Source organism: Molossus molossus, unplaced genomic scaffold (genome assembly GCF_014108415.1).
Source record: "Molossus molossus isolate mMolMol1 unplaced genomic scaffold, mMolMol1.p scaffold_m16_p_14, whole genome shotgun sequence".
NCBI lineage: Eukaryota > Metazoa > Chordata > Mammalia > Chiroptera > Molossidae > Molossus > Molossus molossus.
In genome coordinates, this window is record NW_023425349.1 from 78,712,046 (window position 1) to 78,784,134 (window position 72,089).

Genomic DNA, 72,089 nt, shown 5'->3' on the forward strand with positions numbered 1-72,089 from the left:
ATAACTTCACCTTAGGTTATATCAATATTATTATAGCAGACATTTGAAAAACTAATTACCCAACAATTACCTTACATTCGAAATATTAAAATATAAAAATATAAACTTCAAATGTCAAAATACAATCCCAGAAGTTAAGCAGAAAGGCTTTTTGTAAAAGACAAAACAATACAACAACGTAAGATTCTAGTGTGGGGGCAGAAAAAAACAATTTTCCTCTACCTTCTAAATTTTTCTGGATAGAATAACCAAATTAAATGAGACAGAGAAACATATGGGGTTCCCTAAGAATATGACATCCCAGGATGTACCAGGCAGTGAAGGCCTACATGCCACCTTGAGGTAAGAAAGGGGGAAGGGTTGTGGCTTTGGACTTCAAAGGGCAGGAAAGCAATTCACATGAGGATGGAAAAGCAAATGTTTGGTAAATAAATGTTTGCTGGGCCAACTTTAACGATGGGACACAGACTTGAATCAAAAGGGCCTTGCTAGGTGCCTCCTGGCTTATCACACCTGGTTTATATTAAACTGTAGTTAATTACGATGATATCTTGGTACAGGTCCTCTATCTAAATGTTTTTAGATAGTTGGGGGAAGGTCAAAGGTACTTTTTGAGTCTTTTGTTTCTTAAAAATAACCAGCTTAAAATAATCAATATCCCAAAAGGCCTATTTTAGGATGGCAAACTCTGCTCCCTCTCACCAGCATCATATAGAACCTTACTTGTATTTTCTTTCGAAAGAAAAATGTTTAGATTTAATATGACTGTGGCTGACCAAGAAAACCATCTTTCCATATCATAGCCTCGCGTTTCTAAACAAATAACTGTAAGAAACAGCATTTCAGACATTTTATTCAAAATTCTCCTTATAGGAGAAAAATATACATAGCAATGTTTACACATGCTTTAATAACTTACTCCACTGTACAACTTGCATTCTATATAACAATACAATAAACCAGCAGGAAAAAAAAAAAAAAAGAAAATCAGTCAGCACTTAAATAACCTGTCATGTAATAAACACTGAGTACAGGGTATAATGAGGTGGTATGTGTATTTTTTCATGACTGAGCATCAGTCGTATAGTTCAATGTGTGTCAAAATCAGATGCCTACATCTTTCTTATTAGTGATGTAAAAGGCTATAAGGACTTTTCAGAACAGAACATACTTTTGGTTAAATTTGGGTAAAGGGCAGAGGGGCTCTATCACTTTTATCCCTTTCTTATATTTTTTCCCTTTTGTGTTACTTTCACAGTTTTAAATAATATATTTTTTATGCTGACATATACTACTACTGTGTCAACACTGTTCTTGCACAGAATTATGTTAGTTATTTTATAGCTAGCAAAATGGTCCAAACACATTAAAAAAACAAAAGAAATAGCCCACTCAGTTCTGCCAGAGTAGTATCTAGTAAAATAGCACGTCAGTAAAGTTTCTCCTGCTACTCCTCATACAATGCGGGCAGAGACAAATGGCAGCAACTTTAAAAATATGTGTAGAAATGTAAGACAAAATACTATTCTCTATTCCTAAAAAAGACGTTATATTCTCTATTGCATTTAATAATCTCAGAATTACAATGATTGCCAAATCAAGGTAAGACTATAAGAGAGGAGAACAAGATGGCAGTGACTGACTACTGAAATCCAAACTTCTCCCAAGTAATTATCTCCAAGGAAAAAAAAAATGGTACAGAAGGTACACATTTCCACTTGGCTCAAAAATAATAAAAATTAATTGAAAAAGTTGGCAACAACTATTAAAACATAAAATCCAATTTCCTGTATTTTCTTGGATAGAGCTTAACAAACAAAACCACCCTGACTGTGGTTCATCACAATCAGACTCTGCACACTGATTGATATTTCTACACAGATGGAATCTGAATGACTACTTCTACAAAGTATGATCTAACAATTAACATTAATTAAATACCTGCTTGAACAATATTTTCTTTCTCAAGTTTACCCTAGGTTCCAGTTAACTTCCTGTCCATGGAACTGAGATGATTTATATGCTCTAGTTTTCAGCTGATTACAGCAATATTACAGTATTCCCATATACCAAGAAACACCAAACGATGCAAAGTCAGCTAGTACTATATCTCTAGAAGGTAATTCAGATTCCACTTTGATACATATAAACCATGAATCCTAAGTTTCAAAAAACAGTAGTTGTGGTCAAGTTTATATTCTACTATTATATCTTTTCTACAAATAGCAATATTTATTATAATTGTAAACATAAGTCTGTATCCCAAGAGAATACAACTAGGAAAAGATCCATTCACTGTTAACAATGCAAATGACAACCTCTTGCAGAATTCTTGTGACAACTGTAGTGTGAATTTAATTGCCACTGCTGAGGAGGATTCCAGGGGCTGATGTGTCCCATACCACTGAGCTACTTTAGCAGCAACTATGATTGTGACAAAATATGTTCACTAAGTTATACATTTAAAAAGTCATTAGAACATCTCGTTCTTGTACACTAGTATAGAAAGATCTTCCAAAGATAAAGGAGTGTAGGCCTGGTTTAATTTTCTCAGCTAGAGCCATTATTATGTTAAGATCGCCCTCTGCTGTTAAATCAAGGTCTATCTTCAAGTTCCGAAGAGATTTAAAGGGCCTTTTCCCCTTCTGCCTACAAAAAAAGAAAAAAAAAGAAAAGGTAATATAGAAAATGTCCAAAGGGAACAAAACAAAATGATGCACAAAGGATTTTCTTCCATATAGTTTTACTTACGTATCATCTTCTATATATTTTATTAGTGTCAAGGCTTTTCTGTGAAGGATCAGTAGAAACTGTGCAAGGAAAGTACTCCTGAGAGATAAACCAGGCTTCAAATGAAAAACCTACAGAAAAATAAAGTGTTTTAATGAATACTTTGCTCTCCTCCTTACACAGCATGTGTCTATCACAGTATTAACAGTGTCTGGCAGGGAACACACATTAGCGCAGTTCCCCAATCATTCCCCACTGATGTCTCCCGGATGCAGTCTGACAGTTCCATATTATATTTAGAATGAGTACTTATCCTTCTACTTCAGCATATATGTATATTTATTTGATTATTAAAAATCATAATTTTAAGTTACTTCTAGTTGTATTATTTAACTTTTTCTGCCCACATCTTCAAATAAAGTTGAAGTTCCCAGAAGTTGAACCATGCTTAGATCATGATTTTGAGATATTCATATTCCTCTAGGACCCTTGTCGGGGAAGGGGAGAAGGAGACATGGAGGAGGGTGCAGGTATAGTGGGAGAAGGATCTTATTTCAGCTTGAAAAGTATGGAATTACATGACTAGGTATTATCCTTGAACTTTGACCTATGTCACTGACCACATAGACCTGAATCAAAAATTTCTAGTTAACCTAAGGATCTCATTATTTCAAAGCTACATCTATGACAATGTTTCCTGACCTGATCCCCAGAATAATACTATGACAAAGCTTTATTTTATTAAAAAATAAGTCCCATAATCTATAATTTTCTTCAAATGTTTAATTAAGCAGACATTTTCAAAAGAAGGAAACAATAAAGATGCTATCATTGAAATGGGTATAGGGTTTAAAGGCATTTTTGACTCAATTAAGGCAAATAAAAAATATTCGCACACCCTTTCCTCTCACTCCCCAAGAAGAAAACACTTTGAGTTATAGGTCAGTGATCAGAATTAAAACATTTATTATTTGAACTGGGGAATGATACATCTTTAATTGTTAGTATTTAGACTACTCCTCATTAACAATTCAAAAGAAAAATCATTTAGATACTTTACAGGTGTTGTAGGATATATTAACACATATATATCAAATCATTAACTCCAGCAATCTCAAGCTTAACATTTACCTGATCAAGGAAGGCTTTTACTAGCGTGTCTCTGTGTAAGACATCTTGAAAAATATTCCTATGAAGAAAATAATCCAAATGTTGAAATGGCTGCACAATGCTACTTTCTATAATCCTATACTATAGCCAATAAATTCTTAGAAATGAGATATTATATATGAACATTTTAAAATAAAAATCAGGTGTATTTATTTGAAGATATAAAATATATATTTAAGTCCAGGAGACATTTGTATATCACAGGAGTTTATCAGGACACTATGTAATTATTTTTCTCTTATTAAAGATATAAGCATTTCCAAGAATATCAATAAATCTGTTTTAGTATGCTCATCTTATAAAATAAAATGTTGGTAATTAGTAAATATAATTACCAATTCCTACAATCTCAAAAATAAAACAGCAACAAAGATAGACACACAGCACTCCCACCAAAACCCAAATAAAAGGATAATATTATGTACTACTGCTCGTTTCTAGTAAACATTTTAGGATGAAGAAAGGTAAAAGAAGGAATGCTAAGAACCATTTGTGTGGGACTAAGGAACACAGCTAGATGACTATCTGCAACATCACAACCACTGGTTTTGCACCACAGCCCATTGTCTGGCAAGTAACATGAACCAGCTCGTGTTCTAGGAAAGCATTACCTACCTTGACAACGATCATTGTAAGTTAAGACATTATGCACACCTGAGAGAATGTGTACCTAATACACCAGCTAGGATAGAGTAGGTACTCAAAAAAAAAAAAAAAGATTGAACTCCCTTTGATCTTTTCTCTTCTTTTCCTCTCCTTGCCTTCTACTTCCCTAAAGAATTTACTGAGATGCTAGGTTATACTCAAATAAAAGGAGTAATGTAACATTTAATAAAGTAAGCAATTTTTAACTGAAAAAACAAAAACAAAACAAAACCTGAAAATAGTACGATAATCATATAACTGAGAAGAGTGGCTGTAAAGAGGTGTCTTTCCCAGTTTCAGGAAAAGAGCATATCAAACAATAGAAAGAAACCCAAAAGGGGAAGAAAATTTCAGCATTTCATGATCACTAGGTGTCCAATTAGTGTCCAACGTGGACACCGATAGCACTCCTTCTCTGGCTTTGGAGAGAGAATAAAGCTATTTAAGTCCACTGTTGTGAATATGCCTGTTTCACTGAATGAGTACCTTGGTCATAGTGAATCAGATGAAGTACAATGTTAAAAAATATTTCCAGTGACTGATTTTCTTTCTTTTTTTTGAGAGAGAGGAAGGGAGAGGAATGGAAACATCAATGTGAGAGAGAAACATCGATCAACTGCCTTCTGCATGACCCCCATCAGGGATGAACTAGGACCTCTCAGTCCATGGAACAATGCTCAATCCACTGAGCCACACCAGCCAGGCTGAGTTTTTTTGTTTTTTGTTTTTAAATCCTCACATGAGGACATTTTTCTATTTTTTGTTCAGATAGAGTGGGAAGGAGAGAGAGGAAGAGAGAGAGAGAGAAAAACATCGACGCGAAAGGGACACATCGAATGGCTGCCACACGCATGACCAACCAGGGCCGGGGACAAACTGCAACCGAGATACGTGCCCTTAGCGGGAACCGAACCCGGGTCTCTCTGGACCGCAGGCTGACGCTCTAACCGCTGAGCCAAACCGGCCAGGGCTGAGTTTTCATTTTTTATTGGCAGTAACTAAAATTATTTTTTAAAGTTAAAATATATCTTAAAAAATAAGTAATATTGTTTAAAATAAACTAAAAGGTAAAATTTGTCTAAAATACATAAAATTTAACATAATACACAATCTAGTGGCTGAAAATATATTTGGACAGTTTTATGTTAAGAAAATTTACTTAGAGGATTTCTGGTCAAGATGGCGGTGTAGGTAAACGTGGTATCGCATCCTCCCACAACCACATCAAAGTTACAACTAAACTACAGAACAACCATCATTCAAAACCACCTGAAATCAAGCTGAATGGCAGTCCTACAAATACGGAATTAAAGAAGCCACACAGAGACTGGTAGGAGGGGCGGAGGTTCGACGAGCTTGTCCCATCCAGGTGTGGCAGATAAAAATTAGGAGGACACCTCAGCTAGGAAGGTCCTCCCTAAGGAGTGAGGGGTTCCCGTCCCACACCTGGCCCCCAGTTCAGGGTTCCAGTGCCAGGAAGAGAAGCCCTCATCCCTTCTGGCTGGAAAACCAGCAGGAACTGAGGCTGAGGCGGCTGAAGTCCCAGGCATCTCCTCTTAAAGGGCCCACGTACGAACTTACTCAGACTCCCACCCTCCAGGCTCCAGTGTGGGGGAGGCAGCTTAAAAGGCACCAGAGACATGTGGGGAAGACCTGAGTTGTTTGGCATTGGAGCGAGGGCTGAAGAGGCAGCTTTCTCCTGGACAGACGTGCTGTCTGAGGCCTTTGTTCCTTTGGTGAGCCCTTCCCTGGGATGGCAGACAGGGGCCATGCCTGGGACTCCAGCAACCTGGCTCTGCCCTGGTGATTCCCTGAGGCCCCGCCCCACCCAACTTTCAGGCCCACCCAAGCTGTTGCCAGTTGCTTTACCATAGGATTGGACTGTCTTGATCCTGCTTCAGGTTTTTCTAAATTCTTTTTTTTTTTCAATTAATTAATCAATTTATTTTTGTTACAGATGTTTCTCCTTTTTCCCCCCACTGATTCCCCCCCTCCCTCCCTGCCCTGTCCCCAGCTTTGCTGTCCATGTCCATTGTTCATGCATACATGCATATAAGTTCTGTGGTTTATCTCTCCACCATCACCCCCTCTTCTGGGGATTGTCAGTCTGTACCCCACTGGTTTTTCTAAATTCTTTCAAACAAGCAGCATCTGGTCTCAGCTGGCCCCATACCTCTTTGTTAAGTAATACATAGAAACAAACACAAGGAAGCAGCCAAAATGAGGAGACAAAGAAACAGGTCCCAAATGAAAGAACAGAACAAAACTCCAGGAAAAAAACTAAGCGAAATGAAGATAAGCAACCTAACAGATGCTGGGTTCAAAATACTGCTTATGCCCTGGCCAGTTTGGCTCAGCAGATGAGTATTGGCCTGTGGACCAGAGAGTCCTGGGTTCAATTCCTGCTAGGGGCACATACCACAAAAACAAAACAAACAAACAAAAACAAAAAAACACAAAACAAAAAAACAATGCTTATAAGGATGCTCAATGGACTTAGTGAGAACCTAAGTGAACTTAGTGAGGGCCTCAAGAGCATAAAAAAGGCGTCGGCCTGTGGTCCGAAGAGACCCGGGTTCGGTTCCCGCTAAGGGCACATACTTCGGTTGCAGTTTGTCCCCGGCCCTGGTTGGTCGTGCGGGTGGCAGCCACTCGATGTGTCCCTTCACGTCAATGTTTCTCTCTCTCTCTCCCTTCCTCTCTCTCCCTCCCACTCTATCTGTACAGAAAATGGAAAAATATCCTCGGGTGAGGATAAAAAAAGAGCATAAAAAAGGACCAGTCAGAAATAAAAGAGGTATTAACAGAAATAAAGAATAATTAACACAGATTTAATAGTAGAGTAGGTAAAGCCAAGAAGCAAATCATTGATTTGAAATATAAGGAAGCAAAAAACACCCAATCAGAACAGCAAAATGAAAAAAGAATCCAAAAAAATGAGGATAGTGTAAGGAGCCTCTGGGACAACTTCAAGCATGCCAACATTCACATCTTAGGAGTGCCAGAAGGAGGAGAGAGAGAACAAGAAATCGAAAACATATTTGAAACAATAATGGCAGAAAACTTTCCTAACTTGGTGAAGGAAACAGACATACAAGTCCAGGAAGCACAGAGAGTCCCAAACAAGATGAACCCCAGAAAGGCCCACACCAAGACACATCATTATCAAAATGCAAAAGGTTCAAGACAAAGAGAGAATCTTAAAAGCAGCAAGAGAAAAGCAGTTAGTTACCTACAAGGGAGTTCCCATAAGACTGTCAGCTGATTTCTCAAAAGAAACTCTGCAGGCCAGAAGGGAGTGGCAAGAAATATTCAGAGCGATGAAAATCAAGAACCTACAACCAAGATTACTCTATCCTGGAAAGCTGTCATTTAGAATCAATGGACATATAAAGAGTTTCCCAGACAAGGAAAAGCTAAAGGAGTTCATCACCACCAAACCATTATTATATGAAATGTTGAAGGGTCTTCTTGAAGAAAAAGATAAAAAATATGAACAAACAAAATGGCAATGAATACATATCTGTTGACAATTGAATCTACAAACAAACAAGCAGAACAGAAACATTCTCATAGATACAGAGAAATTTTGTTGGTTGCCAGATGGGAGGGGGGTTGAGGGAATGGTTGAAAAAGGTGAAGGGATTAAGAAGTACAAATATGTAATCAAAACATCCTGGTACTGGCACAAGAACAGGCATATAGACCACTGGAACAGAACTGAAAACCCAGAAATGGACCCAAGGCAATATGCTCAATTAATATTTGACAAAGGTGGCAAGAGCATATAGTGGAGTAAAGACAGCCTCTTTAATAAATGGTGTTGCGAAAATTAGACAGCTACATGCAAAAAAATTAAACTAGACCATCAACTTACACCATACACAAAAATAAACTCAAAATGGATAAAAGACTTAAATGTGAATCCATAAAAATTCTAGAAGAAAATGTAGGCAAAAAAATTTCGGATATCATACGGAGCAGAATTTTCACTGATACATCACCTAAGGCAACAGAAACAAAGGAAAAAATGAACACATGGGACTACATCAAACTAAAAAACTTCTGCACAGCAACAGAAACAATCATCAAAATGGAAAGGCAATCCACTGTTTGGGAGAACATCATTGCCAATGATGTATCAGATAAGGGGTTAATTTCCAATATATATAGAGTGCTCATACAACTCCACAAAAGGAAGACAAAGAACCCAATCAAAAAATGGGCAGAGGAGCTGAATAGACACCTCTCTAAACAGGACATACAAATGGCCAAGAGACATATGAAGAAATGCTCAACATCACTAATCATCAGAGAGATGCAAATTAAAACAATGAGGTATCACCTCACACCTATCAGAATGGCCACCATCAACAAATCATCAAACAACAAGTGTTGGTGAGGGTGTGGAGAAAAGGGGACTCTACTACACTGCTGGTGGGAATGCAGACTGGTGCAGCCAGTATGGAAAACAATATGGTGTTACCTCAAAATATTAAAAATTGAACTTCCATTTGACCCAGTGATCCTGCTTCTAGGAATATACCCTAAGAAGCCTGACACCAATCAGAAAGAATATATGTACCCCCATGTTCATAGCAGCACTATTTACAATAGCTAAGATCTGGAAACAGCCCAAGTGTCCATCAGTAGATGAATGGATAAAAAACCTGTGGTACATATACACAATGGAGTACTATGCAGCTGTAAGAGAGAAAGATCTCTTATCCTTTGAGACGACTTGGACGGACCTGGAAAGTATTATCCTAAGTGAAATAAGCCACCAGAAAAAGACAAATACCACATGATCTCATTTATATACGGAATATAATGAACATAACAGTCTGAGGAGTACGGTAGACCCAGAAACATGGAAGTAGGGCACAGACTGACATTCCTCAGAAGAGGGGGTGGGGGGGATAAACCACAGAACTTATATGCATGTATGCATGACCAATGGACATGGACAACTAAGCCAGGGACGGGGCGGGGTTGCGGTGGGGAGGGGGGTGCCAATGGGGTAAAAAAGGAGAAATATCTGTAACAACAAAAAAAAAAGAAGTACAAATTGGTTGTCAGACTGACAAACCTCAAAGGGAAGGGAGGTTGGGGGGTGGGAAGAAATAAACCAAAGAACTTATATGCATATATGCATAACCAATGGACACAGACAACAGTGTAGGGAAAGGCAGAAGGGGTTGGAAGTGGGGAGGAGGGGGTCAATGGGGGAAAAATGAGAAACATCTATAATACATTTAACAATAAAAATAAGTTAAAAAATAAAAAGAAAATTTACTTAGAGTTGGAAAATATTTTTAAATACATAACATTATTTGTTATGATCAGCAAAACAACAGCTGGTTGATGATAGTTGGTCAAATCAGTGAAGCAAACGTAATTGGCTAAAAATGAGTAAGAAATGTTAAAGTGTACACATATCCTCTCTAAAACAAAAAAAACCACTAGATGGTTGTAAACCTGTTTTAAAGTTCACCAAATTCCCCCAAAAGAGCTCTGAAGCAACCAAACAAAAAAGAAAAAATTACTAAATACTTTAGGAAAGAAGAAAATGCTTGAAGGAACAAATTAATTCTCAGAATTTCTACAGGTGTACCAAAATTATCAATACTGTAATGTGAAAGCTTAGTGACCTGGAATTCCAATTTTGACCAATACATTTTCTAAACTGATTTCCCTAAAGCTTTCTAAGGAACCAACAAGAATAGTGGAGATCTGGGAAAAGATGGGTCCTAATGAAGTCATCTTTCTGCACCTAGTACATGTGAGGCTGGGAAGCCCTTGGACGTGGTGTTCCTTTTGTTTTTGGTCAACACCTTCTGTATGACTAAGGGTGCTCCATGTCTGCTACCTCAGCTCTTTTTCTTCGAAATAAAAAACAGGTCACTTGCTCCAATTTTACTGCTCCCTTACATACTCAAATCTGTATTATTCTAGTTAACGTTTATTGAACACATTGTATGTGCCAGATATTTTAAATTAATTAAAGAGAATCCTAATAGAATACTACAAATCTTTTCCTGATTTCATCACATCATTTAAGTGTTTTCTTAGGGTTTTATAATTCAAGTTTATCAATATCATTTGTTTTCTTAATTAGGTCCACACTGAATATTTTATTATCATTACTTTCTTTCTTTTTTTTTGTACGTGCCCCTAGCGGGAGCCGAACCCAGGACTCTCTGGTCCGCAGGCCGATGCTCAACCACTGAGCCAAACTGGCCAGGGCTCATTACTTTCTATTTTTTTAATTTACTAATTATATCAGGGGTTCTCAACCTGTGGGTCGTAACCCCTCTGGAGGTCAAACGACCCTTTCATAGGGGTCGCCTAAGACATAACAGTACCAAAATTACAGTTATAAAGTAGCATTGAAAATAATTTTATGGTGAGGAACCATGAGGAACTATATTAAAGGGTCGTGGCATTAGGAAGGTTGAGAACCACTGAATTATACTTTATGATAAAGAACAAATACTACAATATAAAATTCAAAGTAAAAGAATGCTCTTTTAATATTTTTGACAGTTTTGTTGTATTTTATATTCATATATCAATAAAGACTTAGAATTACTTCTTTGGTTTAGTTTTTATACACACACACACATATATATATACACATATATAATATATATATGTATATGTTTTCCTCTTTCCCTCCCATCCTCCCTTACACTCTATCTAAAATCAAAGGAAAAATATCCTCGGGTGAGGAGTAACAACAACAACAAAAGGGACTGGGTATTACTTACAAGTCAGGAGTGAAGCTTTCATCTGTGTAGATGATTGTGTCCTGAGCCATGTCTTCCTCAGAAGTGGCTCTCCAGAATGCTGTCAGCTCTGATCGCATGTATCTACGCTGATTGTAAATGTGTTCATGACAGGGTGGCATCTGCTTGACGGTATTGACATCCACGTCTATGTGTGTGCTGGGATAGGGAGCATACATAACTTGCCGGAAGGGGAGCACAAAGCTTCCAGTTGAATCCTGTCATGATGAAAGGAAAACGTACTGTCTTATATGCCAAAAGATATAAAGAATTATTGTTTAAATAAATAAAAAAAAACTAGCTTGATTTAGCAAATCCATCTCTAGAAATTTATACTTGAATATTAATCGTGATTGTGTGCAAAATTTTAGTGATAGAAACCACCTAAGCATCCAAAATGAAGCTGGTAAAGTTTATGTGTTGATATTGAAAGATATTCACAATATACTGTGAATAAAGCAGGTTAGGACATGCAGAGTATAATCCATTTTTTTTTTTGCTGGGAGATGTGAAAAAAATACATAGAGAAGGAAAAAAGATCAGAAAGCTATATGCCAAATATTAATAGTGGTTATTCACTGGATCCTGAGAGTACAAATGACCTTTTCTTCTTACCTACTCATACACTCTTTTAAATTTCAATAATATATGTATTTTTATAATAAGCAAAAAACGCACTTCTTTCTAGGTATAGTCAGCCGGGTTGCCATGGAACAAGGACATACTGTGCATAAGGCACTGTGCTATGCGCTTGAAGAGAACAGAAGACTAAGGCTGTTCCAAATTTTTCACTCCTCTAATGTTGTGATAACCATCTTTATAAGTGAATCTTCTGCACATATAATTGTTTTCTTTGGAAGACTTTGCAGAGGTACAAATAGTAGATAGTCTTTAAACATCTGTAAAGCTCTTGATATATAATGTTGAACCATTTTCTGAAAGACTATACAATTTATAATTGCATGTACCATTTTTAACAAATATATATATATGTATATATGTAATGTTTTTTATTGATTTTTTAGAGAGAGAGGAAGGGAGAGGGAGAGAATAATAGAAACACTGATGAGCAAGAGAAGCATCAAATCAACATGGATCAACTGCCTCGTGCACGCCCCCCACGGGGATTGAGCCCGAAACCTGAGAATGTGCCCCGACTGGGAACTGAACCAGTAACCTCTTGGTGGATAGGTCAATGCTCAATCACTGTTATATTAATAACAAATATATTTTCATTAAGTTATAGTTCGAAGTTTTCCTCTATGGATTTAGTATAGGACCCTTTTAGAGATACATTTATAGCCCTGGCCGGTTTGGCTCAGCAGTTAGAGCCTCGGCCCATGGACCAGAGAGTCCTGGGTTCGGTTCCCGCTAAGGGCGCGTACCTTAGTTGCAGTTTGTCCCCGCCCAGGTTGGGGTCGTTTGGGTGGCATCCAGTTGATGTGTCTCTCCCACATCGATGTTTCTCTCTCTGTTCCCCTCTCTCCCTCCTGTTCTATCCGAAGATAAATGCAAAAATGTCCTCCAGTAAGGATAAAAAAATAAGTAAATAGAAATACGTTTATATAATTAAATGAGAGGTTGCTGAGAAAATAAAAGTACTAGGTACCTTATGCCTTTGAAAGGAAAAAGTTCTAATTTTCAGATTTGTACAATTCAAATCAGAAATGAGTTTCCCTTAAATAGTTTCTGTATTTATATACTATTATTTTGGGCTCATAGCATGCACATTGTTGAAAATGCAAAAGCTGAATATCATTTTTATTTGTAACAATTTTTAATATTTTTCTTTCATTTTGTTGTATCTACATCCTCAAGAACGCATCCACTATGAGAGAATCACATAAGTATTAGGAAATCTACATCTGCATGTATTTTATTATAATTAACAATAGTTTGGATAAAAAGAATAACTGTCTTTCCCGTAATTATAGAAAATAATGGCTAATTAACATTTATCTGTTTTGTTCCTCCAAATGTAGAGTTAAACAAATAAAACTGTAAAATAATTTTTCTAATACACACAAACACAGGAATTGATCAAATCTTATACACCTTTTCAAGTTAGAAAGCAGCTTTAAATTGTTTTTCAATATAAACATAAAATGGTAACACAAAAATTCAAATCTGTTCAGTAAAAAAAAAAAAGCTCCCATTTTAGACAAGAAACTTGATTCGAGCACATATAAAAAAAAAAATCCTAAGGTCAGACAGACAGCTACAGGAAACCAGAGAGAAACACAGATAGTCTATGATGTTTCACTGATACCAACTATAAATCAATAAGACATAACTTTATGCTCAGACCTGTGTAAAGAAAGTTGGCATGAAAATATGAAATACAATACTAATGTTCAAAATACACTTATAAAGAGTCTCAAAAATTGATAAGTGTAAACTATACCTTTAGCAGGCCTTGGACAAAGAGCCCTGACTCATATTTAAATGATGATTCTGTTTCACATAATCTGGAGCATTTTCTCTCTGCTGGAGTCAGAAAAAGGCATAATGTTTTAACTATCTGTAAAAGAAAAGATTTTAGCATTAAAATATAAAGTAAAAAATAAAAAAAATTGGTTTGCTTATGAAAGAAATTGGAATATAAATTTCCATTGTTTTTGACAATAAAATATATCCTAAGAAATAAGTATTCCTTAGTTACCCAGGATAGTCCATGGACTATAACAGCTGTTGTTAAAAACAGAGATTCTGTGGTCAATTAAGTTTGGGAAATGCTAGTAAATTTATAGTATTTCAAAACCTTTAACATTTGAATATATATTGTGATTCTCAGGTGACTGATATTATATGTAGACTTTCTCAAAGTTATCTGACCATGGAATCCTTATTTCAGTAGAAAGTAACAACCAAGTATAATTACTGACTTATTTCTTCACCCAGCAGCAAGTGCTTCTCAAATGAGCAAATAATTTTGGTCAAGAAAACTAAATCAGTTACATTAGGCAGAATTATGGCTTTGTTCAGTAGTTCTACATGTGAAATCTCGTTATAATGAGTATCAGTAAGTGTCCAAATCTTTCCAGGGAATGAGAATTAATTCCATCAAATTTGATTTAAAATAAGCAAGCCATTGTTCGGGGTTTATAAACCTATGATTCTAACAGGATTTGATCTATAGATCTATGAAAGAAAGTAAAAAGCTACTGAAGGGAAGCAGAATGTGCCACCCCCACATATGCCTTTTGACATAAAGATTATTTTAGGCTGATTACTTTCAAGAGACAGCAGACAAAGAAGAAACCATGAAAGTTACCCTTTTGTAAGAGACATTCTCCCCTTCAAGAGAAGGAAGAAACCCTTATCAGTGGAGAAGGCAAGGACTCAGATCTGCGTAACTATACCCTCATCCTGGTCACCTCCCACTCCCACCCTCCAACACCTTCTTTTTCATTAACTGAAAGTGATATTTAAGGTGATGGCTTGGATCATTTGGGGAGGCACTCAGTTTTCCTGCATATCTCCCATGTACACATGAGGCATACATGTTATTCAACTTGTTTACTTTTCTCCTGTTAATTTAATTACAAAGAGGTCTCAGCTGAAAACCTAGAAGGAGAAAGAAAATTATTTTTCTTCCCCTGCACCATGTAACTATGTTGGAATTCAGACCATATTTAGAGTTTTCATATTAACGCAGTGGTTTACAATCTAGAACAGTGGCAACCTTTTTCTCAAATTAAAAAAGATAAAAGGGAAGCTATTAAGCCAATTTAGATAATGTGAGATAAGGAAAATGTATAAAAAACACACAGTCCCTAACACAGAGCCTTTCCCCCTCCAAGTGACTGGGAAGTCTCTCTGTGGAACTGGAAGGCTTTGGGGGACACAGATGGAAAGCTACTTTCTTGGAGTAACAGAAATAATATCATTAGTCACTGGTGCAGTAATAAATGGTTGTATTAGAAATATAATTTTGGTAAATTAAGCCTCAAGTAAATATACAGGGTAGCTTATTACTAGTATTTATAAGTTACCAAAATGAAACTGATAAACAACTTTTTGCTTAGAATATCACAGTCATTTGGTCAGATTATATTGCCTCCTTATACTATTAGATCATTTTGACTGCGACCTAACCTTTGAATTACAATCCATGATAAATTGGCAGTATTAAAGTGTGAGATTATTTGCTGGATTATAAAATAAATTACCTTATTTACTTTCTCTGCACTGCTACCTACTACGACAGAACAGCCACAGGTTTGCAAGTGTGAGCTAATGGCACTGTAAATTGAAGAAAAGAGATTAAAACACATTGGCTATAAAACTATTTCACAAACTAAACAAAAAAAAAAAAAAAAGAAGGCAAGTAAGCTTCAAATAATTTAGAATAGCTTTACACGAGGAGCACCAAAGCTACAAGTATAATGCCATCTTTATTTCTACGTGCCTGTCACAGAGAGTCTCTCATTTGAACCTTAAAACAACCCACTCAGTAAAATATCACCATTTTATAGTGGAAGAAACTGAGGTGTAGAGAGAGGTTAAGTGACTTACTTAAAGTAAAAGGGGATTAAAGATAATGCTACGAATGGCTGACACTGAGCAGAATCAGGACTAAGGAGTTTCTGATTCAAGCCATTTAAGGCTTCTAGGTTAGATACACATTTGCCTTTACGATTCCATTCTAAACCTAAAGGAAAAGACTGTGGAACATAAAAGCAGTTCACGCCTCATTTTTAAAAATAAAATTTCATGATAATCTACAGTTGTAAAGAAACACTAAAGCAGAAGATGAGACTATACGTGTAGAGAAAGCACTCAGATGAGGGACTAATGTGTAGGTACTCAATAAATACTGGCTATTATTATCCTTTTTGTTAGAAGAAATATAAATAGCAAATGCTAGGTACTAGCTACTATTATGTGTTTATATGTGCCAAGCACTGTTTAAATGCTTAATCTGATTTACCTCACTCATAGAACAATCCCATGAAGCAGGCACTATATTATTCCCATTTTACAGATGAGGAAATGGAGGCACACAGAGTTCAGGCAGCTTGCCCAGGGTTACACAGCAGTAACCATGAAATCTAGTTTTAGAGCCCACACTTTTAAGTACTAAAATCTACTGAAAGATGGAAAGGATATGTACAAACATAAATAATTTTCTTCTCTAAGCCTAAATAACTCAAATACATCCACCATGAAACTTGTGTTGAAAGGGTTCTTAGTTGCAGCTTGGACGAGAAGTAAAACAAGAAACCAGAACCAAACAAGAGACCGAGATTTCTTGTCTGGGCACTGTGGCAACTCAACTTCTTTAAATATTAAAATAAAAAGAGTAACATCAAATATATCACAGATATGTAATAAATGAAAAAATAACACAAAGCTAAGTTAATAGTTCAAATATGCAATGTTGTCCCTAGAATAATATGGGGTAGCCATTCTGTTATTTACTTCCTTCCATAACTCGTCATAGGTGAGCATAAGATTTGTATCTGCTTCATTCAGTTTTTATGAAAAGAAACAAAATACTTACTTGAGAAGAAAGCCTTCATGACAACTATCACCAATATCATCATCATTGAGAACTGTTTCAGCAATCTAAAATGCACCAAAAAAAAAAAAAAAGTTGGTATAAATTAATGTTGAAAAAACACTTTTAGTACATAAGTTTTCTGAAGTCAACATTCAATATAACACATTGCCCTCATTTCTAAGCATCAAGAATCCCCATAAAACAATCTCTGTGCACTACCATAAAATTTCAGAACAAATACAAAAGCTGGTTAGGCAGGTTTAGCAACAATTTTTACAACAACCTCCTCTTCTGCACTGTCAGAATTAGGAAGGCAAATCTTAATGACAGAAATGTCAGAAAGCAATAAGAACTGTCTCCTAGAGATTTCTCTATACACGCACAGTATATGACTCAAAATGTCCTCAACAAATGATTAAGGAAACTAGACTCATGAACATGGGTACACTTTCATTTGTACACTGTTTTGTTACCAAAAGTACTATATTAAATACTGATTGCTGCTATCAGGTCTGAAATTCTCCCACTTCCAGGAAATACAAAAGCGGTCAAATAAATAAATTTAATGTTATCATAGTTTCACTGACCAAAAAGCCTATATAATTTTAAGTGTGTTTTGTTAAAGCACTAATACGCCATGTGAATAGTATGCATGGCAAAAAATGCATACTACTAAAATGACTATACTACTAATATACATAATGGTGATGTAACTAAAAAAGAAAAAATGGATAAAGGATACCACTGCTCATATTTAACAAAATAAGAACTTACATCTATTTCTTCAGGAACACTGTGTGATTTCATAGATGACAGAAGTTCCATTACAGGAATTACTTCTCCAGTAAGCATTGGAATAATACTCTGACCCTGCACAAAAAAGTAAAATGAGGTAAAGAAAATTATACAAGAAACTAGACAACAAAAAATTAAATACGGAAAGCAAAGAATAATGCCCTTTGATAGGAATACTTGATACATTGTTCAAACATAACCCCAAGCAAGTCTACTACTCTAAAACATTTTTTTATATCCTCACTAGGGGATATTTTCCCACTGAGCTTTAGATAGAGTGGGAGGAGGGTGGGGAAGAAAGAGTGAGGGGGAGGGAGGGAGGGAGAAGGGGGGTGGAGGGAGGGAGGGAGAGAGAGAGAGAGAGAGAGAGAGAGAGAGAGAGAGAACCATCAATGTGAAAGGGATGGATGCCTCCAGAATGACCCTGACCAAGGCCAGGGATTGAACCTGCAACTGAAGTAAGTGCCCTGACCAGGAATCGAACCACAGACTCTTTGGTCCATGGGCTGACCGCTCTAACCACTGAGCCAAACCGGCCAGGGCCAAAACATTTTTTCTAAAGGATTTACATGCTGTTTAAAACTCATTTTCACTCTTCTGGAAATAACTTTCTTTAGTCAGAACAGAATCACTGGTTTATCATTGACTGTTAAATGAAAAAATTAAATCATCATGCCAAATATAGAAAGGATCTCCTTTTGAAATATGAAATATAACTCAATTAAAGGTCATCAATGTGTCTTATATTTAAAAATAAAGAATAAGACTTTGAAATCCTTAGCAATTAACTTGATAGTAAAACCTGAATCAATACTGAACCTCCACATTCATAATAAGCTATAATCTACCCAAATGCAAATAAAAATCATCACATGTATTTTTAATAATCAATAAAAAAGTTCCCTTTAGAATTCATTCAAGACAATTTTTCTACTTCTTACATATCAAAAATGTAATTTTGAAATCTGTAGTTTGTAGAATAAAATGAAATGAAAACAATATAGAATACCACAAATATAAAGCTTCTCAAAATCAAGTGATCCCTCATTTATTGACTACAACTCACCCAAAATTCTTAAAATCACATATTAAGATCAATCTAACAATGTTTTTTTTTCCTCACTCATATTTCATAAGACAATTTTAATCAAATTTTTCACGTTATTTTCAAATGAGAACCGCTGTCATCCCTAGTCATTCCTGATTAACCTATTTTCCAGCACCCCCTGATCATGTAAGTTGCTTAAGAATTTAAATGTTACACTGTCTCTAGAAATTTTATCCTAAGCCATAAGCCCCCTTACATCATAGATTTTATTATTTAAAAAAAAAAAAAAAATCAAGCTGTAATAACCTCCACACTACAACCACTCACTGTTTCTGCTCTTTAAGGTATTTTTTTTTTATCCTCACCTGAGCACATTTTTTTGCATTTATCTTGAGGGAGGAAGAGAGAGAGAGAGAGAAAGAAAGAAACATCGATTGGGAGAGACACATTGAGTAGTTGCCACCCACAGGACCCCACCCAGGGCCAGGGACAAACTGTAACCGCGGTATGTGCCCTAAGCGGGAACCAAACCCGGGTCTCTCTGGTCCACAAGCCGATGCTCTAACCGCTGAGCCAAATCAGCCAGGGCTAAGGTAATTTTTAAATGCTTGTTTACAATTACAATCAATTACACTGCAAATCAACAAGCAAAGTGACTGAAGCTGCTGTTATATTGGCTCCTTGTAAAGCAATTTTATCAGAGAACAGCAACAGGCATCCAGAACCAGCACTGACTGAAGTTGTTTCACACTTCCCCAAATAGTATTTACTGTTCAAAATAGTCATCGAAAGCACATCACTTATCAGGCAACTCCTTTTCAAAAAGGATAATTGTGGGAAAATACCTTCCCTTATGATTAGGCATATAAAGGAGTTCATACACAGAATCTGATATGTATCATCATAAGCGATACAAGTATCTTTATTGAAGCTTAACAAAAAAATCCTGCAAGGCTGAACATAGACTCTAAAAGAAAATCCTTAAGTTTCCTTTCCTCCTTGAATTTCTCTAACTTAAACTTCTGAGCTGGACAATGTTTCCCCTCTAAGAACCTTGTCTGTCCCAAGTATACTTTCCTCATGACCAGAGAAGGAGTAGGACAACATCTTCAAGAGCCCTTAAGAGAGAGACAGAATTCATTAACAGTGGTAACTTGATAAGTACAGGCTTGTGGTTTGAAAAAAAGTCCCAGTAAAAGCAGAATTTTACTGGGTCCTAAATTTCCTTATCTTGAGGTAATTCTAGTTACTCCATAACCAGAGGTTGGTAAAAGTCACCTCATTCCTTGAGACCCTGCTTACTGACCAGCAAGCAAAGGCTGGGCTTCTCTAGGTAAAGGGAAACATTTTGTTATAATTCTCAGACCTTTCCTCAGAATTACTTCCTCTGGCCTGGAAAGTTATTTACAAAATACAGACATAACAATTTTATAAAGGAGGTCATTTTATAGGGTTTTGTATTTTCCTTGTTTAATGTCCCTGTATTTTCACAAATTTTTAGAGAAGTTTTTGTTTGAAGTACCATTCTGCCTTGGGTATGCTAAGGAGAACCAGAGAAACAGCAATCCCGCCATGATGTTTGCACCGGAGTTTCAACAGGAATGAAGGGGGTGGCTGGGGCAATAGGAGTAAAAGCAAAGAACCCTTTCTCCATTGCAGAGTCCCCTTCAGAAGAACTGCTCTGACCTGTGCTGAAATGGCTTGTACTTCATTTCCACAAGGGAAGCCCCACCTTTGCAATCATGCTTTTCAAACTCTGGTGCCTGCTCCCTAAGTGTATTCAAAGTCGTGGGATAAACATGTAACATTTTCCTAGAACTTGGTATTAAAAGAAGCCTGATCAGTATAAAGGTGAGGAATATCACTGGCAAATAATAATATTACAAAAAAAAAAAAAAAAAATAGATCTATCATAGAATAAAATATAAACTGCATGAGTTTTAAAGATATATTATGTTTAAAGTTGTGCCTACACCTACAGATACCTTAGGAGTACTCATTTTCCTCTGTTACAACTAGTTCTGCGGACATGTTTGAGAAACATTACTTTAAAGAAATTACATATAAAATTTTTAACTTTAACTATGAATAAGTTTTCAAAACTTACTCTCTGCATACAGAAAAAAGGGTAGCAAAATATTAATCTGTAGATGCAATTACTATTAGACTTTACATTTAATTCTTCAGGTCTAACATATGCAAGTTTTTACCCAGTTTGTTCCATGCATCGCCATAAAGGCTCTGTTCACTTTCAGGCTCACTCTGTCAAACTAACATGGCCTCAAGGCCTTAACAAAGTAGCCCTTAGCCTTATACAGACTTCCATGTGCCTGGTAGTACTTAACTGTGTACAATCCACCTTACCTGATCTTCCATTCTCTCTGTGCCTTCTAATACTATCTTCTGGACATTCTCTTGCCTTTCCTGAGCAAGAATAAATGTATTAAAATAATTTCTAAAAATAACATTTGATGCTTATTTTTTACAATACAGTTAATTAGCAGACATGTTCTTGTATAATTTAGTTCATGGTAAAAATACTTTCCACTTTAGGTCGGAAAAAGGGGGACAGAAATTAACCAAATGAATCCATTCTCTCCTAAATAATACAAAATAAAATAAAACCATCCTTTTTTTCTTGCAGTTAAAAACATATAATTTAACAGAAAACAGTCAAGGTAATATCTGCACAATTTCACAAAGGTAATGATCTGCACTTTTCAAATTATGATCAAATTGAACCTGGAGAATATAGAGCTTCCTAATTTTAAATGATTTTTATACACATGAAAAATAAGGAGGCAAGTCTGTAAACATAGTAAGAAACTATTCCTTTATAGGGGTGGGGAACCTTTTTTCTGCCAGGGGCCATTTGGATATGTATAACATCATTTACGGGCCATACAAAATTATCAACTTAAAAATTAGCCTGCTATATTTGGTCAGGGTAATTTGGTGAGGTGTGTGATGTTAGTAGGTATAGATTTTGTGGGCCTTATGCAGCCCGTGGGCCAGATGTTCCTCACCCATGCTTTAAAATGTTTTTTTTCTTTATTGATTTTTAGACAGAGAGGAAGGGAGAGGAAGAGATGGAAACTTCGATGAGAGAGAACATCAACCGGCTGCTTCCTGCAAGCCCCCCACTGGGGATCAGGCCCACAACCTGGGCATGTGCCCTGACCAGGAAGTGAACCGGTGCATGGGTAGATGCTCAACCACTGAGCCACACCGGCTGGGCCCCACCCATGCTTTAAAAGATATTTTCCTTACTATCTAGTAAAAGCCTCACAAAGTTAATAATTCTTTCATGATTTTCCATGGTAGTACCAAACAGCAAAGTAGAAAGGAAAAATAAATTTGTTCTTCAGATTTGCCAAGAGTATATGGCAATATAAGTATCACTTTATATTAAGCTATAGGATTTAGGGAATAACAGTAATTTCCTCTAGCCCAGTCTACAAAAGAAATGACTAGAATATCATTTATAATATGAAAATGAAATGCAAGAAGTTATCTCCTAGAAACCATTTGGCCCAACCTCCTCATTTTACAAATATGGGAACTTGGCAAAGAAGTTAAAGGGACCAAAGGCTCCATGGTCAATTGCTTATGAAACAATTGTTTTGAAATGTTTGCACCCATTCACAGTAGTACAGGAAACACAGTCATGCAATTCCAAAACAAACAAACAAACAAACAAACAGCTTTTAGGGTCAAAGGATCCCAAGACAAATATAGACGCTAAAACTTATTTTAGTGATCCTTAATTTCTCTAAGCTTTAGCTTTTTATTTGTAATGTGGAGCTGTTACATACTACCTTCCAGGGTCATTATGAATATCACAGACATCACACTAGATCTATGTATCTAATAGGGTAGGTGAAAATAATAGCTACTGCTTGAAGTTAACTGCATATAATTTCTAAAAATTAGATATAAGTGTGTCAGAAGATAAACTTTCAATGGCTAAGTTAACATGATTAATAAGCTCAAAACCACTCACCTTATGCATCCATATCCTTCCTTTCCGGATAATGTGTGTCAATCTATCAACACACACTCTGTGAAGTGGGAGATAGAAGCTAAGTTCTGTCTGTGGAAGTATAATTGATAGTCCGTAGGTGCTCCTGTCCCCATTCCAATTTCCATCGAAGATTAGTGAAACAATAATTACTCCCTTTTCAGACAAGACAAAAAACTTTACATCGATAGCCCCACTCTCTGCATTTCGAAGGATTTCTCCATTTAGGGTGTGGTTGGCAAGAAAAGTTATTTCTCCATCACTAAGAAGTACCTGTTCTGTCTTTGGAGCCCAAATGTGTCTTACTCTAGGACCAAGAATATTGTCCCAGTAAGCAAAGGTAGCTGCTAATAGAGGTGATTCACCACTTAAAGCAATCTCTGTCTTGGCAACAGCTGGAGATGGCGGAGGACAGATAGTCGACATCACTACATCCCAACCGTCACATTATCCAAATGCTCCAAGAATATCTAAACAAGGACATACAAAACCAATGATTAGGTTCAGCAATTTTAAAGTCATCTATCAAAAACCTAAATAATTTCAGCATATGTGGTTTTTCTCCTCTTTAGTTGAAAAAGATTTGGAAGCATATCTCCAACCAGGATAGAGACATTCAACTAGCATGACAGGTGCACACTGAGTGCTGATATAATTTTACGATACACAGTAACTTGTCAGTAACATTCAGAAATATACTGAGAAATCCAAAGTAACAATAAACTAAAAAGGGCCTCTGAACATTCAGAAGAAATATTATGAACTACAGCTCATAGAATAGACCCTCACTGTTCCCAAATATCCAGTCTATATGCAATTCTCATATAATTGGATATTTGGTTCCTAAACCATATCAACTAAAGAGGACTAAATGAGGAAGGGGAAGGTTCAGTTAGAGACACCAATGCTTATTGTGGGTTAAACTATGTTACTCTGAAAAATCTAGTCAAGTCCTAATCTCCAGTATCTACAAATGGACTTCATTTGAAAATGGACACAATCAAGTTAAAATGGGGTCATACTGGATTACGGAGAGTCCTAATCCAATGTTTGACATCCTTATAAGGACAGAAAGATTTGGAGACACAGACATAGAGGGAACAGGACCATGTAAAGATGGAAGAAGAAATTAGAATGATGCAGCTACAAGTTAAGGAATGCCAAGGATTGCTGGTAGCCAGAAAAGCTAACAGGAGGCAAGGAAGGATTCTTCCCTAATGACACCTTATTTCAGACTTCTAGTTTCCAGAACTGTGAGAGAATAAATTTTTGTTGTTTCACATCACCTAGTTTGTGGTATTTTGTTATGTCCTAGAAAACTAGTAAAATACCTGACAGTAGAAAGCTGCTAAAAAAAAGCAAGGGAGGGGAGAGACACACAAAGAAGACAAAAAATTGCAAAAACTCAGCAGTATGGATGGATAACAAAAATGAGCAAACAGTCCTGTTATTTTTAATGATCTCTGGATACCAGGGTACTAAAGCCTATGACAGGTGTTTAGGATGACTCTGAAACACAAAGATAAAACATTTAATATGCTAGTCAAGAAAGCAGTATAACATTAACATTTTATCACTAAAAAGAAGAGTTCTATGCAAATGGTTGAAATAAGAAAGCTTCAGTTATCTTGAAAATGTAGAGAACACAGCTGGGTGGGTCCTGTTCAAGCCTTTTAATCTACTGAGAAAACAGACACAAAGAGAAGAATGAAGTGCCCAAGTTCACAGAGCCAGGCTAGAATCCAGGTCTCATATATCTTAACCTACTCAAATATATCACTATGAGGGTGCACATTCTATGTAATGTTAGTGTAAAATGAATTATTTTTTCTTAATATTAAAATTGAATATTTGTATTCAAAGATGGAAAATTTTTAAAATGACAATTTCATTTAAGCAATTCTAATTCATCAAAATTGTAAAGGACAGCAGTTGTTAGCTGAAATGTGATATACCTATCTTTGCCTATATGACTCCTTTGGGAAAACACATTTGATCTATAAGTAAATTCATGCCAAAGTAAACCATTCTACTTAAAAGATTTTATCTATACCTTGTCAAGAGAGTTCAGAGACTGATGAAAAGCAGCAGCTTCTAATTTTAGAGTATTAGATGAACCCTTTTATCATGATGTCAAGAACAGGTGTATACACAGCTTGGTAAAACACTTTATGTGGAGAAATGGTTTAACACAAAGACTGTTCTTATGTGTGTATCTTTTATTTCAGAAATTCATTTACAGAATATTTACTTTTTAATGTGTTATAGACAATGTAAGTGGATATAAGCTATATAGTGTGTTTAAAATATTCACTGTTTTGGAGACAATTCAAGCAGTCAGTTTACAATGACAAAACACAGAAATGTAATGTGAATTGAAACTGTAATGATGCTACTGTCATTAACAACAGCAAACTGGAGGCCAAGGAAATGAGTTAAGTAAACACATGGCCATAAAATCGTATTGTAATATATTTTTCTTCTGCTTTTTTTTTTTGGATTAAAAAAAGGTGGATTATCATAAAGGCAAGATTGCAACTCAAGAATTTCATCATTACATTGAAAATAAAAGCATTTTCTAAAATTGAATTGACCCCTAAAGCAAAATCTGGTTCGATTATGGGAAAACTTGTTAACTGATAGTGAAAATTAAACTATGCTAGACCACTAATTATATTCAGTCTCACTGCTAGTATCATTAGAAAGAAAACAAAGGACAAGGATCATGTTGTTTAGCTTTAAATCCTGCCAAAAGAAATAACTTGAGAAATGTCACAGAGAAGTATAATTAGGAGCCGTAAAAATGATTTTACTAACATTAAACTCATCATTTTTGTGAGGAAAATCCATTATATACAAATGTGGCTAAAAAAAATAGTTGGTTCAAAACCAGTAGTCTTTTGTGGTTTTTTTTAGTCTACATATCTATTCACATGTAGTGTTGGCTTCCCTAGAGGGTTATCAAACATTAGCCTTAAGAGCCTTTTGAGGGAAGCCAGGATCCAAATTGGGTCACACTGTAGCTGGCCACTCCTATAAACAAAGGATAGGGTTGATAAGATGTACCCAATGTACTTTCTGAAAATTAGCCAACATATACAGATTATATTAACTATCATTTGTTAATACTGTTAGCAGTTGTAGATCTGAAGCTTGGCTTTCTCTTAAATCTTTACTAAAAATCAGCCATCTCTTTTCCAGCTGGTATTTAGAAAGTGGGTTGGTCCACTACAGTTGTAAACCAGAATTCAACCACACATCTTGTAACCATGCTTTCTGTTTATTTTCTCCCAGCCCTAAGAGAAACGGGGTCCTAAATCAGCCCACTTTAGGAAACAGGAGCTGCCAGAAGAACTTTATAGACAGTGAACTGCCTGTAACACCAGACAGTTGCCAACACTTTCTAAATTTTCATTAGGCAAGACTCGGAGATGTTCAAGATATCAGGATAGGCCATTTCTCACAGCTTCAGGTTTCTCAGATAACAGGCTACCCTACCCTCCTCTGAACTACTTTAATTTGGGCCCGAAGACAGGCTTGAAAGACAGGAGTTTTATTAGGTTTTCTACTTCTTTCTCTGAAAGAAACATTTTGGACTGCTATCAGGGCCAAATAACAAGATTATTTTATCAACTTTCTAAGGAAAAAAATCTTTAGCCCCTATGTAATTGTTTCCTGGCGCAAGTTAGTGCTAGCTTACTGCACAATCTGCAGTGTGGTCCATAATTTTTCTCATTTTTCACATGTATAAAGAGCACAGTCATCATAAGGCAAATCCAACTGATTTCCTTTTCTCAAGCGTGGCAGGGTTTGGCTGAGGTGCTGGCAACGATATCTATGTCACATAACACCATCCTATTTCAAGTATTCTGGCTCCATATTATTACTCTCCCATTTATTAGTCTTGCTAATGTGATGGTCCCATTAAGTTTCCCAAAGTCTGAAAAAAGATCACATCTCACAGTATTTTCCCATGCTTCTTGTACAAATTAAAAGCAATGCTAGAAGTATTGTGTCCTCTTCATCAGAGGCGAGGGCCGGTAACAATGTGAACTGGAATGTATCCACTGTGACTCCGCTAGAGCCTAAGGATCCCCATGGCCTCTGACCGGGGCATCTCTCCCGCGCAAGGGCACGACCGCCCTCTTCGGCTCCCGAACACTGAGACCTGGACGAGTTCACGGGTTCCACGCAGACCTGCAATCAGTGCACTTCTTTCTGAAACTGATACCATCAGTCAAGTGATGCCCAAGTCACAATGGTCACTTCCTTTCTGCAAGTCTGTGTAACCGCGGAGCTTATGAAGCAAGAGTTTACGTCCCACAGCACGGGGCACGGCTCAGTCCCGAACTGCTGCCCCAAGGTCCAGCGCCGTGGGCGTGTGGTGCGTCCACACCGCCGCCCCTCCAACCCGCACTCTCCTGTGGCCCCGCTGGGTCCGGAGCCGCCGCGCCGCGCGCCCTCTGGCCTTTCCCCGGGCCAAGCCTCTCGGCGCCCGAGGCTCTCTCCGTGGAGCCCGCGGCTCCGCGGGTCCGACGGGCCCTCTGGGTCCCACGCCGGGCCCCGGAAAGGAGCCGGCTGGGCTGCGGGAGGGAAAGCTGGCTCGAGCCCCATCCCTCGGTCTCCGCGCCGCCGCTGCCGGGAAGCCCGGGCCCGGATGCAGGCGACTCCACTAGTCGCGGGCATGGAAACCCGACGCCCGATTTCGGTCACGGAACAGAGGAGAAAACAGAGGACAAGGCGAACCCGGGGGACAGCCCGCGCCCCCGCCCACGCGCGGTCCGGGCACCAGACTCCAAACAGCCAGCGCTCCGCCGGTTTCTCACTCACCCAGTCGCCTCCGCCGCCGCCACAGGCGCAAGGACCGCAACCGCAGCCCCGCGCCTGCCCCGCCCAGGCCACGCCCCCGAGCGCGACCCCGCGCGCGTCTCGGCCCTGAAGCCGCTTTACTGCGTCCCGCCTTGTGTTCTGCTAAATTTCATCGAGTCGTTCCGCGTTCGCCCTCAGCAAATACTGTGAAAACTCGGGGAGGAGGGAAAGGACGGGAAGAACAAACACCCCCTCCCCCGAAACCACACCTCCTGCTCTCTCTAGACCCCGCCCCCAGCGGGGGGGGAACCGGGCAGCGGGGACCACTGACGCACCAAGCGCCATCTTTTACGTGGGCGGAACAAGTCGTTGCGTGAGGCACCTTCCTTCCCTCGTGGGACGCCGTAGGTCGCGTCTGGGCGTTCTCGGTTTGCGGTGACGTGACCTAAGGAGGCCGGAGGAAGGGGCGGGGCCGGCCTGCGGTTCCTTCGCTCCGGGGCGTGCTCCGCGGAAACTTGGCCTTAGGTATCGGCGGAGATCCCCGGGGACAGGCTGCTGGGACCCGAGAAAGCCGGGCCGGGTCGGGGGTTGTGAATGGTTTTGTTTGCGCTTGGCAGGTGTTAGGCGCTTGACAAATATTTGATAAACGAATGTATTTATTTTTTCCTTATGACACAATTAAGTACACTGCCATTTCGCCCCAGTCCAGTTGGGTAATTTTCTTTTCTCAAGAGATGTAGTCACCACAGTTTTCCAAGCATGATTTCCACACTTTTAAAAGTCAATTTTGCTAGTTGCACCAAGTGAGGTTTTTTTGTTTGTTTTTTAAACTCTCACCGTTCTGGAAAGTGCACTTTACCATTCTGCTTGGTGTGCTGCAGCCTTTTGTAAACCCGGAGTTAAATCCGCCTTTGGGCTGCATCTGTGTATTTGGTTATTCACTATAGACGAGGGCACTTAACATGTTTCATCTCCGTCATTCCCCGGAAGACCGGGAGGAATACAGATACCAGTGACTCCCTCAGACCTGGGGGGGACCCCTGGCCCACGCTCGTGCCCACACCACCAAATCCCACCCTTTATCTGGTTCCTGCTGTGTACGTGGTGCTGTGTCTTCAGTCTACGCGGAGAGTTATGCTTACTCCTCCTGGCAGACCTAGGATATGTGTCATCCCTGTTTTACAGAGGGTACAACTGGGGTTCTGAAAGATTAAATTACTTACCCAAAGCCACCTCGTGGCTGGTTCGGGCCAGTTGTGTGCCCTTCCTGCTGACACCGCTGGTCCTGAGTTGATGACAGCCTTTCTCAGATGACACCTAGTGGGGGATATACCCACACCCCCCACTTTGGAGTAAGAGTGGGACTTGGATGAAGTCCCCTGGAGCCGACTACAGCGCCAAGAATAGGTTTTTCTACTTGACACTTTTGTCTAGGGGCAAAAACAATTTCCTTTTGTGTAGAACAGCTCTGCTTCCTAAGAGAGAAATAGCCAAACACCAAGGCCTAAATTCTGCATGACCCTGAGAAGTAAGCTATATAAAGAAGGTGGCTCTGTATGCATGGAGCTTTGTAGCTAGTGAATGAATATTTTTCCCCACATTGAATTGAATGCTTATTTAGGTATTGTGTAGCAGAAGCTTGTATGTCTTTCAATGGATTGGATCAAAAGAAATCACGAGGGAAAAAATAATGATGACTTAGTACAGTGGTCCTAGTCCATGTGAGCTCAAATGTGTAAAAAGAGAGGATAAAATCCTAACACACATTCCCATCTTCAGGGAACCAAAGAGAAAGTGATTTTAAGTATGTAGTAAGTAACGTGATCTGTATTAGCAGTACCAAAGGATGACTTGGGAAGACCTTAACCCTTCTCCCCTCCAAACTCTTGTTAATCAGCCCAAATAAACCACCCCAAATAACTGTACAATCTGAGTTAAAATAGGTTTTGCTATTGAAATATATCTTCAGGCGAGGGCCCTAGTCTCCCATTCCAACCAGACCCTGTTTAGAAAATTTTGAGCTATTCACCTTTCTCCATATAATGAATGAGTAATACAAACAGGCTCTAGGACTAGGAGAGCAGTGAGACAAATGGTTAAGAGCTTGGGCTCTGGAGTCAAAGCTGGTGTATTGTCTCTGCCTATGAGACTTTGGGCAGCACTTCTCCGTGCCTCAGTTTCCTCAGCTGCAAAATACAAGCAGAGTAATTTCTCACAGGGTTGCTTTGAGGCTCACCTGAGATCAGGCAAGCTAAGAATTTAGAACAGCACGCTCAAGCAGTGGTGGCTCTAATTTCAATTTTAGTAACTATGCAGGAATGACAGAAGCAGTAACAATGACTTACAAACCTCTTAAACTATGCACCTATTTATAATTCCAGTAAATATAATATCAGAACTCAGGGAACCTTCTTGCTATATCACGAGGGTCAGTTATTAACAGGAAGACTTCTGCCCATCCTCTCTTATTAATGTATTGCAGAAGTGTATTATGTGCTGCTTTGGAGCTAGAGGTGAGGACTTGTTGATTACTCCCGTTTACGAAGATTACAAGATTAACTGTACTGGCCTGTGAATGATTTGATGATGTTGGACATGGATGAGGAGTGTTTCTGTATAAACCACAGTGAGTTTAATTTCTTTTAAGTAATGAGATTTTATGTGGTTGCTTTAATCACTGCAGACTTATCAGTGTGCACTCATGATACTACTTTTTGGTTGGAATATGGATGAGCAAACCCAACTAAAGTACTTCCAATTGGAATCGTGGTTCCTGGATATGTAAAGTTCATTCTATGAGCTAGTGTGATATAAATAGTTTAGAAAGCTCTAGTGGATTCATGACTGGAGCTGACAGTCTATAGTTCTAATGATGCACAAAGTAGGCAATAGCCCTGAAGGAGAACATCATTAGGATACATTACATTTTCTTTTCAGATCCTCCTGGAATTCATGGTTGTATCAATAGTAAGCCAATAAATTTTGAATCACATCCCCCACCAGGTATTAACCAGTGTTCCTTCCATGTAGGTGCTCTGCAGCACAAAAGCAACAGTTGTGAGTGATCTAAGTCCCCAAATAAAGAGTCCCCAGGGGGAAGAAATTGCTAGCTCTTTGCAGCACCAAAGCACACACAACAAGAAGAAGAACAAGATGTAGGAAGACAAGCCTACAATTTTCTTAAATCTTAGACAGGGTCATTAGTTCATTTCTTACAGAGGAAGACAGATTTGGAAGTTGTATCTTGACAAGTTGGTCACCATTTGATGGAATTTAGATGTAGTCAACAATGCACATTGATGGTTTTGAAGCCTGTGGTGGACCAGTGGCAGATGAGCAGCAGCACTCTCAATGACAGTGACTCCCCCTGGAGCCATATACTACCCAGACCCACCTCAGACTATCTCCCTGAGCACATCTGTTTTTGGTTTGGTTACTGCTCTACTTACAACTCTCAGTATTTTTTTTTTTTTGCATTTATACTTGTACTTTATTCTACTTACTAGTATGCTGCTTTGTAGTTCTTTAGTTATTTCATGTGTGACTTTGCCTCTCAACTTTGTCAAAGTCCAGCACAATGTGCTTACAATTTCATCCCCTGACTCCTTTGTTTTTAGCACTTATAAGATGATCAGCAAATGCCAGGTGGCTGCTTGAAACTTACTCCAGCTAATAAGAATTATTATCCTTAGGCCAGGCTACTATGTTGCAAATACTTCTTTTAAAAATAGCTTTTGTCTTTATTTAAGAGTTTGGGTCACTCTATTTAAGGATCAGGGTCACTCTGGTTCAAAGTAGGTGATATGCTATAGAGGAGCTCATCCCACTTTGTCATTGGTATCATCTTTCCTGTCTCTCTTCTCCACACTATTTCTGAACCCAACAAAGAAATGTAAAACCACAACTAATGTCTGTGGGCCATTCTCAGGTCACTTAGTTTGAAAATATTGTGACGTGGGGGGTTTTGATATCAACCTTTTTTCTTTTTCCAAATTATCTTGACAAACTTGGCCCGTTCTTTGTGTGAATGTAAGGACTGACTGGCCTACAAAATTCCACAAATAACCTTGTGACTTTTGCATTGGTGTTGCATTGAATTTATAGATCGATTTATTGTTTTTCCATTTTGAACATGGTATATTTTTTTACTTACTACTTCTCTTATATTTGTTAATTAGGTTTTATAATTTTCTCAGAAAAGATAATTTGCATCTTTTGTGATTTTTTTCCTCCAAGTTATATTTTAATGGTGTTGTTATTGAAAATTGGTCATCTAAAAATGACCTTTTAAATTATTTGTTGCTAGTTTAGTCACACTAGTTTTGTATTTTCATCTTGTATTTGGCAATCTTGATAACTGTGCTTATTACTTGTAAATAATGAAAAACAATAACAATAAAAACCCCAACAATACAAGGAACAATCCCCAAACAAACAAACAAAAATACTAACTGTTTCACTCTAATATTCTTCAGCTTTCAATAGCTGCCCATTTTCTGTAACGTCTAGGGTCCTTAGCATGACTCTGAAGGCAAGCTACAATCTGACTGGGGCTGACTTTTCAAGGCTTTATTCTTACTCACCTTCCCCTTGTTCCTGCATATACATGAGTATTTACTGCTCTGTAACCACTCACATAGTTCTCAACCTGGAATACTCTTACTCTCCCCTTGTGTGAGGAAATCTTCAGCTATATGCTCCCTTATCCAGGAAGTCTTCCTACATTTCCCCAGGTGGAATCAGTGTATCATTCTACTGTGCACCTTTAACCTCAATTATTAATGTAAAAACCAAACTCTTTGTATTCATGTTTTACTTTTTTTTTTTTTGCAAATAATGGTCATGTAATATTGAAGTTAGAAGCAATTAGAGATGGTTGATGCAACACAATGTAGTATTTAAAAGCATCAGCTTCTAGGCTTGAATCAACCTAGGCTTGAATCCAGCTCAACCTTTTTGTAACCTTGGGGAAGCTTCTTAATGTCTCTGAGTCTCAGTGTTCTCCTCTTGAAAATGGGATTACTTTGGGAGTAAAGGAGATGATCAATTACCCTGATACCTGCCACGTGGTAATTGCTCATCAGGGTTGGCTACTATGAAGTTAGATGTTCAATTTGTGTTTGTTGAATAAGTTTACAGATGAAGATACTGAGAGGGCAAAGAAAACAAACTTACTCAAGGTTGCACCTTTAGTTTGGGGCAGATCTGTAACTACTTTGTGCACTAGCAAACAGCAAGAGCTCTTTCTGCTTTATTAACATAAGGTGAGTATAAGTCTTACCTGCTCACTTAGACTGCTTCCTGAGGACAAGGACCTTGTCTGTTCACCCTTGTCTGCCCCTTGACTCTAAGCATAGTGCGTTGCTTATAGTATATCTCAATAAATGTTGAATGCAACTTAAGTTCCCATCAGAAACAAAAATAACACAATCCCTTTAATCAGGGTCTAGGTTTGACTACAGAATTTTACTAATCTCCAAAAATGGCAAAGCTCTCAAGTGACATTAATAAGGAAAAGTTTAATTTGAATGCTATTTTTAGGTGATGCAAACAACAGGCCACTTAAGCATCAAGATTTCTAGATAGATAAAAGTAAATATTTCAGATACTGCCAAGAGAAAAGGATAAAATATTCAGACACCTTATTTTTAACCTGTCATCATACCCATGGCATTAATCATCGGTTTAAATAATTTGATTATGAAAGATAAGACAGTATTGCCTTTACAGAAATAATGGAATTTGACAAGTTTTTATCATGAAAGTTAACTCGAACTCTATGAGAGGAAACAACTGAGTCACACGTAGTCAATCTGTTTTTAAAAATGTAAAAAGAGATGGGTTGTCATGTCATTGTTTTTCATCTTAAAATATGTAGAGAGCTATTCATCTTTTTAGTAACTTGCTTGGGAAATTACAGAATGTCTTTTATTCCATAATTAAGATTTTGGATTTTTTCATATAAATTATAAACAGAAAATGAACAATTTAGCATAGAACAATAAACTAGATCAACAATTTTTCAACCTTTTGCATCTCATGGCACACAGAAACTAATTACTAAAATTCTGTGGCACACTAAAAAGTATATGTTTTGCCAATCTGACAAAAAAAAAAAAAAAAAGGTATACTTTTGGTTTATTCACACTGGAGGGCTATTGTTGTATTGGTTATTGTCATATTTTTATTTGACAGTCTAAGGGGAAAGAGGTCAGTGCCCCTGACTAGATAGTCAGGTATGTGTGTTTTAAATACTTTTGTGGCACACGGGTTGAAAATTGCTGAGTTGGATGCAGAGGTGAAAGGTAAGTTATTCCTATCAAATCATAGTATTCGTTCTTTCAGAATTTATCCTTCTGCTCAGAAATAGCTTGTTATTTGCTTGCCTGTGTTCCATGTGCAGGGATATAAAAGAGAAATAGTACTTGAACATTGCTGATCACATTTCAAGACTGTTACTTGCTTTTACCAAATAGTGCTTTAAGAAAAGAATGAGATTACTGGATGGCAAATGACATAGGCTCTAATTCTACAGCCCTTTTCCCACTAGTGAACTGCACATTATACGTTAGGAGTTGTGCACATTTCTTTCCTGAACTCTAGAAAAAGAAAATAAAAACATGCATTACCTTTGATGAATAGCAAATAGCTGATACCTTTCTAGTTTTGCTACACCCAAATCCAATTATTTCCTGAATTTCTTAACAGTTTTTGCTAACTGTGTATTCAAGGAGAAATAAAAGAAAAAAATCCAAATAATAAAAAAAAAGAGAACACGTAAAGTTTCAGTCCAGATGCTCGTTAATGCCTAGATAATGTCACTGTGAATAAGAAGAACATTGTAAAAAGCGCATTTCAGATTCTTACTTGGTCTGGGGCAGCTTAGATACTGTCCAGCTCAGTCTGCCAAGTGCTTGTTAAAATTAGTTATCATACAGCAGCTTTTGCTCTCTAAGTAGAACTTGCAGAATATATGCTCGCAGTGAGTGGAGAAATGCAAATTGGGTTATGGGGTAATTTTATACTCTATGGACAGATATATATTTTTTTCATTTCACATTACTTTATGTTGGAAAGGCTCATTATTATTTATAAAGCAGAACAAGCCCCAAAGCCAATCCATTTCCAACCTCATTGTCACTTTCTGCATTCCAAAAACCACTACATTCCCAAATGAGTAGGCTAATTCTTTCCTTACATAGCCATAACACTTGCTTAAGGTATTGCTAACTTAGGTGACGACACTTTATTTAAAACAGTTTTTATTCTCCAGGAAAAGTGTACAGACACCTTATTTCTGTGCAGCCATAACTCTGGTGGAAGAGAATTAGGCTTGTTGGCTTACCACTGCAGTGCTAAATGTTGTTTCTTTGAATACCTTGGCTCTACAATAATGGCTACTGAAATACTACAGTACCTGCTTACAAGACAATTATTATTCTACTTATCATTTTACATGTTTAAGATGCAATTGAAAATGTTATTTAAGTGAATTTGGTCAACTATATTAAATAATACATTTAATCTATGTTATAATGTTGTACTTCGAAATTAATCTAAATATTGTTACTTAGTTATTTTAAATGTAAAAGTAATAAAGGTTTGTTTAGAACCAAACTAACAACAACTAGGAAACGTATTCACTCCCTTTTGTCACCCCTCCCCTTGTATCCTAACTCCAAAGTAAGGTAAGGCAGAGTGACTTTTCTCGAGTGACTCTGTTCCCTCATGTGTGGTGAGATGCATTTGTCTTGTCTGCCGGGCTCCGAGGCTAGCGGTAGAACTAGTGGGTTGAAGATAGGAGATTTTCCAGCTCAACATTAAGAATTTCTTGGCAGTTATAGCTGCATCAGGATGACAGTGGCAGTGAGTTTCTGTGGGAAAGTGGTCAAAGATGGGCTTGTGGTGCTGAAGAGGCCATTCAATTTTAAGGGCTGCAGAGTATTGAGAGGGTGGTTCCAGTCCTGAGAGTTGTGACAAATGGTTCCTCCTGGGGTGTGTTCCCTCTTCATCACTGGGGCCTTCAGAGCATTTACAAAATGAAACCTCGTTGTAAGTGTGGTACTGGAATAGAAACATACAGTTCTTCTTCTTCAGGCCAACCCATGCAGAGAAGTTGTCCATGAAAGCTGTCGAAGAGAAAAGCTTCCTGAGATAATTGTAATGTTAAATTAGAAAGGAATAAAATCCAGAAGTGAGTCTTTTTTTGTGAGTTGCAATCCAGCTTATTTCCGTGTACTATTTTTGTTTTAAGGAAATACTACATTGACCAGGAAAAACTAATTTGGAAGGTTATTCACTTTTTAATAGTTAAATAGAAATGAATAGAAATAATATAGAAATGGTGGGGCATGTCCTCCCTACATTTCACCACATCCCTTTAGAAAATCAGTGAAATCAGAGAAGTTCTAAAAAAACAATTTAAAAAGTTCTGTAGAAGATCGTTTTGTGGGGGAAAAAAAAAAAAGATACCTAAGACCCATTTTCTTATAATTTTTATTTATTTATTTATTGTTAATCCTCACCCAAGGATATTTTTCCATTGGTTTTTAGAGAGAGTGTAAGGGAGAGAGAAAAACTTCGATGTGAGAGAGACACATTGATTGGTTGCCTGCTACCCAACCCCGACTAGGGCTGCGGATGGAACCTGCAACCCATACATGTCCTTGACTGGGAATTGAACCTGAGATCCTTCTGTCCACAGGCCAATACTCTAACCACTGAGTCAAACTGGCCAGGGCCCTAAGACCCATTTTACATTTTACTTCCTCTGAAGCCTTTCTGGATTAGTTCAGTGGAACTTTTTCTGATCTAGAGCATTTATTGCCCTGGCCGGTTTGGCTCAGCGGTTAGAGCGTTGGCCTGTGGTCCGGAGAGACCCGGGTTCGGTTCCCGCTAAGGGCACGTACTTCGGTTGCAGTTTGTCCCCGGCCCTGGTTGGTCGTGCGGGTGGCAGCCACTCGATGTGTCCCTTCACGTCGATGTTTCTGGTCGTGCGGGTGGCAGCCACTCGATGTGTCCCTTCACGTCGATGTTTCTCACTCTCTCTCCCTTCCTCTCTCTCCCTCCCACTCTATCTGTACAAAAAATGGAAAAATATCCTCGGGTGAGGATAAAAAAAAAAAAAAATAAAACAATTCTGTAATGAAGAACTTGATACATACATTGTATTATAAGTGTGCAGGTATATACTTAAGATAAATCCCCAGAGGTAGGATTGCCAGGATTAATGCATTTATAATTTTTAAAGATATTTCCAAATTTTTCTTCATAGGTATTATATCTTTTTCACCTTCTGGGAGTACATGAAGAGCCCAGATTTCCCCACAAATTTGCCAACCAAATGTCTAATCAAACTTTTGGATGTTTGCAAATTTGATAGGTGAGAAATTCTTAGTTTGGTATTCTTTTTGCCTTGCTTTTATTATGACTATAATTGAAATCTTTTTATATGTTTAAGGATTATTTACATTTTCTTTTTATCCCATCTTATATTTGGCCCATTTCTTTCTATTGGATTGTTGGTCTTTTTTTTTTTTTTTTCATTTCTAGCAGTGTACTACATATGATGGATATGTCTGTGGAAGGAGTAAATAATTTCCCAGAATTTTGTCTTTTGATTTTGCTTGAGTTTTTTTTTTTTAGTATTATTTTTATGTAACTGAATTGGTTGATCTTTTCTTGTTTTATGACATCTGAATTACGAGTCATAGTTGGAAGGTCTTTCTTACTCCAAGGTTATACAGATTTTTCCATATAGCTTATATAATTCTTTTGTATTTTAAATGGATTTTCAAACCATTTGGAGTTCATCCTGATGTATAGTGTAAAGTGAGGAATCCAATTTCATCTTTTTTTCCCAGAAAGTTACCCAGTAGAAATCCATAAATAGGGATTGATTGTAAATAACTGTAACCATATTAAGTTTTAAACCAGTAGATTGATTTGGTTAATTCAGAGAAACACTGATCAAATGAGGAAAATGAGGAATAAACCAACAAACACAAAACCAATGAAAACCAAATCATCAGATTCTTTGTGTTTATCCTTTATCTCTAATCTTCATGAAATTATTTTGAAAGAGTACTCTGTTAAACCTCATTCACAATTATGATTTGCTTGGCACTGTGACAGTTTCTTCACATGTGTTACTTCTAATCCACCCAATTCCATGTCAGTTTGGTTTTCGTTTTTGTGTTTGGTGTTAGTTAACTGTCACTAAGTCTGGCTGGATTCTCTTAACGGAATCTGATTACTAACTACTCATTATCAACTGTCCTTACACACCTAGTGCTGCTACGTACAAAACAATTGAGCTCTTGCCGCTTCTTTCCTTGCTTTAACACTTTTTTTTTTTTAATTTTTTTATTTATTGATTTGAGGGGGGGGAGGGAAGAGAGAGAGAAACATTGATCAGCTGCTCCACTCGTACATTCATTGGTTGATTCTTTTTTTTTTTTTTTTTTTATCCTCACCTGAGGACATTTTTCCATTTTTTGTTCAGGTAGAGTAGGAGGGGGAGAGAGGAACAGAGAGAGAGAGAGAAACATCGATGTGAGAGGAACACATCGAGTGGCTGCCACCCGCACGACTGACCAGAGCCGGGGACAAACTGCAACCGAGGTACATGCCCTTAGCGGGAACCGAACCCGGGTCTCTCAGGACCGCAGGCCAACGCTCTAACCGCTGAGCCAAACCGGCCAGGGCGACACTTTTTAAACCCCTTGCTCTGCACACTTAGGGTATCCAGGGAGGCTGGTGGGAGGAGCAAGAGGGGGCCAGGTGTGCCCTCTTTCTGTACACACACTGTCAGCTTGCTGAGAAGGCAAAGCAGTGTCCATGAAGCCAGCGAGTGGGAAACTGAGGCCCTGCCAAAAAACAAACTCAACAACAACAAAAAACACCTCAAAATCTTTACAACACTTTTAATCAAGATTTTTGATGGTTACATAATGGTGTCTTGAGCTACCACCAATTATTTTGTGAGAACCTGCCACAAAGCAATTTTTATTTAAAAAATCTTTTAGCACAGAACTTTGCAGGCACTTCTTTTGCACACAAAAGGCAGGGAAAAACAAAATGAGGAACCAGTTGTTAGTGTTGCGTGTGGGTGGTGTCTGTGGACAGGGCATTCTGGAGAGATGACTATAAGACTCCATCATTTCCTGTTGCCTTATATTACTCGTAAAACTTGGTCATGCTGTTAGGTGCTTTAGCTGCAATGGCCTTCCTTTTCTTCTCATGATAAAAATGTCTGTTAAATATTTAGGACTAAAAAAAAATGATGGTGCTAGTAAAAAATAAAAATTTGAGCTTTCTCGCCCTGGACAGGTTGGCTCAGTGTTTAGAGCATCAGCCTGCGGACCAATGAGTCTCGAATTTGATTCCAGTCAAGGGCACGTACCTCAGTTGCAGTTCGTCCCTGGCCCCCGGTTGGAGTCATGCGGGAGGCAACCAGTTGATGTGTCCCTCATGCATCAGTGTTTCTCTCTCTCTTGCCGTCTCTCTCCCTCCCTTTCCCTCCCTCCCACTCTATCTGAAGATAAATAGAAAAAATGTCCTTAGGTGAGGATTGAAAAAAATTTTTTTGAATTTTCTCTTTAAGAAACTTTCAGCCTGGCTGGTGTGGCACAGTGGTTGAGCGTCGACCCATGCACCAAGAGGTTGCTGGTTCAATTCTTGGTCAGGGCACATGCCCAGGTTGTGGGCCTGATCCCCAGTGAAGGGCATGCAGGAGGTGGCCAATCGATGTTCTCTCTCATCAATGTTCCTATCTCTCTCTCCCTATCCCTTCCTCTCTCTCTCAAATCAATAAAGAAAAAAAAAAATTAAAAATAAAATAAAACAAAAGAAAAAAAGAAACTTTCAGCAGCAAGGGGGGGATAAAGAACATAGTTACACTTTTTAAATATATGTGTAAAGCACACTAATTTTAGTGACTGAGATTCGAGGTAGGTTATGCATGTAGTGTGTACAAATCGGCGTGGGATTGAACATGGCAACAGCACCACCTAATTTCTGAAACACCATTCTGAGGGGATGGGGACATCCAGTGGAGATCGCCTCTTGGCTCACCTCTCAGCACTTGTTCGCTAAACTAGAAATTTATGCACCAAAGGCTGTTTGAGCTGGGGGATTGGGGGATGGGGAGTATCACATGCTTTGAGCTCATATTGGATTCTCTTCTCATCTAATGGCTTTGCTACCAAAGGGTGACAAGGGAAAGAGTTTATTTAACATACATCAGGAAGATTCACACATGCCAAGTATCAGAATCACCTGGGTTACACTCAGGACCTTCCAAACAAACAGCCAACCTGGGGCTTTCCTGAGTCATACAAATGATCACATTCTCCAAATGTCTCGTAAAATAGTGTACTTCTTGCTTAAGGTCATTTAAAATGAAGTTTTCAAGGCATCTCCAGATGTCAGGTAGGTTTTATAAACTTCACTGTGACTATGAGAAGCTGAGGCTTGGGGAACTGAAGTGATTTGTTTTGGGCTCATTATTAGAAAGCATTGGAGCAGAGTTTTGAATCCAGGTATTCAAAGTCAAAGGTCTTCATATTTTCAGAAAACAGCTACATTGTCTGAGATGTATGCAAGGGAAACAAGGACACCTGATAGAAAAATGATGATAGTTTGATACAGGCAAAATCACAATTGTCCTTGCTTTTGCTTACTGCATTCATAGAGTTGCCCCGTAAAACCAAAAATGCCCTTATACAGAGGGCACCACAGTTTCTTACAAACATTCATTTACTTTTGCAGAAAAGTACAAAATATAGCATTTAAACTTGTCATATATCTTTTGGGCTTTCTACTCAGTTTTTAGGTCAGATTACTTGATGATGATGCCTTTGTTAAAATTGAAGATCTAATCTATTTATTTCACAAAAGTGAAATAATTTTTTCATCAACAGGAGTGGGAGATTCAAGCCACTCATTGACTGACTTGAGGGTGAATATAAAAAGTAAAATAATGTTAATACTGACCAGATAACTTGCTTTATTATGCTTGGGGTAGAAAGGAGTACAAAATAAATTATATGTAAAATTCTCATTACATATAATGTAGTTTCCAGAATTTAAGTTCAAAGAATGGTAATTATAGGAATTTTCTTAAAGAGTTTCTTGACATAAAAAGGACCCAAATTATTGGCTTCGTGTCTTTATTTCAGTGTTTTTATTCTTTCTTTGACGCTTGAATTGTGCATGTATTTTTATAATGCATAAAGCTTTGTTTTAGCATAAGCCTTGAATAAAACTGCATTTCTTCAAAATTATCTAATAATCATCAAAGTCTCTGGAGCTCCACTGTCACCCATACCCCCGCTTAGCATCCATTTACAAGTTGCTTTTTCCCATCGCAACATTATATTTTTCAGCTATATCAGTATAATACTACATATTGTTGGGGGAGAATGAAAGTAGAAGAATTATGCATGACCCAGACACACACCAACTTTGGGAGAGGGAGGGCAATGGGGTGCCGAGTGATAGGGTGGAGCTCTAAATGTGGGTAGGTAGTTGTACTATGCTCTGTACTTTTCTGCATATTTGAAATATTTTATATCTTTTAATTTTTATTTTAAATTGTGGTAAAATACACATAACAAACTTTTCCTTCTTAACTATTTTTTAAATTTAATTAATTTATTTTTGTTAAAGATGTTTCTCCTTTTCCCTCAATGATTCCTTCCTCCCCCCCCCCCCCGCCCTCTCCCCAGCTTTGTTGTCCATGTCCCTTGTTCATGCATACATGCATATTCTGTGATTTATCTCTCCCCCACGCCCTCTTCTGGGAATAGTCAGTTTGTACCCCACTTTCACATCTCTGGGACTACCCCAAACCTCAGGATGTTATATTCATTATATTCCACAAATAAGTGAGATAATATGATACTTGTCTTTCTCTGTTTGGCTTGTTTCGCTTAGGATGACACTTTCCAGGTCCCTCCATGTCATTTCAAAGGATGAGATCTTTCTTTCTTACAGCTGCATAGTACTCCATTGTGTATATGTATCACAGCTTTTTTTATCTATTCGTCTACTGGTGGACATTTGGGCTGTTTGCAGATCTTAGCTATTGTAAACAGTGCTGCTACAAACACGAGGGTACATATATTTTTTCTGATTGGTGTTTCAGGCTTCTTAGGGTATATTCCTAGAAGTGGGAACACTGGGTCAAATGGAAGTTCAATTTTTAATTTTTTGAAGTAACACCATATTGTTTTCCATAGTGGCTGCACCAGTCTGCATTCCCAACAGCAGTATACTAGAGTCCCCTTTTCTCCACACCCTCGCCAACACTTGTTGTTTGATTATTTGTTGATGGTGGCCATTCTGACCGGTGTGAGGTGATACCTCACTGTTGTTTTAATTTGTATCTCTCTGATGATTAGTGATATTGAGCATTTCTTCATATGTCTCTTAGCCATTTGTATGTCCTGTTTGGAGAGGTGTCTATTTAGTTCCTCTGCCCATTTTTTAATTGGGTTCTTTGTCTTCCTTTTGTTGAGTTGTATGAGCACTCTATATATATTGGAAATTAACCCCTTATCTGATATATCATTGGCAGTTATGCTCTCCCATACAGTGGGTAGCCTTTTCATTTTCATGATTGTATCTTTTGCTGTGCAGAAGCTTTTTAGTTTGATGTAGTCCCATGTGTTCATTTTCTCCTTTATTTCTGTTGCCTTAGGTGATGTGTCAGTGAAAATTCTGCTACGTATGATGTCTGAAATTTTGTTGGCTACAGTTTCTTCTAGGATTTTTATGGATTCATGAGTCACATTTAAGTCTTTTTTCCATTTTGAGTTTATTCTTGTGTATGGTGTAAGTGGATGTGGATGGTCTAGTTCCTTCCTTCCTTCCTTCCTTCCTTCCTTCCTTCCTTCCTTCCTTCCTTCCTTCCTTCCTTCCTTCCTTCCTTCCTTCCTTTCTTTTTTGCATGTAGCTGTCCAATTTTCCCAACACCATTTATTACAGAGGCTGTCTTTACTCCACTGTATGCTCTTGCCCCCTTTGTCAAATATTAATTGAGCATATTGCCTTGGGTCCATTTCTGGGTTCTCTGTTCTGTTCCACTGGTCTATATGCCTGTTCTTGTGCCAGTACCAGGCTGTTTTGATTACAGTGGCTTTGTAGTATTACCTGAAATCTGGTAATGTGATCCCTCCTACTTTGTTCTTTTTCAAGATTGTGGTAGCTATTCGAGGTCTTTTTTGGTTCCAAATGAACTTTTGAAGTATTTGTTCTAGTTCTGTGAAGGATGTCGTTGGTATTTCGGTGGGGATTGCATTGAATCTATAGATTGCTTTGGGTAGTATGGACATTTTAATGATGGTAATTCTTCCAATCAGGGTATGTGCTTTCACTTTTTATATCTTCCTCTATTTCTTTTTTCAATGACCTGTAGTTTTCTGCGAATAGGTCCTTTATTTCTTTGGTTAAGTTTATTCCTAGGTATCTTAATATTTTTTTGCTGCGATGGTAAATGGGATTGTTTTCTTAGTTTCTCTTTCTGTGAATTCATCATTGGTGCATAAGGATGCCATTGATTTCTTGACGTTAATTTTGTATCCTGCTACTTTTCCAAATCATTTATTAAGTCTAGTAAATTTTTGCTGGAGTCTTTGGGGTTTTTTACATATAGTATCATGTCATCTGCGAATAATGACAGTTTCACTTCCTCTTTTCCAATGTGAATCCCTTTTATTTATTTTTTCCTGCTTGATTGCTGTGGCTAAGTCTTCCAGTATTATATTAAATAGGAGTGGCAAAAGTGGGAATCCCTGTCTTGTTCCTGTTCTTAAGGGAAATGCTTTTAGTTTTTGCCCATTGAGTATGATGTTGGCTGTAGGTCTTTCATATATGGCCGTTATTATGTCAATATATGATCCCTCTATTCCCATACTGCTGAGCGTTTTTATCAGAAATGGATGCTGGATTTTGTCGAAGGCTTTTTTGACATCTATTGATATGATCACGTAGTTTTTCATCATTTTGTTTATGTGGTGTATCACAAATATTGATTTCCGAATACTGTAGCAGCCTTGCATCCCTGGGATGAATCCTATTTGGTCATGGTGAATCATTTTTTTGATATGTTGCTGGATCTGATTTGCTAGTATTTTGTTCAGGATTTTGGCGTCTATGTTCATCAGGGATATTGGCCAGTAGTTTTCTTTTTTTGTAGTATCTTTTTTACGCTTTGCATTTAGAATTATGCTGGCCTCATAAAACGAGTTTGGAAGTCTTCCTTCTTCTTGAATATTTTGAAATAGTTTGAGGAGAATGGGTGTTAGTTCTTTTTTGAATGTTCGGTAAAACTCCCCTGTGAAGCCATCTGGGCTTGGGCTTTTGTTTGCTGGGAGAGTCTTGATTACATCTTTAATTTCTTCTGTTGTTATTGGTCTGTTCAAGTTTTCTATCTCTTCCCGGTCCAGTTTGAGAGACTGTGTTTCTAGAGATTTGTCCATTTCGCTTAGCGTGTCCAGTTTGTTGCCATGTAATTTTTCTTAGTAGTTGTTAATGATCTTCTGTATTTCTGTGGTATCAGTTGTTACCTCTCCTCCTTCATTTCTGATATTCTGTATTTGGGTTCTCTCTCTCTGTTTCTCGGTGAGTCTAGCTAGGGGTCCATCAATGTTGTTTATCTTTTCAAAAAACCAAGTCTTTGTTTCATTGATCCTTTGAATTTTTTTTGGTCTCTATGTCATTTATTTCTGCTCTGATCTTTACTATTTCCTTCCTTCTACTTGCTCTAGGGTTTTCTTTCTAATTTTTTAAGCTGTGAGGTTAGGTAGTCTATTAGAGATTTTTCTTGTTTTTTTTGAGGTAGGCCTGTAGTGCTATGAACTTCCCTCTCAGAACTGCTTTTGCTGTATCCCCTAGGTTTTGTGTTGTTGTGTGTTCATTTTCATTGGATTCCAGGAAGTTTTTAATTTCTTTCTTGATCTCCTCATTGACCCATTCGTTATTTAATGACATGCTGTTTAGCTTCCATGTGTTCCAATGTCTTTGCATGTTCTTGTGGCAATTGCTTTCTAGTTTCATGCCATTGTGATCTGATAAGATGCTTGATATGATTTCAGTCTTCTTTTTTTTTTTTTTTATCCTCACCCGAGGATATTTTTCCATTTTTTGTACAGATAGAGTGGGAGGGAGAGAGAGAAAGGGAGAGAGAGAGAGAAACATCGATGTGAAGGGACACATCGAGTGGCTGCCACCCGCACGACCAACCAGGGCCGGGGACAAACTGCAACCGAAGTACGTGCCCTTAGTGGGAACCGAACCCGGGTCTCTCCGGACCGCAGGCCGACGCTCTAACCGCTGAGCCAAACTGGCCAGGGCGATTTTAGTCTTCTTGAACTTGTAGAGACTTAGTCTGTGTCCTAACATGTGGTTTATCTTTGAGAATGTCCCATGTGCACTTGAGAAGAATGTGAATTCTGTAGTTTTGGGGTGTAATTCTCTGTAGATGTCTATTAAATCCATTTGGTCTAGTGCTTCATTTAGAGTCTCTGTTTCATTGCTAATTTTTTTCTAGAGGATCTATCCAGTGATGTCAGCAGGGTGTTGAAGACCCCTGCTATGATTGTATTGCTATCGATTTCTCCTTTGAAGTCCTCCAGAAGATTTTTGGTATATTTTGGTGCTCCTATATTGGGTGCATATATGTTTATCAAGGTTCTTTCTTCCTGTTGGATAGATCCTTTCAATATTATGTAGTGGCCTTCTTTGTCTCTAGTTATGACCTTCATTTTGAAATCTATTTTATCAGATATGATTACTGCTACCCCAGCTTTTTTTTTCCTTTCCGTTTGCTTGGAAGATTTTTGTCCATCCCTGCACTTTCAACCTAAGTGAGTCTTTTGTTGTGAGGTGGGTCTCTTGTAAACAACATATAGATGAGTCATGGTTTCTTATCCAATCAGCTACTCTGTGTCTTTTTTTCAGAGCATTCAATCCATGTACATTTAAGGTGATTCTTGATAGGTACTTATTTATTGCCATTTTGTGTTTAGTGTGGTTCTATTTTTCTTCCTATTTCTCCTACTAATTACAGCAGTTCTTTTAACATTTCTTGCAGTGCTGGTTTGGTACTAATATATTCCCTTAGCTTTTTTTTGGTCTGAGAAGCTCTTTATTTGACCTTCCATTTTGAATGAAAGCCTTGCTGGGTAGCGTATTCTTGGATTCAGACCCTTGTTTTTCATGACCTTGATTACTTCATGCCATTCCCTGCTGGCCTACAGTGTTTCTGTTGAGAAGTCAGCTGAGAGCCTTATGAGGTTTCCTTTGTAGGTAACTGTTGCTTTTCTCTTGCTGCTTTTAGGATTCTCTCTTTGTTTTTAATTTTTGGCATTTTGATTACTATGTGTCTTGTTGTGGACCTCTTTGGGTTCTTCTTATTTGGGGCTCTCTGTGCTTCTTGAACTTGAATGCCTTCTTCCTTCACCAAGTTAGGAAAATTTTCTGTCACTATTTCTTCAAATATATTCTCTAACCCTTGATCATTTTCTTCTTCTCTGGGGACTCCTATGATGCGAACGTTATTATGTGTCCAGTTGTCCCACAGTTCTCTTAAGCTGTCTTCCTGTTTTTTAATTGTTTTTTCCTTTTGGTTTTCTGATTGGTTGATTTTTTCTACCCTGGCTTCTAATTCACTGATCCAGTTCTCAGCTTCCTCTACTCTGCTATTTAGACTTTCCGATGTGTTCTTTATTTCTGATATGTCATTCTTCATTTCTTCTTGGTGGTTTTTAATTTCCAACTGGTTGATTTTCAACATTTCTATGTCTTTACTCATGGTGCTCATGTCCTTAGACATGCTTTTGAGCTTCTTCAAGATCATGGCTCTGAATTCTAGTTCTGTTAACTTGCTTAAATGCACCTCATTTATCTCCTCTTTTGTAGAGGTCTCTTGTTCTTTCACTTAGCTTTTGTGTCTCTGTTTCACCACTTTGGCTATCACATTGGGTTTGGAGCCTGCCAAATTATCCCTGTGGGTGTTGGTGTTCTGCTGTTTTGGCTCCTTCTCCTGGGTTTGGATGAACGAGGGAGGACCTATGTTAAACACCACTGTCAAGTCTTACTTTCCTGGTTAGAGTTGCTAGCCCAGGGAATAGTACAGTTGTCCTCTAGTTTTTTGCATGAAGGCTTTCAGTAGTGGTTACCTGAGGAATCTTGGCTTCTTAGTTGACTGAAAAACTCCCTCAGGTGCTCAGAGTAAGAGGAGTTTTTGAGGGTGGGGCAGATGCTGGTTGTTAATGGGCCTCAATTAGCATTTCAGTGGCTACCAGGTTTAATTGGATCTCCAAGGGAGGGGCCACCACCTCTCCCCAGAGCCCTGGGAAGGAGCAAGATGACCACAGTCCTGCGTGGCTGCAACTCAGCAAAAGCTCTGAGTGCCCTCCATATCCCGAGTGTCCCCACTGAGTTCCAGTCCAGTTTGCTCTCCCTCTGCTGGAGTCCAAGGCAAGTGGCTGCTGCTGTTTTAGCCTCTGTCCTGGCTATGTGCTATAGAGCTGCTTGGGAGTTTAACCCAAGGGCACCACTCACAGCCATGGCCGCTGCTGAGCGTGGGCTCCCAGCCCCCCTCTCGTGTCTCCACAAGCCCACCAGGATTGAGTCAGTGTCCCTGGTTATGTGGTCCTCCAAGCTGCTTTTCTGTTGACTTTTTTTGACGATTTGTCTTTATTTTCGTTGTAATTCCAGTTTGGTCCTGGGAGATGGTCTTTGTAGCTTCCATTCACTGCACCGCCATTTTGGAATCCCCCTAAATTAAAATTCTTCTTAACCATTTTTGAGGGTACAGTTTGGCAGTGTAGTATAATCACTTTTGTATCCTGCAGAATTGAAACTTGAAAGCCAGTAAACAACTGTCCATTTCCTCTTCTTCTTAGCCCCTGGCAACCTCCATTCAGCTTTTAGTTTTTTAAATTTGATTACTCTAGATAACTCATATAAATGGAATCATACAGTATTTGTATTTTTATGATTGGCTTGTTTTACTTGGCATAATGTCCTCAAGGTTCATGCATGTTGTAGCATATGTCAGAATGTCTTCCTTCCTTCCTTTATTTGTTTTTTAATTTTTATTTTTTTTAAATCTTTATTGTTGGATGTAAAATGTATTACTGATGTTCCACATTTTTCTCCCATTGACCCCCTCCTCCCCACTCCCGCCCCCCTCCCGCCTTTTCCCACACTATTGTCTGTGTCCATTGGTTATGCATATAAGTTCTTTGCTTTATTTCTTCTCACCCCCACAACCCCTTTCTTTTTGAGGTTTGTCAGTCTAGCAATGAATTTGTACTTCTTAGTCTCTTCACCTTTTTCACCCATTCCCCCAACCTCCCTCCCAACTGGCAACCAACAAAATGTTCTCTGTATCTATGAGAATGTTTCTGTTCTACCTGTTCATTTTGTTTGTAGATTCCATTGTTGATAGATAAGTATTCATTGCCATTTTGTTTGTTCATATATTTTATATTTTTCTTCAAAAAGACCCTTCATCATTTCATATAATAACGGTTTGGTGGTGATGAACTCCTTTATCTTTTTCTTGTCTGTGAAAGTTTTTATATGGCCATCAATTCTAAATGACAGCTTTGCAGGATAGAGTAATCTTGGTTGTAGGTTCTTGCTTTTCATCACTCTGAATATTTCTTGCCACTCCCTTCTGGCCTGCAAAGTTTCTTTTGAGAAATCAGCTGACATCCTAATGGGAACTCCCTTGTAGGTAACTAGCTGCCTTTCTCTTGCTACTTTTAAGATTCTCTCTTTGTCTTGAACCTTTTGCATTTTGATGATGATGTGTCTTGGTGTGGGCCTCTTGGGGTTCATCTTGTTTGGGACTCTCTGTGCTTCCTGGACTTGTATGTCTGTTTCCTTCACCAAGTTAGGAAAGTTTTCTTCCATTATTATTTCAAACAGGTTTTCGATTTCTTGTTCTCGCTCTTCTCCTTCTGGCACCCCCACGATGTGAATGTTGGCATGCTTGAAGTTGTTCCAGAGGCTCCTTACACTATCCTCATTTTTTTGGATTCTTTTTTCTTTTTGCTGTTCTGATTGGGCATTTTTTGCTTCCTTATGTTCCAAATAGATGGTTTGCTCCTTGGATTTACATACTCTATTATTGAAGCTGTGTAAATTATTCTTTATTTCAGTTAATGCCTCCTTCAATTCTAACTGTGCATCCATGATTTCTAACTGGTCCTTTTTTATGCTCTTGAGGCCCTCCCTAAGTTCATGAGGTTCTCACTAAGTTCACTGAGCATACTTATAAGCAGTATTTTGAACTCAGCATCTGTTAGGTTGCTTATCTCCATTTCGCTTAGTTCTTTTGTTGGGATTTTGTTCTGTTCTTTCATTTGGGACCTGTTTCTTTGTCTCCTCATTTTGGCTGCCTCCCTGTGTTTGTTTCAGTGTATTACTTAATGAGAGGTATGGGGCTTGCTGAGACCAGATGCTGCTTGTTTGAAAGAATTTAGGAAAAACCTGAAGCAGGATCCAAGACCGGCCAATCCTATGGCTGTTGCTTTAATTCCGTAGTTGTAGGACTTCCATTCAGCTTGATTTCAGGCAGTTTTGAATGATGGTTGTTCTGTAGTTTAGTTGTAACTTTGATGTGGTTGTGGGAGGATGCGATACCGCGTTTACCTACTCTGCCATCTTTGCCTTTTTTTTTTTTTTTTTTTTAAGGCTATATACCATACCATTGTATGAGTAAACCACATTTTGTTTATCCAGTTATTCATAAATGGACACTCGGAGTTGCTTCCACCTATTGGCTATTATGAATAATGCTCCAGTGAACATAAGTATGCAGATATCTGTTAGAGATCTTGCTTTCACTTCTCTTGAATACATACCCAGGAATGGAATTGCTGGCTCATATGCTAATTCTGTTTTCAAAAAAAAATTTTTTTTTTGAGGAACTGCCATATTATTTTCCACTGGGGCTTCATCATTGTGCATTCCCACCAATACAATTGGCCCTTGTTTATTGCAGTTAATAAGTTCCAGACTCTATCGTGATAAGTGAATTTCTGCGTAGTAGGATTCTTTATTTATAAATAGAATATTTTCGTAGTTAGAGCATAGAAAACCTATTTACAACTTTCTAAATACTTTTTTTAACATTAGTAGAGCCCTCTAGATATAAAATAACACCCTTTAGTCACCATTATACTCATATTACCCAATATATTAGGCAAAATAAGAGAAAATAAGACATAGTAGATGTTACAAATATCATATTATTATTGTACATTTAATTACATACACATACACACACAGTTCTTACACACAACCACTAACCTATGAAAATAGTGCAACTTGTTTGATGATGAAGCGATGAAGATGAAGAGATGTACTACACAGCAAAGAAGAGCAAAGTTACTACTCCTCTGAAGGCATAACTTCAGTTAGGAGAGTCTTCAGGTGGTGCAATATCTTTAGCAGGTGCATTGTTGCCTTCTTGCGCTGAAGGAGCACTAGGAATAGGTAGTGGGTGTCTGGGTGTGCAACTGAAGAACATCATGATAGGCAGTTGCTGGCGCTGTCTTTTCATATGCAGGAGGAGGCTTTTGTAGGGTTCTATGGCTCCCTCAAGTGCATTCGAGAACTGCAGTGCATGCATAATTTGTGGATCCCATCTCCAGGCATGTTCTGTACTACCTTAATAGTTCTCACGACTTGAGAGAGACACTCATGTGTAAGGCCAACTTCCTCCTCCTGACCCCAGGTACCTCTGGCCGCTTTTCCTCCTCCTCACTCACAGACTTAGTCATCTTTACCAGATCCTCGTCAGTTAAGGGATCCTGTTCTGGATGATACTCGCCCTCTTCTAGGATCTTCTGGAATGTGTTGTTCACATAGTCCTCTGCTGCAGGCTGGTCAGCAGAGGCAGCTTCTCCATGGAGAATGACACTCTTCAGATGCTACCTCTTCTGGAACTTCTCGAACCAACCCTTGCTTGCCATGAAATCTGTGAATGTTGCAGAAGAGTGTCCTGGTTGAGGTTCATCCGCCGTAAAGCGCTGATAGAGCTGCCTCGCCTTCTGCCAGATGACCAGCGAATTCAACGGAATGTTTTTCTTGTGGCTGTCGCTGTTTTTCATCTTTACAGATGGAGAGAATGGTAGACTTATTCAAGTGGTAATTGTGGGTAACCTCCACAATTTTGTTGCCATCTTTGATCATATCCAAGACTTTCACCTTCTCCTGGATGGTAAGCATCTTCCTCTGGCACTTAGTTTCATCGTCAGAAGGCTTAGAAGAAGCAGCATGTTTAGGAGCCATTGTGGGGTTAGATCATAGTTCTCAGAAATCACAAACACAAGAGCAAAGATGCTTCCGATTCGTAGCGATGTAGAAGCGTGTATGAGAGAAACAAACTTGCATGAGTCTGAGCCAATCAGTGGCCTGGATAGGAAGAGGATAGGATAGCAATCAGTGACTAGCATGCTCTGATTGGCTTGATTTCACCACACCCATTTTTTGGAAAAAAGTTATTGCCCACATACAAGGAGTGGTTGAGCGATTGCCCGTGGCATTGAAGGATTTGCGGGGGCGCGCAAATATATAGGCCTACAGTCCATAGGTACAGTACTTTTAATTTTAATTGTAATACAGGGGTGTGTAATTGACTCAGACAATGAGCGTGCACTATATCATTTTCACTGTCTTGATCAACTTTGTAATGAATATATTTGAAAAAAGTGCAATAGAGCGAAGCCGCAAAAGTTGAAGTGTGAAGTGGTGAGGGACGACTGTAGTGCACAAGATTTCCAATTTCTCTACCTTTTTTGCCAACACTTGTTATTTTCTCTGTGTGTGTGTGTTTGTTTGTTTTGTTTATACATAGTAGCCATCCTGCTGGGCGTGAGGTGATATCTCATTGTTGTGGTTTTGGTTTGCATTTCCAAAAGAGTCTATGTTGCAGACTAGAGTAAGGGAGATGAACAGGACTCAGCCAGTGTTGAAAAAGGGATGGAAGAGACATGGGCCCAGTCATTTTGGTACTAAGGAGGGAAAGGTGCAACCCTTCCACGTACCCAGCAGAAGCAGAGGTTTCTACGAGTGATCAAGACTAGAGTGAACTGAGTGAGCAAAGAAAGGGGCAGAGACTGGCAGTGTTGTCTGAGATAAAGAAGAAAGAATGGTGCAAATGCAGGAAATGCAAAGGAGGTACCATAATTCCTAGCAATTAGTTACATTTTCAGTGAAATTGAGTTAAAAGACATTACTGTGAATGTTACCATCCTGGTAATAGCCAGTAGCATTTAGGTTCCTTTCACGAGTCAGAAACCAGTTGTCATCTGCTTTAGAGTGTTTGGAACCAGCAGATTTGTGCGATGATTAATTTAATGAAGTAGTTTAGAGAATAAAATATTCAAGTGAGTGCTCATACCCTCTCTGTCAGAGTAATGTGTTCAGGGGGAGCGGGGGCAATTACTTGTCCCTGGCATACACTCTGTCTCCTTGTGTTCCTCTGGGGAGATACACTACCACTTGCTGCCCAAGAATTTATGCCTAGAATTTACCAAAAGATGAGTAATTTTCAATCAGGGGGGCTGCAGGTTTCTTGATGAGCAAGCAGTGTCTATAAAGGTGTGCCTACGAGTTGTGTCAGTTTCCATGGGCTGCTGTAACAAATCACCACAAACTGGATGGCTAAAAATCATAGAAATCAATTCTCTCACAGTTCTGGAGGCCAGAAGCCCCAAGTCAAGATGTTGGCAGGCCGGCACTTCCCCTGGAGGCTCTCACGAAGAATCCTTCTTGCCTCTGCCAGATTGTTGGCTGTAGGCATTTTCTGGTTTCTTTAGCTTGTGACCACACCTCTCCAGCCTCTGTCATTCAACTCTCACAGTGCTCTGTCCTCTTTTATCTCTTGTAAGGACATTTGCCATTGAATTCATGTCCCTCCATGATCTATATAATCTCATCTCAAGATCCTTAACTGAATCCCATCTGCAAAGACCCTTGCTAAAAATAAAGCAATACCCATAGTGCAATGTCCAGAGTTTTGGACATGGATGTATCTTGGCGGGGCAGGGGTGAGCATTATTCAGCAGGAGTACAGAACCTTCTTAGAGATTATCAGCACTTATTCCCGGACAGGAATCTCCTTACTTTCGGAGTGGGAAGAGATATGGAGGCTTACATGTCTTTGTTGTCATCTTTAACAGACACCTCTCAAATTCAGTGGTGAAGCAAGCAAACTTGGCACCTGAGACAGTTTTATGTCCCCACACTCGTTGGTGGGTGCCAGTATTTCAAACAGAAGTTTCTAGTGCTTCCATCTTGACTGGTTTCCAGGGACATAAGTCCTCTTCTTCTCCATTTCTTTCTTACTGCCCCTACTCAAAGCCCCATTTACTGAATCTTCCCTGTTCTGCTTCAGGGCAGGAAGAGGATAGAACTTAGTGAGCCTCTGCTGGTCCTCAGTAACTGGGGTAACCAGAGATGAAGGAATCTAGCATTCATACCCCTGCACTATCCTGTTGGAACCTGCTTCCTGAAGGAAGTCGTTTCTAGTTGTGAGTATCTTTCAAACAGTGCAGTTCCAGGACCAACCATGTGTACTAGAACAGCAAGTCCACAATTTCATAGGAACTATCTGATGCCAATGGAAACATCATTATACAACACAAGATCAATATTTCTGATGTTCACACTTTGTGTTATTCTTTGAGAATTACCAAAACTTGTCACTTATGTAGAGATATGTTCTATTCTGATAATGCTTGAAAATAGATAATGATTTGGGAGAACATCAAGATAAATGTTCTTAGGGTCAACATTTACCCCCTAGTCAATGTAATATTAAAAGCACCAGTACAGTTTACCTGAAGGCAGAATAAATTCTCCAATTTTTGTCAACAAATGATATTTTATAAGAAGTTCTATATCTGTTGCATTTATCTTGTAAAATTCTTTTTAAATGGAAGAACAGAGCAGAAATACAATAGTATGCACAATTGATGGGTGCACAGCACAGTGAATTATCACCAAGTAAACACACCTGTGTGATCACTATCCAGCTCAGGAAAAAGAACATTGCCAACCTCCCCCTACTCAGGATGGAGCTTGGAGTCCCTTCTCTATCACTCCCCCCTCCCTTGTCACCAAAATAGCCACTATCTTGACTGCTACCAGCATTAGTTTCACCTGTTTTGGAATTTTATGTTGCATGTATTCTGTAATCTTTTTTTTTTAAATCAAAGCATCTGGAAATGATTCCTTTCATGATATCCCATCTCAGAAGTAGAATAATTGTTTCTTTGTAGGTAACTCCGTTGGAAAGAGAAATAGCTAACCCCATAAATCATTATCATAAAAACTTATTTGTAATTTATATGAGAAGTCAGCATGAAGGGACATCATGGCCTTATGATCTAACACATGCACACAATGGAATTATTAAAAATAAAGATAAATGAGCTCTGGAATATTCAGTGTGTGCATTATCTGGTTCTCCTTGATCCAGTCTTTCTCTCGATAGTAAGGTGACTTTAACCTTTGGGACATAGTAACATTCTTTTGATTATTTTTATCTTTGTTTCTTTCTACATCTTGGTTTCTTGTTCAAGTGCCCTTTTCCTAACAAATTGTTTAAAAAATTTTTAAAAATAGCCCTGGCCAGTTTGGCTCAGCGGTTGAGCATCGGCCTGTGGACCAGAGAGTCCTGGGTTCGGTTCCTGCTAGGGGCACGTACCACACACAAAAAAGAAAAAAATTATTAAAAATAGTTACAAAAAGAAATGACTTCAGAGCCAATAATATGAAGAGAGGCTTATATTTGGTGACATACTTCTAAAATTATGACTGACCCTAATTCCCATGAAAACATGTGAGCATTATATTTACCCAATTCTAAGGAGAAATCAGGTGTGAGATGAAATGAAGAAGGAAAAAGAAAGACCATATTTAATGTACAGTCAGGTGTAAAGCACAATCCAGCTTCAGAAATGTTGAAATGTCAGGGGAAAATGTGCGTGTTAGAATTCAGGAATCATATCAGTACCTTTTGAGGATGATATCAGCATATGCTATGGGCTAGAGCTGGTATGATGTTGATAGAGTGTCTTCTAAAAATTAAAATTAAAAAGCCAGGAAGTCACTCTGGAAATTTATATTGCTGTCCATCAGTGGTTACTGGAGATAGGAACAAGCTACCCTCTAGGGGTAATGGGGACATTTGTACATCACGTCATTTCAGGAGTTCAATAAAAACTCCACTTGCCCTCAAACATTTATCTCATCATCACCCCTTTCTTCCTGCACCTTAACCCCACCATTGCATCAGGTGTGGGGTACTGTTCCAATAAAACATCTGGGAAAGGAAACTGGCTGCCAGTTTTCTCCTCTAGCTTTGTCTTAGTTCTTTTGCATGGCCTAATTCCATATGTAAGCTAATTGTCATTGAGAAGCACAGATCCTGACCTTGAGGGAATGAAGTGCAGGACAGGTACTTCCTAATTTCCAACTGCAATCTCAGTTAATGGACCATGGCCTGTGAGGGCTTGATTAACACAGAGGGTATTTCCCAAGAGCTTAGAAGAGGAAGCACAATGGCTGCCTCAGGAAGCAGTTTCTTCACCTTGCATGTCTAAGTTTGAGTACTACCTCTTCTGTGTGAGCTGTAAGGGGTGGCCGCTAAAAAATCACTGATTTCAGAGAGATGCAAATTAAAACAACTATGAGGTATCACCTCACACCTATCAGAATGACTGCCGTCAACAAATAATCAATCAACAAGTGCTGGTGAGGGTATGAAGAAAAGGGGACCCTGGTACACTGCTGGTGGGAATGCAGACTGGTGCATCCACTATGGAAAACAATATGGTACTTCCTCAAAAAATTAAAAATTGAACTACCATTTTACCCAGTGACCCCACTTCTAGGAGTATATCCTAAGAAGCCTGAAACACCAATCAGAAACAATATATATACCCCTATGTTCATAGCAGCACTATTTATAATTGCTAAGATCTGGAAACAGCCCAAGTGTCCATCAGTAGACGAATGGATAAAAAAGCAGTGGTACATATACACAATGGAGTACTATGCAGCTGTAAGAATGAAAGATCTCTTATCCTTTGAGATGACATGGAGAAACCTGGAGAATATTATCCTAAGTGAAACAAGCCAATCAGAGAAAGACAAATATCACATGATCTGACTTATTTGTGGAATAAAACGAACAAAACAAGCTGATGAACAAAATGGACCCAGAAACAAAGAAGTAGGGAACAGACTGACAAACCTCAGAAGAGGGGGATTAGAAAGAAGGAGGGAAGAGATAAACCACAGAACTTATATGCATGTATCCGTAACCATGGACATAGACAACAATGCTGGGGGTGGGGGTGGGGGATCAGGAGGAGGGTGTAAATGGGGGAAAAAGGAGAAATGTCTGTAACAAAAATAAATGAATAAGAAAAATAAAATTAAATTAATAAAGGAAAAAAATCACTTATTTCAAGCTGTTTCACTTTGACTTGCTAATAAATGGATGTATTTTACACAGTGTCATTTGCCATTTCCTCTTGCTATTTCTTTCTTAAATTCAATGTAATTTATTTCAAAGGAAGATTTAATATCATTTCTATAAAAAGTAAACCACTATCAATTCCCACAAATAAAAGAAAAATATTGAATAAATACATCTTTTCTTTTCATTTTTTCTTCTAATTGTTTTTAGAATGAGAGAGAGAGGAAGAGAAACATCAACACCAGAGAGATACATTGATCTGTAGCTTCCTGTAGGCACTCTGAACTGGGATTGAAACCTCAACCTGGGTATGTGGCCTTATTAGGGATCGAACCCAAAACTTTTTGTCAGAAGTCTTTTATTTTTTTCCATCACCACTTATCCCCCTTAGATCCTCTTCGACCTGACCTCCACCCATCCCCACAGTCATCACACTGTTGTCCATGTCAATGAGTTCTTTCTCTGTTTAAATTAGTTTAGTTTTGTTCCAGTTGTATCTCCTTTTTTTCCCATTGACACACTCCTCCCCACCCCCACCCCCAAATATTGTGGTCCATGTCCTTTGGTTACACACACATGCATATAAGTTCTTTGGTTTATCTCATCCCTTCTCCCCGCCCCCATCCTCTGAGGTTTGTCAGTCTGAACCATACTCCTTTCTATGTCTCTGGCTCTGTTTTGTTCATCAGCTTTTTTGTTGTTGTTCATTATATTCCACAAATGAGTGAGTTCATGTGACATTTGTCTTTCTCTAACTGGCTTATTTTTCTTAGCCTAATGCTTTCCAGGTCCCACCATGTCGTCTCAAAGAATAAGAGATCTTTCTTTCTTACAGCTGCATAGTACTCCGTTGTGTATATATATGGACCACAGCTTTTTTTATCCATTCGCATACTGGTGGACATTTGGGCTGTTTCCAGATCTTAGCTATCGTAAATAGTACTGCTATGAACATTAACATTTATGTCTTAGTGCATTTTGAGTTTATTCTTGTGTGTGGTGTAGTTTCATTTTTTTGCATGTATCTGTCCAATTTTTCCAATACCATTTATCGAATAGACTATCTTTAGTCCATTGTACGTTTTTGCCTCCTCTGTCAAGTATTGAGGAACTATAAAGGTGTGGTTGTATTTCTGGACTCTCTATTCTGTTCTGTTCCATTGAGCTATATGTCTGTTTTTATACCAGTACCATGCTGTTTTGATTACCATAGCCTTGAAGTGTAGTTTGATATCAGGTAGCATGGTTCCTCCAACTTTGTTCTTTTTCTCAACATCGCTGTTGCTATGTGCGGTCTTTCGTGGTTCCATATTAAATTTTGGAATATTTGTTTTAGATCTGTGAAACACACCATTGGTATTACGACAGGAATTGCATTGAATCTGTAGATTGCTCTGGGTAGTATGAACATTTTAACGATGTTCCTTCTTCCTGTCCATGAATATAGTATGTGCTTCGACTTATCTGTATTTTCTTCAGTTCCTTTCTTCGGTGTCCAGTAATTTTCTGAGTACATGTCTTTTACATCCTTGCTTAAATGTATTCTTAGGTACTTTATAGTTTTTGAAGCAATTGTAAATGGTCATGTTTTCTTTTCTTTTCTTTTATTATTCACCCGAGGATATTTTTCCATTGATTTTCAGGTAGAGTGGGATGGAGGGAGAGAGAGAGAGAACCTTCAATGTGAGAGAGACATCAATTGTTTGCCTCCCACACAATCCCTACCAGGACCAGGGATCAAACCGCAACTGAAGTACGTGCTCTTGACTGGAATCAAAACTGCGACTCTTTGGTCTGCAGGCCGACACTCTACCAGCTGAGCCAAATAGGCCAGGGTGGGATTGTTTTCTTAGTTCCCCTTCCTGACAGTTCATTATTGGTGTATATAAATCTAACTGATTTCTGGATATTCATTTTATATCCTGCTACTTTACTGAATTCATTTATCAGTTCTAGTAGTTTTTTGGTGGACTCTTTAGGTTCTCTATATACAGTATTGAGTCATCTGCAACCAACTGACAGTTTTACTTTTTTCTTTCCAATTTGGATGCTTTTTCTTTCTTTCTTCTTCTTGTCTGATTGCTGTGGTTAGGACTTCCAGTACAATGTTGAATAAAAGTGGTGGAAGCGGACATCCCTGCCTTGTTCCCAGTGTCAAGGGGAACGTTTTTAGTTTTTTTCCCATTGAGTATGATGTCATCACCTCAAGGAGAAGATAAAATATTGGCAAGTCCACGCTTGAAGTGGCCATCATGAGTGGCCTGGTGGGTATCTCTCAGGCTCAGCCTCTCTCATTATGATTGTCTCCGTCACAGGCAGACTCATTTTCACACATGCATGTCTAGCTGTTGAAATCACATGTGTGTGTTCTAACAGCTGGAGTCCTGGATGCAGGTGGTTGGTCCATGTGTGTCATGGGAGAGGACCCCTGAGGTCTTTATCTGTCGGCTCGTAGAGACCCCTTTAGCAGCTGCTCAGCTTCCCTCCTCAATGTGAACCAGGATGGGTGGGTACTATCCCCTCTCCTTGGACATTATCTTTTTTCCTAGTTCCCGGCTATTTCATCAGTCCTCTGATAGGTTGCCTTGAACATACAACTTTAAAGTAGTATGCAAGAATGCCTGTGGCGTAGCCTTCTAGGGTGAGCACAGCCAGGTGAGTGTGCACCTGGGGACTGGACGGGCCTGCACACTGTTCTCTCAGAGGAGGGCCTTTCCCTTCTCTCCATGGGACCTACTGTGGTCTCTTTTGCCTTGCGTGGTCCCCAGGGCTGGTCACCACCAGACCAGAAGCTGCGATTCTCAGGGCGACATGCTCTCTCCCCAGTGTTGACAGTGCGTGTTTCCCCATCGGGGAGGTGGGCATCCCTGACATGTCCTGGCGTGTGCGCAGCCTCTCCTTGGATGTGCAAGTGTTTGCCCCCTGTCCCCTTAGAAAACACTGACTTTCAAGAGTTTCCTGCACCACAGGGATGTTACACCTCTCTCTGGCCTTGGGGTGTGAGACACACCTCCCAGCTTGTGGTCTGTCTGTGCAGTCTTCTGCACCTTCTTCATCAATTCTGTTTTGGGCACAGGAAGAGCTAACTGTCGCCTGGGGTCACAGTTTGCGCAGTGGTCTCTGCCCCCAAATGATGCACACTCACTAAAAGGGCTTTTTTATTTATTTTTTATACCTGAACTCTAATTCGTCTGGGATTTCCCTTTCAAGTAACAAAAATGCGATTTCAGATGTAAACATAAAATTATGTGAGCAGACACAAAAGGGCACCTATTGTCATATTCCATGTCCAGGAAACATCCAGAACAGGTAAGGGTGCAGAGACAGGAATCAGATCGGGGGTCACCAGGGGCAGGAATGGGGGGTGAGGACTGTTGGTGCGGGGTTCTTTTGGGGAGATGGAACACCCTGCGACTAGACGGTGGTGATGCCTGCACAGCCCGTGACGCTCAGGAATGGAACACTTTAAAATACAGACAATAACTTTTATTTATTACTTAAAAATAATTATGCCATTGAAAAACAGAGGGTAAGAAAAGAAAGAAAGAAGCAAGGACCCACCCCCAAAACCCTAATAATAGAAATTAAAGAAAGAAAAACTGAATCCCGTAGCGGAGTAAAGAGAGCCATCACAATGAAAAGACATAAAAGAAAAATGTCAAATTCCTCGGGTGGGAGAGGGCGAGCAGACACAAGGGGCTCTGGGTGTGGCCCTGACCCATCTCTGCGAGGCGACTCCTCCTCTGTGTCAGGCACCAGGGCCGGCTCCGGGGAGGGCTCTCCGGGCAGGGGTGCTGGGGCCTCAGCCAGGTCAGCAGAGGCTGCGCAGGCCGGGCCCGGCTCCATTGCTGCGGCTGCAGTGGCTGCTGGAGGAGGCACCACGGCTGGAGATGGACACCCCTCCAGGTCTCGAGCGGCACCCAGGTCTGCCCCTGCGTCAGGCTCCTGGGCTTGGAGGAGAGGGGGTGAAGGAGGAGCTGACTCTGCCCCCTGGGCTGGTGCTGGAGTGCGAGAGAAGAAAAGATCAGCCAGGTGCCTGCATTTCCATGTGCATGCCCCACCCCAAGGGCAGACAGAGCCAAAACCTTCCAGTGAAGCCACAGCTGGGGACCCGCCACAGGATGTCCTTCCCACCCGCAGCTGGGTGGTTTGAGGCCGGTCTCTGCTCTTGGCCAGCCTTTGTGGGTGCTCCCTGTGTGTGTGCCACCAACCCCTTCCCCCCCATAAGCTCCCATGAACTTCCCACCCATTCCACCACCACCTGCCCCACCTTCTCACCCTTGGGCTCTGCCTCCTGGGGCTCCAAGTCACCGGCCCTGGTTTGTTGAACGTAAGCACCGGGCCCCAGTTCGAAGTTGAAACTTAGGAACAGCGTCTGGAGATCCAGTGGCTCCCAGGGTGGAGGCTGGCGGAGCCCTGGCTGCCCCAGCAGAGCAGTCTTCCAGCTGCCCAAGGGCGCTGGTTCCCCAGACCCCCAGGTGGGCACACTCACCTCAGGCCTGCTCTGGCCCTCAGTGGTGACGCCCACCTGCCCCTCAATGGTGGAGATGGGGCTGGGGTCTGTATCAATCAGCTGCTGCTTCTCCATGTCCTGGGTTGTTCTCTGCAATGACAGTGACCAGCAGTTGGTTGGGAGACGTCAAGTCCTGCCCAGCCCTAGTCTCTGCTGCTTCTGCTCCCAGATCAGGCCCAGCTGTGTCTGCACAGCCCTCCACCCAGGGGAATGAGATTCACCTCCAGGGCTCGGGATAAAACTCGGGCAGAGGGCACCACCCACACTCCATGTCTACCAGCCAGCCATGACCTGGGGAGTGAGCATGACCATCCCACCAGGCTTCTGACCCCACACTCCTCCGCAGACCCTCCCCACGTGACCCCCTTACACACACACACACACACACACACACACACACACACACGGCGGGGCATAGGGCTGGTCATGTGGGATCAGAGTGGTGATCTGGTCTGAACCAAACCACCCTGGGTCTCCCTGTGTTACCTCTGAGGCCCGCCTTGTAAAGGGCCACAGGCGTCTGGGCTGAGTGCGGACCCAGCGGCGACCACGCCTGAAAAGACTCTCGCTGCCACCTCGTTTGAGGCCACGGCCTCGGGACACTGGAAGGCAGCAGGAGAACATGCTGTCCTCTCGAGTGTCTCTCCCCAAGTGAGCCGAACAGCGGCTGTTATAGAATGTGGCTGCATGGTTACCAGGTCTCCGGGTTCTGTGGGGTCCATCGTCAGGAAGTGAGGTCATGGCCTGGGTCCCCTACCCTGAGCATCTCATCAGACAAGAGCAGTAACTTTACTTCCTGACAAGAGCAAAGGAAACCATCAAAATGAAAAGAAAACCCACTGTATAGGACAATATAATCACCGTACATCTGTTAAGGGCTTAATATCCACAATTTATAAGGAACTTATGAAACTTAATGACCACAAAACAAACAATCCAATTAAATGATGGGAAAGGACCTGAATAGACACTTCACCAAAGAGGACATACAGATGGCCAATACACATATGAAATGATGTTCAGTGTCAATAATCATCAGAGAAATGCCAATTAAAACCACAATGAGATATCACCTCACACCTGTCAGAATGGCTATCCTCAGTAAATCCACAAACAAGTGTTGGGATGGATATCAAGGAAGGGGAACCCTGTGCACCGTTGGTGGCAATGCAGATTGGTGTAGCCACTGTGGAAAGCAGTATGGAGTTTCATCAAAACATTTAAAATAGAACCGCCTTATGACCCAGCATTTCCACTGCTGGGAATTTCTCCGAAGGAACCCAAAACACTCATTTGAAAGCATATATGCACCCCTAAGTTCACTGCAGTGTTATTTACAATTACCCAAGCTTTGGAAGCAGCCCAACTGTCCATCGGAAGATGAGTCGCTAAAACAGCATTGGTTCATTTACACAACAGAATACTACTTGGCCATCACAAAGAACATTTTACCTTTTTTATAGCATGGGTGGATCTGGAGAACATTAGGCTAAATGAACTAAGCAGGTCAGAGATGACAAATACCATGTGATCTCACTCATATGTGGAACCTCATGAACAAACTGAAGTAACAAGCAAAATGGAGGCAGACTCATAGACAGAGGCTGACCTCTGTCATGGGAGGGTGGGCTGGAGGAGGATGGTGGAGGGATTGAACCAAAAAAGAAAAAAAATAAAGGAAGTACTCACTGCCAGAGACAACAGGGTGGTGATTGTGGAGGGAGCAGTGGAGGTGGAAGAGGGTTTAGTGGGGATAAATGGTGATGACAAAAAGAAAAGCAAGAAGAGAGCCATAACATTTGGTTAGTGTCAAGAGCATCATTGCTTTTTCACATCTTTCTTCTGCACAACTTATTCCACATTTTAAAAATATAGCCCCCAGTACATCTGTCACCTGAATTAGCACTGCTTTTTTCTGCTGCTCATACCTTAGGCCTGCTCTGCTGCCTCCTAACTGTTGACAAATATGCAATAACTATGGGATACTGAAAACATTCCAAACATATCTGAGATCATTCTAGGTCCCTTCTAAGACTATAGAGAGCATTTAGTCTTAATCTCCACATTGATGAGGGCAGTGTAGATGCAATATTGTCACTTTTGAGCCAGTGATAATGAAACTCACTTTCTCTGTTGAAGATATCATAGCACGTAGTATCACATTTAAGGATGTATAAATCATCCCGGCCCGTGTGGCTCAGTGCATTGGTTGTCGTCCTAGGGACTGAGAGATCCTGGGGATCGATTCCAGGTCAGGGCACATGCGCTGGTTGCACCCTTGATCCCCAGTAGGGGTCGTGCCATTGGCAGCCAATCAATTTTTCTCACATCAATGTATTTTTTATATATGATACAATCTATATCTGTATCTATGTTACCTTCCTAAAGATAATTGGTTCGATTTTCCTAGTTATGCCATGGTTTAATAATGGAAAAAAAATTTGATTTCGTTGGCTCAGATCTGCGCACCAACTTCCATACTTTTTCTAAAAATAGGCCCTTTTCTTGTGGTGGAATGTATATTTGAAAAGGTAGCATTAAAACATTTAGTTATATCAGTATACAAATGTTGTTTGAAATATCAACCTTGGACTATTACCATTATTAAAATAAGTTAAGACTATTTTACTCCCCCCCCCCCAATTGATAAACTTAACATTTGCTGTATGTAGAGAGATGTACAAAGTACCTAAAAGAAAGGAAAAAAATCAGTTATTACTCTTAGATAACAATTTTGATAAATATTTTTTCACCAGTGGAAATAATATTGTAGTGACTCGTATCCTATTTGTGATTTTACTATAAGGGATTACTATTGGCTAAGCTTAGAACCTGTGCTGTGATGAGAGTTTGCTGTGTGAATATTGAGAATGTTGCTATGCTTGCTTGTGAAAGTACAGTGGCCAATGGAACTCAAGTAGAGAATCTTTACCAGTAGGTAGAAGTAACTGGAGAGCACTGGAGAAACCTGTAACAATAATCAAAGCAGACTTAACACTGCATTATGAATTTCCAGAGAAAGGGAGTTGAGCTCGTCCTGCTGAATTATACGAGGGTTAATGGGACTCAAAATACAAGTTAAGGAAAATAAAACAGAACGCTCAAAAGAGGGAACATTAAGAATTGGAGTCAGGTTATCAGGTGTTTGGAGTCTGAGAAGACTCACTAATTGGGGAAGAAGATCAGGAATATAGGAGGTCAGAAACAGCTTCCTCATCAATGTTTGGAGAAACAGCAGACATTTACGCCCTAAAGGGAAAAGCTTGGGAAGCCTTGAAAAGGGAGTTCCTCTTTGCATGTCTCCTGCCTAAGTGGAGTCTCATTTTCTGCCTTACAAACTTTTCTTTTTCATTTTTTTATTAATTAAATTTGTTACAGATGTTTCTCCTCCCCCCGCCGACTCTCCCCCCCCCCTCCCTGCCCTGTCCCCAGCTTTGTTGTCCATGTCCATTGTTCATGCATATCAGTTCTGTGGTTTATCTCTCCCCCACCACCCCTTGTTCTGGGGATTGTCAGTCTGTACCCCACTTCCCCGTCTCCGGGACTATCCCATTCCTCAGACTCTTATGTTCATTATATTCCACAAATAAGTGAGATCAAATGATACTTGTCTTTGTCTGTTTGGCTTGTTCCACTTAGGATGATACTTTCCAGGTCCCTCCATGTAGTCTCAAAGGATAAGAGATCTTTCTTTCTTACAGCTGCGTAGTACTCCATTGTGTATATGTACCACGGCTTTTGTATCCATTCGTCTACTGATGGACAATTGGGCTGTTTCCAGATCTTAGCTATTGTAAACAGTGCAGCTACAAACATGGGGGTACGTATATTCCTTCTGAATGGTGTTTCAGGCTTCTTAGGGCATATTCATAGAAGTGGGATCACTGGGTCAAACGGAAGTTCAATTTTTAATTTTTTGAGGTAACACGATAATGTTTTCCATAGTGGCTGCACCATTCTGCATTCCCACCAGCGGTGTAGTAGAGTCCCCTTTTCTCCACAGCCTCGCCAACACTTGTTTTTTGATGATTTGTCGATGGCGGCCATTCTGACAGTTGTGAGGTGGTACCTCATTGTTGTTTTCATTTGCATCTCTCTGATGATCAGTGATGTTGTGCATTTCTTCATATGTCTCTTAGCCATTAGAATGTCCTGTTAGAGAGGTGTCTATTTAGTTCCTCTGCCCATTTTTTAATTGGGTTCTTTGTCTTCCTTCTGTGGAGTTATATGAGCACTCTCTCTATATTGGAAATTAACCCCTTATCTGATATATCATTGGCAATTATGCTCTCCCATAGCCTTTCTGTTTTGATGAATGTATCATTCGCTGTGCAGAAGCTCTTGAGTTTGATGTAGTCCCCTGTGTTCATTTTCTCCTTTGTTTCTATTGCCTTAGGTGATGTATCAGTGAAAATTGTGCTGCGTATGATGCCTGAAATTTTGTTGGCTACATTTTCTTCTAGGATTTTTATGGATTCATGAGTCACATTTAAGTCTTTTTTCCATTTTGAGTTTATTCTTGTGTAGGGTGTCAGTTGATGGTCTAGTTTCCTTTTTCTGCATGTAGCTGTCCAATTTTCCCAGCATCATTTATTAAAGAAGCTGTCCTCACTCCACTGTATGCTCTTGCCACCTTTGTCAAATATTAATGGAGCATATTGCCCTGTGTCCATTTCTGGGTTCTCTGTTCTGTTCCCCTGGTCTACGTGCCTGTTCTTGTGCCATTACCAGGCAGTTTTGATTACAGTGGCTTTGTAGTATAACCTGAAATCTGGTAATGTGATCCCTCGAACTTTGATCTTCCTTCTCAAGATTGCTGTGGCTATGCGAGGTCTTTTTTGGTTCCATATGAACTTTGAAGTACTTGTTCTAATTCTGTGAAGTATGCCGTTGGTATTTTGATGGGGATTGCGTTGAATCTGTAGATTGCTTTCGGTAGTATGGACTTTTTAATGATGTGAATTCTTTCAATGCATGAACAGGGTATGTGCTTCCACTTTTTATATCTTCCTCTATTTCTTTTTTCAATGACCTGTAGTTTTCTGCAAAGAGGTCCTTTGTTTCTTTGGTTAAGTTTATTCCTAGGTATCTTAATTTTTTTGCCGCAATGGTAAATGGATTGTTTTCTTAGTTTCTCTTTCTGTGAGTTCATCATTGGTGTATAAGAATGCCATCGATATTTTGGCCTTAATTTTGTATCCTGCTACTTTGCCAAATTCATTTATTAAGTCTCGTAAACTTTTGATGGAGTCTTTGGGGTTTTCTACGTATAGTATCATGTCATCTGCAAATAATGACAGTTTCACTTCCTCCTTTCCAATTTGGATCCCTTTTATGTTTTCTTCCTGTGTGATTGCTGTGGCTAAGACTTCCAGTACTATGTTAAATAAGAGTGGCGAACGTGGGCATCCTTGCCTCGTTCCTGTTCTTCAGGAAAATGCTTTTAGTTTTGGCCCACTGAGTATGATGTTGGCCGTAGGTCTTTCATATATGGCCTTTATTAAGTCTAGATATGATCCCATTATTCCCACACTGCTTAGCCTTTTTATCAGAAATGGATGCTGGATTTTGTCGAAGGGTTTTTCGGCATCAATTGATATGATCATATGGGTTTTATTCTTCCTAAGAATAAACGTAGTGTATCACGTTTATTGATTTGTGAATATTGTACCAGCCTCGCATCCCTGGGATGAATCCTACTTGGTCATGGTGGATAATTTTTTGGGTGTATTGCTGGATCTGATTTGCTAGTATTTTGTTCAGGATTTTGGCATCTGTGTTAATCAGGGATATTGGCCTGTCATTTTCCTTCTTTGTAGCGTCTTTTTCTGGTTTTGGAATTGGAATTATGCTGGCTTCATAAAACTAGACTGGAAGTCTTCCTTCTTCTTGAATGTTTTGAAATAGTTTGAATCAATGGGTGTTAGTTCTTTTTTGAATGTTCGGTAAAACTCCCCCGTGAAGCCATCTGGGCCTGGGCTTTTGTTTGCTGGGAGAGTCTTGTTTACCTCTTCAGTTTCTTCTGTTGTTATTGGTCTGTTCAAGTTTTCTCTCTCTTCCTGGTCCAGTTTTGGGAGACAACGTGTTTCTAGAAATTTGTCCATTTCGCTTAGATTGTCGAATTTGTTGCCATATAATTGTTCATAGTAGTTGTTAACGATCTTTGGTATTTCCGTGGTGTCAGTTGTTACTTCACCTCTTTCATTTCTGGTTTTGTGTATTTGGGTTCTCTCTCTTTGTTTCTTGGTGAGTCTAGCTACGGGTGCATCAATGTCGTTTATCTTTTCGAAAAACCAGCAGCACTTTGTTTCATTGATCCTTTGAATTGTTTTTTTGGACTCTATGTCGTTTATTTCTGCTCTGATCTTTACTATTTCTTTCCTTCTACTTGCTCTGGGGTTTTCTTTGTGTTTGCTCTCTAGTTCTTTAAGTTGTGAGGTTAGAGAGTCTATTAGAGATTTTTCTTGTTTTTTGAGGTAGGCCTGTAGTGCTGTGAACTTCCCTCTGAGAACTGCTTTCGCTGCATCGCATAGATTTTGTGTTGTTGTGTGTTCATTTTCATTGGTTTCCAGGAAGTTTTTAATTTCTTCCTTGATCTCCTCGGTAACCCATTCATTGTTTAATAACATGCTATTTAGCTTCCATGTGTTCAAATGTCTTTGCATGTTCTTGTTGCAATTGCTTTCTAGTTTCATGCCATTGTGATCTGATAAGATGCTTGCTGTGATTTCAGTTCTTGAACTTGTAGAGACTTAGTTTGTGCCCTACCATGTGGTCTATGTTTGAGAATGTCCCATGTGCACCTGAGAAGAATGTGAATTCTGTAGTTTTGGGGTGTAATTCTCTGTAGATATCTATTAAATCCATTTGCTCTAGTGCTTCATTTAGAGTCTCTGTTTTCTTGCTGAATTTTTGTCTAGAGGATCCATCCAGTGATGTCAGCAGGGTGTTGAAGACCCCTGCTATGATTGCATTGCTATCGATTTCTCCTTTGAAGTCCTTCAGAAGATTTTTGGTATATTTTGGTGCTCCTATATTGGGTGCATATATATTTATCAAGGTTCTTTCTTCCTGTTGGATAGATCCTTTCAATATTATGTAGTGGCCTTCTTTGTCTCTAGTTATGGCCTTCATTTTGAAATCTATTTTATCAGATATGATTACTGCTACCCCAGCTTTTTTTTCATTTCCATTTGCTTGGAAGATTTTTGTCCATCCCTTCACTTTCAACCTATGTGAGTCTTTTGTTGTGAGGCGGGTCTCTTGTAAACAACATATAGATGAGTCTGGGTTTCTTATCCAATCAGCTACTCTGTATCTTTTTAGGGGAGCATTCAATCCATTTACATTTAAGGTGGTTATTGATATGTACTTATTTATTGCCATTTTTGTTTAGTGTGGTTCTATTTTTCTTCCTGTTTCTCCTGCTAATTACAGCAGTCCTTTTAACATTTCTTGCAGTGTTGTTTTGGTGCTAATGTATTCCCTTAGCCTCTTTTTGTCTGAGAAGCTCTTTATTTGACCTTCTATTTTGAATGATAGCCTTGCTGGGTAGAGTAGTCTTGTATTCAGATTCTTGTTTTTCATGACCTTAATTACCTCAAGCCATTGCCTTCTGGCCTGTAGTGTTTCTGTTGAGAAGTCAGCTGAGAGCCTTATGGGGTTTCCTTTGTAGGTGACCTGTTGCTTCTCTCTTGCTGCTTTTAGGATTCTCTCCTTGTGTTGAATTTTTGGCACTTTGATTGCTCTGTGTCTTGGTGTGGGCATGTTTGGGTTCTTCTCACTTGGGGCTCTCTGCGTTCTTGAACTTGAATAGCTTCTTCCTTCACCAAATTAGGGAAGTTTTCTGTCACTCTTTCTTCAAATATATTGTCTAACCCTTGCGCATTTTCTTGTTCTTCGGGGACTCCTATGATGCGAATGTTATTACGTTTGCAGTTGTCCCACAGTTCTCTCAAGCTGCCTTCCTGTTTTTTAATTGTTTTTTTCTTTTGGTTTTCTGATTGTTTGATTGTTTCTACCCTATCTTCTAATTCACTGATCCTGTCCTCAGCTTCCTCTACTCTGCTATTTAGACTTTCCAATGTGTTCTTTTTTCCTAATATGTCATTCTTCATTACTTTTTGGTGGTTTTTAATTTCCAGCTGGTTGATTTTCAACATTTCTATGTCTTTACTAATGGTGCTCATGTCCTTACACATCCTGTTGAGCTTCCTGAGGATCATGGCTCTGAATTCTAGTTCTGTTAACTCGTTTAACTGCACCTCATTTATCTCATCTTCGGTAGAAGTCTCTTGTTCCTTCATTTGGCTTTTGTTTCTGATTTTCACCATGTTGGCTATCACAGTGGGCTTTGGAGTCTGCCAAATTTTCCCTGTGGGTGTTGGTGTTCTGCTGTTTGTGGCTCCCTCTCCCGGGTTTGGATGAGGCAGGGAGGACGCCCTTTAAACACCCCTGTCAAGTCTTAAGTTTTCTGGCTAGAGTTGCTAGTCCAGGGAATGGTAGCTATCCTTTAGCTTTTTTGCCTGGAGGCTATTAGTAGTGGTCACCTGAAGAACCTTGGTTTCTGAGTTGACTGAAAAACTCCCTCAGGTGCTCAGTGTAAGAGGATTTCCCGAGGGTGGGGAAGATGCTGGTTGTTCATGGGCCTCAGGGAGCATTTCAGTGGCCACTGGGTGGGGTTGAATCTCTGAGGGAGGGGCCACCGCCTCTCCCAGGCCCTGGGAAGGAGTAAGATGACCACAGTCCTGTGTGGCTGCACTCAGCAAAAGCTCTGAGCACCCTCCAAATCCCGAGTGTCCCCACACAGTTCCAGTCCAGTCTGCCCTCCCTCTGCCAGAGCCCAAGGTGAGTGGCTGCTGCCAATTTCGCGTCTGTCCGGGCTCTGCGCCGTGCAGCCACCTGAGACTTTAACCCGAGGGCACTGCTTCCAGCTAAGAGTGGCTGAGGCTGCGGCAGCTCCCAGCCAAGGTCACAGGACCCAGCAGAGGGTCCAGGTCCCAGCCGAGGCAGCTGCTGGTCGCAGACGAGGGCGCAGCTTTCAGGCGAGGTCGCTGGTCCCAGCCACGACGGCAGCAGGTCCCAGTGGGGGCTGCTGCCCTGAGCTGAGTCCGCTGGCCCAGGCCCAGGCAGCAGCAGGTCCCAGCCCAGGCTCGCTGTATTCTCTCAACTTTTCTTATTTTCTAACAGCTCCCTAATACTCAGGAGTCAGTCCTCAACACAGTTCAGTGACCTGCCTCACCGTTTGTCTCTACACGTAAGTAGACCTGTTTTAGAGGATAGCATTATTTATTTTTGTCTAATCTTTTCCACCTTTCTTCTTTCATCACTATATATAGCAAAGGTAAATCTAAACACTTCCAGGCCGTCCGGCCGTTACGGCTCAGTGATTGAGCGTCGACCCACGCACCAAGAGGTTGGTGGTTCCATTTCCTGTCTGGACACATGCCCAGGTTGTGGGCCCGATCCCCAGTGGGGGGCATGCTGGAGGCGGCCAGTTGATGTTCTCTCTCATCGATGTTTCTATCTCTCTCTCCCTATCTCTTCCCCTGTCTAAAAATCAATAAAGGAAAAAAAAGTAAAAAAAGAAAAAGAAAACTTCCAGGCCTACATTGGCCAAGTGTATGACTGTGCTATGTTAACTAGAAAAGACACAGACTTGTTGTAGAAGCATGTAGGATACAAGAAGCTGATAGAGCGATATAAATAAGATTCCAGGGATGAAGCAATAGGGTTTCATTTGGATTTGGAGAAAAGAGATTATGCAAACATTAAGGAAATTAAAGAAGTGGTTAAAATTATTTCAAATACTTTTTTGGAGGAGACTGTTTCTTCTTAAAAGGATCAATTTCTGAGTTTTCTTTGGGGAGGATGTAGAGCAGTTTATGTTTTTTTTTCCCTTAATATCCAGTGGTTTACGAAAATTGGAAACTGATTTTTTGTCACTGCATTAGGCAGGCAGTACTAGAGGCTTCCCAAGCATACTGAGAACTGAGGAAGCGTGAGTCCTCTGTGATAGTCCCCGAAGACCAGGGGTCGGCCACGTGCCGTCCAAGGATGGCTGCCTCCCTTGTGCAGTAAATTTTTATTTTCACACAGCCACTGCCATCATTTCTGTACTGTGTGCAGCTTCTTTTATGTTGTGGGGGCAGAGTTGGGCAGTTGTGACAGAGACCTAAAGGCCTGGCCTGCAAACCTAACGTATTCCCTCTCCGATTCATTTCAGAAAAAGTTCCCTGACCTCTGTTCTAGATCAGCGCTGTCCAGTAGAATGTTTTGTGATAGTGGAAATGTTTTCTATCTGAGCTGTCCAGTATGGTAGCCCCTAGCCACATGTGGCTATTTAATTTAATTTTGAATTAATTTAAATTAAATAAAAGATTCAGTTTCTAGTCACTGGTGGCTCATGTAATTAAACCATATTTGCCATGACATTTAGTTTAAAATTAAAGCTAAGTACTTGCATGTGGTTAATGACTACCATATTGCTCAGTACAGTTTTAGACATTGGTAAGTTATTTACCAAAATTATTTACTAACAGAGCTTGGGTGTGTTTTCAAAGAGCACAGGTCCTTTGTATATACATTACATAATAGATCCTGTTACAGTTATCTAATATCCTAATATACATAATAGATCCTGTTACAGTTATCTCCTTTCTCCTCACTATGATCCTTAGAGGGGAAATATTGTGACTAGGTAAAAGAGAATTTTCCCTACATTTTTGTCTTTTGATTTAGCTGACCAAGAATCCATATAAACTGATGTGTGAGAAAGATCAAAGTAAAACTTGACTGTGCTAACTCTTACATTAATTCTGAGTCAGCCTTTTCTATGTAGGCATTTGAGGATGTATTAGAAGGCATAACATTTTCTGTAAACTTTATTTTATAAGTATTGACATAAAATATTTCCACATTGTTTGGTTTAAAGTATTTATAATTTTCATAATAATTTTTCTTCGACTTTGGATTTATTTGGAAGCATGTTTTATAAATTCCCAAATAGATTGTGTTTTCCAAGATATTCTTTGTTTTCAATTAAATGAACTTAATTGCTCTCTCTCTTGCTTTCTTTCTTTCTTTCTTTCTTTCTATTTTTTACCAAGATATAGGCATTTATTATTTTTAACCCTTCCTTAAGTATTTATAATCCATTAAGTGAAGGATGATATCTGAGGCATATGAGCTTAAAAGATGTTTCAGCTATTATCTTTTTCTCAAGAAGCTTGCAACGGAATGAACAAAACTTACTGACAAATGATATCATTACAAACACCACAGAAGGCAAAGTGTCCTTAGAAGTACTTATGTTAAGAGAAACTGTAAGAACACGTAATTGTTGGATGCACAAAGTTTGTTATTCTGTGTGGGTGAGGGTGTCGGGGAATAACTGCAGGAAGAAACTCACATTGTAGGGAAGAGAAACAGACATTCACACAGAGTGCTTAATGTTGCCAAGAAGCTAAGTTCAGTGCTGTCCTCAATTTCTTCCTTAAAAATTTTCTTTATTAATTAAATTAGTTCAGTTTTGTTCCAGTTGTTTCTC

General features: G+C 39.4%; 1 protein-coding gene across 1 annotated transcript; it reads right to left on the reverse strand.

Annotated features, from left to right (window-relative positions):
- Positions 1–976: 976 nt before the first annotated feature.
- C9orf72 (C9orf72-SMCR8 complex subunit) lies at positions 977–27,590 on the reverse strand. The gene is made up of 11 exons (XM_036261423.1): positions 27,534–27,590; positions 22,686–23,173; positions 21,047–21,106; positions 17,614–17,709; positions 16,840–16,904; positions 15,506–15,578; positions 13,738–13,854; positions 11,316–11,551; positions 3,862–3,919; positions 2,752–2,861; positions 977–2,649 (listed from the first exon to the last, which is right to left on the reverse strand). Exons 2-11 carry the CDS (start codon positions 23,127–23,129, stop codon positions 2,463–2,465), a joined length of 1,446 nt encoding a protein of 481 aa, XP_036117316.1. The 5' UTR covers positions 23,130–23,173; positions 27,534–27,590; the 3' UTR covers positions 977–2,462.
- Positions 27,591–72,089: the final 44,499 nt, after the last annotated feature.

Coding starts and splice junctions, on each gene's coding strand:
- C9orf72 (XM_036261423.1), bottom strand. CDS start 23,129: ATGTCGACTATCTGTCCTCCGCCATCTCCAGCTGTTGCCAAGACAGAG. Junction 15,579..16,839: donor CATGAAGGCTTTCTTCTCAA/GTAAGTATTTTG, acceptor TTCAATTTACAG/TGCCATTAGCTCACACTTGC. Junction 11,552..13,737: donor TTGTCCAAGGCCTGCTAAAG/GTATAGTTTACA, acceptor TCATCATGACAG/GATTCAACTGGAAGCTTTGT.